The sequence below is a fragment of the Gigantopelta aegis genome, chromosome 12, assembly GCF_016097555.1.
Source record: "Gigantopelta aegis isolate Gae_Host chromosome 12, Gae_host_genome, whole genome shotgun sequence".
NCBI lineage: Eukaryota > Metazoa > Mollusca > Gastropoda > Neomphalida > Peltospiridae > Gigantopelta > Gigantopelta aegis.
Window position 1 is genome coordinate 45,899,912 of NC_054710.1, and position 72,089 is coordinate 45,972,000.

The 72,089-nt window shown below is 39.6% G+C and overlaps 5 protein-coding genes, 1 long non-coding RNA gene and 1 other non-coding gene across 12 annotated transcripts in view; 2 read left to right on the top strand and 5 right to left on the bottom strand.

Annotated features, from left to right (window-relative positions):
• Nucleotides 1-440: 440 nt before the first annotated feature.
• Trnap-agg lies at nt 441-512 on the bottom strand. The gene has a single exon. It is a non-coding gene; the product is annotated as a tRNA-Pro (tRNA).
• Nucleotides 513-4,096: 3,584 nt separating this feature from the next.
• LOC121386962 (chitin deacetylase 1-like) lies at nt 4,097-13,070 on the top strand. The gene is made up of 6 exons (XM_041518015.1): nt 4,097-4,260; nt 7,841-8,107; nt 9,586-9,834; nt 10,658-10,772; nt 11,528-11,654; nt 12,812-13,070. Exons 1-6 carry the CDS (start codon nt 4,122-4,124, stop codon nt 12,905-12,907), a joined length of 993 nt encoding a protein of 330 aa, XP_041373949.1. The 5' UTR covers nt 4,097-4,121; the 3' UTR covers nt 12,908-13,070.
• A 3,560-nt stretch (nt 13,071-16,630) lies between these two features.
• Nucleotides 16,631-19,512, bottom strand: LOC121386102 (glycine-rich cell wall structural protein-like). Its single transcript, XM_041516900.1, has 2 exons — nt 19,445-19,512; nt 16,631-17,549 (listed from the first exon to the last, which is right to left on the bottom strand). The coding sequence occupies exons 1-2, from the start codon at nt 19,510-19,512 to the stop codon at nt 16,631-16,633; spliced, it is 987 nt and encodes a 328-aa protein (XP_041372834.1).
• A 157-nt stretch (nt 19,513-19,669) lies between these two features.
• LOC121386662 (glycine-rich cell wall structural protein-like) lies at nt 19,670-36,091 on the bottom strand. Of its 6 annotated transcripts, none has more exons than XM_041517641.1 (6): nt 36,035-36,091; nt 26,645-27,134; nt 24,196-24,339; nt 23,614-23,973; nt 20,299-20,534; nt 19,670-19,766 (listed from the first exon to the last, which is right to left on the bottom strand). In XM_041517641.1, exons 1-5 carry the CDS (start codon nt 36,038-36,040, stop codon nt 20,317-20,319), a joined length of 1,218 nt encoding a protein of 405 aa, XP_041373575.1. In that variant the 5' UTR covers nt 36,041-36,091; the 3' UTR covers nt 19,670-19,766; nt 20,299-20,316. The 6 variants fall into 6 exon arrangements, 5 of the variants coding, with proteins under 5 accessions (XP_041373575.1, XP_041373574.1, XP_041373573.1 ...); XM_041517640.1 differs by having other exon boundaries at nt 23,614-24,339; nt 26,645-27,018; nt 27,052-27,134; nt 36,035-36,084; XM_041517639.1 differs by having other exon boundaries at nt 23,614-24,339.
• A 6,478-nt stretch (nt 36,092-42,569) lies between these two features.
• On the top strand, nt 42,570-52,577 carry LOC121386350 (transmembrane protein 218-like). Its single transcript, XM_041517230.1, has 3 exons — nt 42,570-42,741; nt 50,938-51,040; nt 52,369-52,577. The coding sequence occupies exons 1-3, from the start codon at nt 42,635-42,637 to the stop codon at nt 52,507-52,509; spliced, it is 351 nt and encodes a 116-aa protein (XP_041373164.1). The 5' UTR covers nt 42,570-42,634; the 3' UTR covers nt 52,510-52,577.
• A 2,269-nt stretch (nt 52,578-54,846) lies between these two features.
• Nucleotides 54,847-57,403, bottom strand: LOC121386276. Its single transcript, XR_005959622.1, has 2 exons — nt 57,035-57,403; nt 54,847-56,938 (listed from the first exon to the last, which is right to left on the bottom strand). It is a non-coding gene; the product is annotated as an uncharacterized LOC121386276 (long non-coding RNA).
• Nucleotides 57,404-59,153: 1,750 nt separating this feature from the next.
• Nucleotides 59,154-72,089, bottom strand: part of LOC121386103 (PR domain zinc finger protein 10-like) — a 45,407-nt gene continuing 32,471 nt past the window's right edge. The window contains exons 13-16 of the mRNA XM_041516901.1: nt 71,446-71,518; nt 70,733-71,002; nt 63,470-63,494; nt 59,154-62,357 (exon numbers count right to left, since the gene is read on the bottom strand). Coding sequence (XP_041372835.1) covers nt 60,332-62,357; nt 63,470-63,494; nt 70,733-71,002; nt 71,446-71,518 — 2,394 coding nt within the window. The 3' untranslated portion in view covers nt 59,154-60,331. The remainder of the gene's footprint in view (nt 62,358-63,469; nt 63,495-70,732; nt 71,003-71,445; nt 71,519-72,089) is intronic.

The window sequence follows — 72,089 nt, forward strand, 5'->3', positions numbered from 1 at the left end:
CTATTGGGTGTCAAACTATGATCAACATCGGCTATTGGATGTCAAATATTTTGTAATTTTTACATAATTATAATCTTAGAGAGGAAACATTTTTCCATTAGTAGCAAGGGGTCTTTTATATGCACCATCCCATAGACAGGATAACACATACCGCGGCCTTTGATATACCAGTCATAGTGCACTGGCTGGAACGAGAAGTACCCTGGAAGCAGGAAGCAGTCTTGTGCAGGGATATGGTAATGAATATGCTAATGTCATTAGAAATTCTAAATTGTTACATTGTTTTGGTGAATAGATCAACGTATATTGTCATTTTGTTATATTGTATATTTCTTTCTTTTACGACGCATTTAAAGTATAAGAAGACAAAAGAGAACCTTTTAGTTATCTCACAACGATAGAATTTTTAAAATATGAATTTGTGAAAGATAAAAACAATCGGGCTTGTCCGGGATTCGAACCCGGGACCTCTCGCACCCTAAGCGAGAATCATACCCCTAGACCAACAAGCCGGTTGGCAAGAGTTGTGAAATGACCGTACTGCGACAAGTATTCATTATTACATTCCAGACTGTCCATTGTTAATATATCGATAATCGATATAGGTGTACGGGCTTGTATTTATGTGTGTGTGTGGGGGGGGGGGGGGGGGGGGGGGGGGGCAGGCTGCTTTTCGCCCGAATTCAACCAACATGATCATTGTTGAACATGCCCTAATCTGGATAACAACAACATTTATTCATTATTCCTATTAACATTACTGTTTATAATACATTTCCGTCCACTGGTTATCCTTGACTGTTTAAATGTAGTTTATGTTTACAGCTATGTAATGTAAAAGTAAAGTTTGTTTTATTTAACGACGCCGCTAGAGCACATTGATTTTTTATCTTATCATCGGCTCTATGTAATGTAAGTCGCCATGTATACTGTATGTATATAGAAAAGGGCCTCGTAAGTTGTCAAACTTAAACCCGGTTCTTTTGTTCTTTGTACAATAAAATATGTTTTCAATCAATCAATGAATCCCTACGCATTTTTACATGGAATACAACTGAGATTGTGGGTAGAATGAATGAGTGAACGTTTAACGACACTCCAGCACGAAAAATGCACCGGTTATTGGGTGTGATGGAAATACATGGTGAAAAGGTAAATATGTACTACCCAATCCAGTGGCGGATCCAGAAAATCCATTTGGGGGGGGGGGGGGGGGTCAATGACATGAGGCGGAATGCCAATGGAACTTTGGGGAGGTTTGGAGGGGATCGTACAAAAAAATGAAAAATTATAATAAAATTATAACTGTCGCAAAATGTAGGGGGGCGGGCCCCTGTCCCCCCCCCCCCCCCCCCAGATCCGCCTCTGCAATCTATGCAAAAGTCTAAATGACAGATCCCTTGCTGCTTTTTGTGACATTAGTGGATTTCCTTTCTATATATCTAGACGAATTAAGTGTCAAAGTTAAAGTTTGTTTTGTTTAACGACACCACTAGAGCACATTGATTTATTAATCATCGCTTATTGGATGTCAAACATTTAGTAATTCTGACATATAGTCTAAGAGAGAAAAACCGCTATGTGTTTTAATTAGTAGACAGACAGGATAGCACACACCACGGCCTTTGATAAGTGTCGAAGTGACCACATTCTATGTGGGACACCAAACAGCAGTAACTGTGCTGAGGTGTCATTAAACAAATTTCCAAATCCTTTCGTCTTCTTTTTCCATTCTCTTTTTGTTGAAGTCGACACGTATTTGGGTAGAACGTCAATCTGATTAAAATGAGCTCTACTGGTCTACCAGTATATCTAACATCATTGCGTGGACTCCCATGTAATAGTAATTAACCAGTGGAGCTAATTTTAACTAGATTGGGTATAACGTTATATTTCAGTCAACTTCTTATGTTCAGCCACACCCCAGTCCTTGTATGTTTCGGGCGGGGATCTAGCTCGGTTGAGCGCTTGTCTGGGGTGCTTGCGTCGCAGGATCGAACCACGTCAGTGGATCCATTCAACTGCTTGGGTTTGTCTTTTTCCAACCAGTGCACCACAACTGGTATTTGTTTTCCTGTCTGTGTGAAAGTACATATAAAAGATCCCTTGCTGCATTAGAAAAAAACGTAGTGGGTTTTCTCTGATGACTACGAGTCAGAATTACCAAATGTTTGGCATCCAATAGCCGATGATTAATTAATCAATGTTCTCTAGTGGTGTCGTTAAACAAACAAAAAAATGTTTGTATGTTCGGTGTTTTAGGTGGGTAGAGTCGTACTAATTGGTGAATGGGACGCCAGTCACTTCTGGAAGCACTAAGTCTTCTAACCACCTTCTATATATCAACCGTCTTGTCTTATCTTAGTCTGCTTTTTTTCACATACAGTCAAACCTTTCTTTAAAGACCATAAGCCTACGAGACGGGGGGGGGGGGGCGGGGGCGGGGAGGGGCATGGTGACAAATGCCACCCTAGTGCTAGAACAAAACCTCAAATTCGAGCAAAAATGATACAGATATTCGGGCAAAATGTGCAAACCTGAGACCTTTTTACAATGTATTTCCATCATTCTACCGTCAAAATTAGTTGTAATCCATGTAAAAATGTGTAGTGATTCGTTTGCAACCCTATATAGCTGTTTGGTAATAATGCTAATATGAATAAATGTTGTTATGTTGGCATTGTCGTTTAAATCGCGCAAAAGCAAGTCTGCCCCCCACCCCCCCCCCCACCCCACCCCCCCACCACCCTACAAAAACGGGGGCCCGTACGTCCATGTTAATGACTACCTTACACGACAAAATGTGTAGCTCGTTAGTAAGTAATACTTTATACTGAGGGTAAATACACACATATATCCCAAAAATAACCTGAATAGGTTATAACATTCAGGTTGTATTAAAAGGGGCTATGTTTATGCAGGTTTAATTGTACCTTTACACTTTTTCTGTTGTAAATGAATTTCTACACTGCACGACACGACAGACGGCACGTTTGTGACTACGACTTTCATTGTCTAGTATAATGGGATAATTTTAATACAATTTGTCGGTAAAATATTTTGGAAATTAAATACTTTCGGCAAATTTTTTTTAAATAAAATTTCTTTATAGTGTTTGCAAATAAATTATCGCATTTGGTGGAAAAATAAAAGACCAAATACCACCCGACCCCAACAAAAAGCATGTGCTTAACTCCTTTAGCATCAGAACTTGGGGAGGAAGCCTCGTCAAATGTTGTTGAATTAAAGGCACAGACCCTAGTTTCAACCCGTAAAAATGGATACTAAGTTTGGTTAAGGTACAAACCTGTAACTCATTTGGATAATGTTACAAGAGAGTGAAACAAGAGTCTGTGACGTTGAAATGGTGAAATATCGTTAAAAATAGACTAAAACTCGACTCTTTAACTGTTACTTCTCAGACGCACGTGCGGTTTTAAAAATATAAAAAATGCATTTTGTGGTATATGTATTAGAAACACCAGGATGACCAGAAAAACTTCGGTTGTTCGGAAATGGATAATCTAAACAATAAAATATAAGTAAAGTTTTATTTCAGTGATCATAAACGGCTTTAATAGTGAAAAATATGCCTTAGTGTTTAAAAACTAGGGTCTGTCTGTTTAATATATTGCAAGCAAGACATTGTTATTATTTGTTGTTAACTTGCTTTTAAGGGGTCGGGTTGACTCGCCCCACTTCAGAGTGCGCTTTACCCCACAGGTACATCCCAACCACATTTCATAAAGTTGACAAACTAATGACAGAATTATACTGATTAAATGACTTGAAATATACATTTAAACACAAATAGAAAATTGTGAATTCGTAAAATTGGACTACTCCCATTTTGGAAAATAGTGGAAATAACCATTTCTGGTTGTCAGGAATACAGGACAGGGGACGTTAGTAGGCCATTTATATTACCTTTAACTAGAAATATTTCACAATGTTGAGAAGCGGAACATGTTCCTTTAAGATATTTGCCAGGGTCAGTGAAGATAGTTGATGAAATCTAGGTGAAACAGCCGGTCTGTCACACAGTGTTAAAAATAGACCGCTCGTCGCCATTTCCACCGAGTGCAGATACCTTCTGAAGCGTTGACGTTTAGAGTGAAATCATGTTCGGTGTTGTTGTCGCTGCTGCTGCTGCTGCTGTTGTCGCGTGTACCGTAGTCGTTGTCAGCGGGCAGGATTGTATCCCTGGAGATAACTGTAAACTGCCGAACTGCCGTTGCTCCAACGACCCAGATATTCCAGGTATTGTAGACGGTAATGGCATTAAAGAAAGCTGTACCAAAAGCCATTGACACAGATTGGTATAGCGTCCGAAGCTTTGGGACATGGGGAATTGGTATCAATTGTTGGCATCTTCCAACGCCTTTGTTGTTCTTACTGTGTGTTTCTTTTGTTTAACGACATCGCGAGAGGACAGTGGTTTATTGAATGTCAAACATCTAGTAATTTTGATATATAGTCTTAGAGAGGAAACCCGCTACATTTGTCCATTTGATATGCCATTTGATATGCCAGTCGTGGTGCACTAGCTGGAACGAGAAATAGTCGAATGGGTCCACCGACGGGGGTCGATCCCAAACCGACCGCGCATCAAGCGAGTGCTTTACCATTGGGCTACGTCCCGCTCTTGTTGTAACAGATACTTCTCCGAGATACGTGCGTTTTTAAAATATGATAAATGCATTTCGTGGTATTAGAAACACCAGTCGTATGGAAATCAATATCATTGCTACATATCGTTACCATCTTCATCAACATCCTAATCATTACACCTTTCAGGGAAGCTGTCAAGGGCTGGTGATCTTTGAGTAAAATGTCATCATCATCATCGCTATCATCATCTTCGTCTTCATCACCATCAACATTGTCTTCATTATAAAGATGGCATCAATACATCGCGATACCTTCTACATCATCATCATCGCTATCATCATCTTCGTCTTCGTCACCATCAACATTGTCTTCATTATAAAGATGGCATCAATACACCATCAACATTGTCTTCATTGTAAAGATGGCATCAATACATCTCGATACCCTCTACATCATCATCATCGCTATTATCATCTTCGTCTTCATCACCATCAACATTGTCTTCATTGTAAAGATGGCATCAATACACCATCAACATTGTCTTCATTGTAAAGATGGCATCAATACATCTCGATACCTTCTACATCATCATCATCGCTATCATCATCTTCGTCTTCATCACCATCAACATTGTCTTCATTATAAAGATGGCATCAATACATCATCAACATTGTCTTCATTGTAAAGATGGCATCAATACATCTCGATACCTTCTACATCATCATCATCGCTATCATCATCTTCGTCTTCGTCACCATCAACATTGTCTTCATTGTAAAGATGGCATCAATACATCGCGATACCTTCTACATCATCATCATCGCTATCATCATCTTCGTCTTCGTCACCATCAACATTGTCTTCATTGTAAAGATGGCATCAATACATCGCGATACCTTCTACATCATCATCATCGCTATCATCATCTTCGTCTTCGTCACCATCAACACTGTCTTCATTGTAAAGATGGCATCAATACATCGCGATACCTTCTACATCATCATCATCGCTATCATCATCTTCGTCTTCATCACCATCAACATTGTCTTCATTGTAAAGATGGCATCAATACATCGCGATACCTTCTACATCATCATCATCGCTATTATCAACTTCGTCTTCATCACCATCAACATTGTCTTCATTGTAAAGATGGCATCAATACATCGCGATACCTTCTACATCATCATCATCGCTATCATCATCTTCGTCTTCATCACCATCAACATTGTCTTCATTGTAAAGATGGCATCAATACATCTCGATACCTTCTACATCATCATCATCGCTATCATCATCTTCGTCTTCATCACCATCAACATTGTCTTCATTGTAAAGATGGCATCAATACATATCGATACCTTCTACATCATCATCATCGCTATCATCATCTTCGTCTTCATCACCATCAACATTGTCTTCATTGTAAAGATGGCATCAATACATCTCGATACCTTCTACATCATCATCATCGCTATCATCATCTTCGTCTTCATCACCATCAACATTGTCTTCATTGTTGATCCTGTCCTGGACGGAGAAGCCAGCGAAAGCCGTGGTATATGCTATCATATCTGTGGGATAGTGCATATAAAATATCTCTTCCTACTAGTTGAAAAATCTTATCTTGGACGGCAGAGCCGGCATAAGTTGACACCCACGCCCATGACAAGCATGCGTTACAACAACTGGCTCAAAATGTACGTTATACCCTATGACATGACCTGACCTGACATAATGGGAAAATGTAGCGTGTTTCATCTCTACGACAATATGTTAGAATTACCAAATGTTTGACATCCAGTAGCCGATCGTTGATTAACAAATCAATGTGCTCTAGAGGTGTCGTTAAATAAAACAAACTTTAACTTTTATTACACATTCTAGGAAAGCTGCCTCAGTGTTGGTGACATTTGAAATCATCGTTGTCATCATCATCATCATCATCATATTCATCATCATCATTATCTTATTCATTACCATCATCACCATCATCATCATTATATTCGTCGTTAACATCATCGTCATCATGGCATCAATAATATTGCTACATATCGTTACCATCTTCATCATCCTAATCATTACACTTTGTAGGGATTCTGTCACCATCAAAATTATCTTCATCGTCAGCATTATCGTAAAGATGGCACCAGTACGTCTCGTTACCATCTTCAATATTATTCTAATCATTACACATTGTAGGGAAGCTGCCCCGGTCGGACACCCCTCAGATGGTGCTGGTGACCTGTACATCTCGTTAATTTCTTCTCTATCATCCTAATCATTACACATTGTAAGGAAGCTGACCTGGTCGGACACCCCTCAGATGATGCTGGTGACCTGTACATCTCGTTACCTTCTCCATCATTCTAATCATTACACATTGTAGGGAAGCTGCCCTGGTCGGACACCCCTCAGATGGTGTTCGTGACCAGTACATCTCGTTACCTTCTTCTCCATCATTCTAATCATTACACACTGTAGGGAAGCTGCCCAGGTCAGACACCCCTCAGATGATGCTGGTGACCTGTACATCTCGTTACCTTCTCCATCATTCTAATCATTACACATTGTAGGGAAGCTGCCCTGGTCGGACACCCATCAGATGGTGCTGGTGGCCAGTACATCTCGTTACCTTCTCCATCATTCTAATCATTACACATTGTAGGGAAGCTGCCTCGGTCGGACACCACTCAGATGGTGTTCGTGACCAGTACATCTGGTTACCTTCTTCTCCATCATTCTAATCATTACACACTGTAGGGAAGCTGCCCAGGTCAGACACCCCTCAGATGATGCTGGTGACCTGTACATCTCGTTACCTTCTCCATCATTCTAATCATTACACATTGTAGGGAAGCTGCCCTGGTCGGACACCCATCAGATGGTGCTGGTGGCCAGTACATCTCGTTACCTTCTCCATCATTCTAATCATTACACATTGTAGGGAAGCTGCCTCGGTCGGACACCCCTCAGATGGTGTTCGTGACCAGTACATCTCGTTACCTTCTTCTCCATCATTCTAATCATTACACACTGTAGGGAAGCTGCCCAGGTCAGACACCCCTCAGATGATGCTGGTGACCTGTACATCTCGTTACCTTCTTCTCCATCATTCTAATCATTACACACTGTAGGGAAGCTGCCCCGGTCGGACACCCCTCAGATGATGCTGGTGACCTGTACATCTCGTTACCTTCTCCATCATTCTAATCATTACACATTGTAGGGAAGCTGTCCCGGTCGGACACCCCTCAGATGGTGCTGGTGACGTTCGAGGAGGCTGTCAACGAGGACGACGTGCCGCTGTACGAGTCTATCTTCAAGCAGGGCAACCCGAATGGGTGTCCGCCACGTGGCACGTTCTTCGTGAAGCACAAGTCGACGGACTACGAGATCGTCAGGGCTCTCTTCGATAAGGGTCACGAGTTCGGGGCGGAGTCCATCAACGGAATCGTGCCCACCACCGAGGAGGAGTGGCGGAGGAATTTGAAGTGTAAGAATTTCATTAATTGTTTTGTTCTATTCTGCTTTTGTTTTGTTTTGTTCTGTTCTGCTTTTGTTTTGTTTTGCTCTGTTCTTGTTTTTGGGTTGTTGTTGTTTTTTGTTTTTGTTTTCTGCTTTTGTTTGGTTTGCTTTGGTTTGGTAGGTTCTCTTGGTGGGATGGGGTCTTCTTCTTTTTTTCTTCTTTTTTTGGTGGGGGATTGTTCTGTTGTGTTCAAGGGTTTTTTTTCTTTTCTTTTCTTTTCTTTTCTTTTTTGAAGTTGTTGTTTTTTGTTGTTGTTGTTTCGTTCTTGCTGGGGGGGTTTTGGGGGGTTTTGGGGGGTGTTGGGGGGGGTTGCATAGTTGGGGGGAATTTGTTTTATTGCTGGGGGGTTTTTTTGTTGTTTTTTTGTATGGAGTTATGAGTTTTTTCTGTTGTTGTTGTTGTTTGGGGTTTTTTGTGTTGTTGGGGGATGTTGATAGGGATATCTTTATTGGGTCTACGACTGGGTTCCCATTAAAAGAAACGTTCTTTGCTCTGCGTCAATCTGCGTCGGTATCCTAAAGTCATTTTATCATCAATCTTTAACAGACAGTCATTTTATCATCCATTTTTAACAGACAGTCATTTTATCATCCATCTTTAACAGACAGTCATTTTATCATCCAGTTTTAACAGACAGTCATTTTATCATCCATCTTTAACAGACAATGATTTTATCATCCATCTTTGACAGACAGTCATTTTATCATCCAGCTTTAACAGACAGTCATTTTATCATCCATCTTTGACAGACAGTAATTTTATCATCCATCTTTGACAGACAGTCATTTTATCATCCAGCTTTAACAGACAGTCATTTTATCATCCAGTTTTAACAGACAGTCATTTTATCATCCATCTTTAACAGACAATGATTTTATCATCCATCTTTGACAGACAGTCATTTTATCATCCAGCTTTAACAGACAGTCATTTTATCATCCATCTTTGACAGACAGTAATTTTATCATCCAGCTTTAACAGTCATTTTATCATCCAGCTTTAACAGACATTCATTTTATCATCCAGTTTAACAGACAGTAATTTTATCATCCATCTTTGACAGTCATTTTATCATCCAGCTTTAATAGACAGTCATTTTATTATCCAGCTTTATTTCTCGCTCCAGCCAGTGCACCACGACTGGTATATTAAAGGCCGTGGTATGTGTTGAATGGTGCATATAAAAGATCCCTTGCTGCTAATCGAAAAGAGGAGCCCATGAAGTGGCGACAGCGGGTTTCCTCTCTCAATATCTGTGTGGTCCTTAACCATATGTCCGACGCCATATAACCGTAAATAAAATGTGTTGAGTGCGTCGTTAAATAAAACTTTTCCTTCCTTCCTTCATCCATGTTTAACAGTCATTTTATCAGCTATCGTTAACGTTCACTTACTTTTCATATTATTTCTGACCGTATGACGCTTTCATACCTACGTATTTTCAGTCGTCAAGGACGAGCTGATAAAAGCCGGATTACCCGCAGAAGACATCCTCGGGGTGAGAGCGCCCAATCTCATGGCTGGGGGTCTGAAAGAGTTCGTTGCCCTGGGGGACAACAAGTTCCTGTACGATGCGTCGTGCATCACGTCCACCTTCATTGAACAAGGCAACACCAAGTGGCCGTACACCTACGACTTCGTTGATGACGTACCTAAGTGCAACATCGGCACGACGTTAGACGTGAAATTCCCAGGTTAGTTGGGTTTATATTGTAGACTTGCATCAGGGTCGCAAGGATGACTAGATAAAACAGGGTGGAAGGAGATCCAGTTAGCTTGGGTTGGAGTGGAGTTATAATAACACAAAATTATATATGTGTTCATTTACTGGGTCTTTGATGCCTAGAAAATATTCAATCTAATTTTTTTCTTAGTCTCTCTCTCTCTCTCTCTCTCTCTCTCTCCATTTCTACCTCCCTCCTCTCTCTCTCTCTCTCTCTCTCTCTCTCTCTCTCTCTCTCTCTCTCTCTCTCTCTCTCTCTCTCTCTCTCTCTCTCTCTCGCGTTAATGTAATCTTCATCTTCTATCTTTTTCTTCAATACATTAAAACAGTTATCTAAAATCATATTAAACAAATCATGTGTATATCAACCAACTATGAATACGACAGATCGCAAACACTGGGTAATACAGGTTGTTTTTTAACAGGACGAGATCTAGCAGTTTAGTCACTAGTCAGTAGAATGCTCTACTAAGATGCTAACGTCGTAGGATCGAACCATCTCAGTGGAGCCAATTATCTGATTGGGTTTATCCAGTATCAACCAGTGACCCACGACTGATATATCAAAGATCGTAGAATGTGCTGTCCTGTCTGTGGGGAAAGTGCATATAAATGGAATGCTAATGGAAAAATGTAGCGATTTCATCAAAGACTACGGATGAAAAATTACCATTTGTTTGACATCCAATAGTCAGTAAATCAATGTTCTCTAGTGGTGTCGTTAATCAAAACAAACATTTAAGTTTTAACCTTATTTGAAGCTGGGCTAAGTTCAAATGTTTCGTCTTTTCTAGGAAAATGGCAGTTTTTGATACCTGTACTGAACTACAAAAACAGCACGTGCGCCGTGCCCCAGGGCTGTACTACCGTCCTGACCCAGAGGGACGCTTTTGATATGTTCTTTGATAAGTAAGTACAACAGTAGCTACGTGTACGTGTAGCATAAAGCGCAAACTCCATTTGTCCGTTATGCGTATGTGTATACATAATCCACTGTATGTTAAATTGCATTTTATTATTGTGTACATAAGGTGAGACTTTAAAAAAAAAAAAATTAATCTGTCTGTCTGTCCGTAATGCGTAATTCGTATTAATCTAGTGGCGGGACGTACCCCAGTGGTAAAGCACTCGCTTGATGTGCGGTCGGTCTAGGATCGATAGCCGTCGGTGAGCTCATTGGGCTATTTCTCGTCGCAGCCAGTGCACCACGACTGGTATACCAAAGGCGAGTTGTAAGATAAATGGTATCCAACGGACACGAATGTAGTATCCTATTTCTTACGTATCTTCAGAAAATAGTTTTAAAATAAATTTAAACGCCTTTTCCAACTAAAACCTATGTACCCCTAGTCAATTTCAGTTTAACTTTTTTTCATTGGATGGTATGGCATTGATGACCTGGTCATCACCTAGGAGTAGCCATTCGTATGTCTTTAAAATGTTTTCGCACGGGTATGTAAGAAAATGTGTTTAAAAGTGATGAGTACCTTTAAAGATGCAATTGTGCATGCACGTTTCTTTGGCATTATCTCTCTCTCTCTCTCTCTCTCTCTCTCTCTCTCTCTCTCTCTCTCTCTCTCTCTCTCTCTCTCTGTCTCTCTCTCTCTCTTTAAAATGTTAAATCCTAGACGATGCCTTTACCTAACTGTTCTTTGTTATTCCAGTTTCTCTAAACACTACGAGGGCACGAGAGCGCCGTTCGTGCTGGTCATTTCCGCGGACTTCGTCAAAACCGATTTCAAGTTGGCCGGTCTCACGCAGTTTCTCGAGTACGTCAGAGCAGCTTTTGAGGTCAGTTACCATGGATACGCAATAACGTATTAATTTTATCTAATCAAAGTGTCGCATTTGGCAAGAAATGTCTATTATTAAGTCTGCGGAAGATTTCTTTTCTTATAAACTAGATCAAATATCCAAATCCCTTGTTAAAATGTTCCAATACGTACAGAATTTAAAAAGTGAAGTTTGAGCTACTAGAAGCATTAGAACGACCAAAAACACATTCGATAGACAGACACTGATGTTTATTATTATTATCTCTTTTTTTATTAACACAATTAAATGTTTATGGGAAATTGTAGAAAAATATTAAGTAGAGTAGGTCGGCTATTTTTTTTAGAAAAGTAATATGTAATTATATGATATTAAACGAGCTTCCATTTCGTATCATATTTTTGTCTCGAGTGAAATAATGTTCACTTGTCACGAACTTTAGCGAGTTACAATGGAAATTATTTCACGAGGAACATAAACATGATACGAAATGGTAGCGAGTTTAATATCCTATTTATTACCCACAATCGATCTTGTGTATTTCTCAGCTCGTTTGGTTGACGTTCATGTAAGGTTGTTGTGCGCCAATCGATGATTTGGGGTTCTAGTGCGATATTTTTGGTGGGATACTTTGATATGTACCAAGATATTTTTAACCATATGGGTAATAATATGTAATTTTAGTCCTTAAAGAGACTGTTATATAGATATAGATAACCTTTCTGAAATGGTGCCAAATATGAGAAACTAGCAATATAGGTTTTAAAAGTGAATGATTCCTTGAATTACTAATAACAGTAAAATGGTTGTGGGGTTTTTGCATGTAAACATTACTTTCCTTTGGTGGGATGTATTCCAGTGGTAAAGCGTTCGCCTGATGGGCGATCGGTTTGGGATCGGTCCCCGTCGGTGGTCAATTGGGCTATTGTTCGTTCCAGCTAGTGCACCGCGACTGGTATATCAAAGGCCGTGGTATGTGTTATCCTGTCTGCGGGATTATGCATATGAAAGATCCCTTGCTACTAATGGGAAAATGTAGCGGGTTTCCTCTCTATGACTGTGTTAAAATGACCATATGCTTGACATCCAATAGCCAATGATTAATAAATCAACGTGCTCTAGTGGTGTTATTTAACAAAACAAACTTTATTTTCATTTCTTTCGTACATTTTCAGGACACGTGGGTGGTGACGGCTCGCCAAGCCCTGCAGTGGGTTCAAGACCCTACTTCCAATGCCAACATCACGGATTTCGGTCCCTGGAAGTGTTAATCCTTGTTGTGACGCTATATATATATGAGCTTGAACAGACTGTTTTATTGCATTCGGGAGAAAGAACATGAGATAAAGTGTAGACATAAATATACGAGAGATTGTCAAGATTTGAAAATTATTATTTACTCATAATAAAAATCATGTTAATTCGTCTACTAAATGTGAGTTTTTGTGGTATTTACGGTATGGTACTTAAAATTTGCCGTGAAGTTGTGTATGTGCGTATTTAAGCGGTAGTTTGTGCCTCCCCCTACCCCTATTCCCCTTTTGCTTTGTACTTATACAGAACCACATGCCAATTGATTTCTCATGTTGTTTTTGCACACGTTTACAGTGCGCAAGAATAGTATTAAGTACTACGAGACCGCGTAAAGGTTGCGCACTACAAACGAGTGCAATAAATAGCACGGGAGAATTTGTATTACACATATGCTCAATAAAATAGGTTGTCTTATTGTACGGTCAGAATGTTCATGGTTACTTTAGTAAGATTAAATGGATGTGTAATGTAATAACCCTTTAAAACGGGTCTGTTTTGGAAAATATTATATATGTGTATAATAATTCGCATAGTTGCTGCTACAGTGAAACCCCTCTAAACCGGACACCCTTAATACCAATTAAAATGTCCGGTTTTAAGAGGTATCCGATTTAGAGAGGTTAAGTTCTGTATTGATTTTTAAAAAAGGACCGTGAAAAAATGTCTGTTTTGGAGGGAATTCCGGTTTAGAGAGGGTCCGATTTTGAAAGGTTTCACTGTATTACCAAATGGATGGTCGTCTGACGATATTTGATCCCACCACCTATTGAAGCCCAAGTCGTGATGTAACCACTAGACATACTCTTGACAAAGATTAAACCAAAGTGTTATCAGCGTTGGCTATACACTCGATCCTCATTATGCAACCACCTGTGTTAAACAGTCATTTGACTCTTCCTTTAAAAGCTAGGGTTTAAGCTCTGGCTCGACAAATCGCCAAATGCGAGCTAAAGTTCAAATCTGCGGTGTATTTCATTACCAATTCTAAAAAATTAAAACCAAAAGTCTTTGTCTAAAACCATCCACTTTAAAAAAAACACAGCACGAAGTTAAAATTTGACGTTTCGTCTGTATAATACAGACTTTTTCAACAAAAAACCCAGACAAATGGAAAATGGCTTATCGTTTGTTTAAAGATACACCGCCATTTTTGCCGACTAAATTATATATATGTGTCTACAGATTTTCTGACATTGGCGCGCAAATATGATTTTATTGGGGGTGGGAGTGGGGGGTGGGGGTGGGCATCAACACTGTCTACGAGTCTTATCTATTATATAGGCGATATATAGACACAAAAGGTGGTAAGGAAAACAGTGGTGAGACCGAAAGGCATAGCCTCCAGCTGTTTGGGAATGATAAGGTGAGGTACTTTACTTACTTTCCCTTATCTATGTAGTGAGCCCATTGGGATATTTTTTACTCCAGCTAGTGCATCACGACTGGTATATCAAAGGCCGTGATATGTGCTATCCTGTCTATGGAATGGTGCATATAAAAGATCCATTGCTGCTAATCGAAACGAGTAGTCCATGAAGTAGCGACAACGGGTTTCCTGTCTCAATATCTGTGTGGTCCTTAACCATATGTCTTGACGTCATATAACCGTAAATAAAATGTGTGGAGTGCGTCTTTAAATAAAACATTTCCTTCCTTCCTTATCTACATGTGTATGTAAGATTCTTTTCAACAACGTCCACCTTGGGCCCACTTTTACATATGATGTATCGTAAAATAAAGGTTTTACTGTACCATTTATAGAAAACAAGTTAGAATGTGGGAATAGCCGGTGTCGTGAAATATGTCTCTCCACCCCCCCCCCCCCCCCCCCCCCCCCCCCAAAAAAAAAAATCGACCGGCGATTCTAAAATCGCCCCATCCTCCAAAAATACTCAAAATCGATCGAGATATTACATATTCCCCACTAAAAGGTACACTTAAAAACTGTATTTTCGAGGTACGTTCAAGTCTGGGGGAGAGGTGATAGATGTGTAAAACAATACGGCATCTGTCGGGCATAGATCCTAATACATTTTGCACCGCAGGAAGATGCTCTACCTATTTATTTTATTGGGGTTTTTTATACTATCGTTCGTTAGGAATTTAGGAATTATTTGACTGGATCCTACCATTTGCAATATAAGCACCGAGTAAAACCACGGACGTTCGGGTCCCGGTTGGAGTTTTTGGTTGTTTATGTTATGCAATTTTATTAACATGCATCTATCCAAAAATGGTAGAACAACTCGTTGGAACGAGTCATACACTGTGTTGTCCTATACATAGTATATACGAAGAAGGAAATGTTTTATTTAACGAAGCACTCAACACATTTTATTTACGGTTATATGGCGTCGGACATATGGTTAAGGACCACACAGATATTGAGAGAGAAAACCGGCTGTCGTCACTTCATGGGCTACTCTTTTCGATTAGCAGCAAGGAATCTTTTATATGCATCATCCCACAGACAGGATAACAGATACCACGGCCTTTGATATACCAGTCGTGGTGCACTGGCTGGAGCGAGAAATATCCCAATGGGCCCACCGACGTGGATCGATCCCAGACCGCCCGCGCATCAAGCTAACGCTTTACCACTAGGCTATGTCCCGCCCCTCAATATATACGACAACACTGGATATGAATCGTTCCTTCCAGTGGTACTAACTAAACACACACAAAAACACAATCAGGACCCGAACTCCCGAAAGTAAAACCAGTTCATTGAATAACAAGTATTTTTAGATAAATTGTTTATTACCAAAATAGGTCACACCAAATAACATATTATGTTTGCTTCCATTACGCTTACGTCCAGGACAAACAGTTCCTACAAATACAAGAAAAACAACATATAGTAAACGTTTTTCAATCTAGTCATACTTTGAGTCATGAACAGAAACATGCGCAAACAATGCGTTAAAATAGGTCACACGAAAGCTTGCGCATGTTTAATTATTTTTAAAATTCAATAAATAAACAATATAATATATAATTATCTGTAAAAATATATTCTTAAATAAGCAGGTTATAGTTAATAACCCTCCCCACTCTCTCTCTCTCTCTCTCTCTCTCTCTCTCTCTCTCTCTCTCTCTCTCTCTCTCTCTCTCTCTCTCTCTCTCTCTCTCTCTCTCTCTCTCTCGCTGTCTGTCAAAATGACCCATGTTTCACATCCAATAGCCGATGATTAATAAAATTAATGTGTTTTAGTGGTGTGAAACAAAACAAACAGAAGCTTCAATCAAAGAACTGTTCAAGCACGCTAGCCGTGGACACGTTCTCTGACTTTGCCAGAGGGATATTTCCACGACACCAGGTTTGAGTTCAGCCAGATAGAGCAAAAAACGTCCGCAGGACTGGTTTATGTGCTCCATGGTAAACCAAATGCTCACGTCGGGAACCAATCAAATAATCTGTGAACGTTACCAAACGTTACCTGGATAAACTTGGGACTGCAGTATTGTAACTGTCGATTATGTTACGAATGAGTGTAAAATTTAACGGACGAAATGTCACCAGAACAAAAAGTTTACAGAAAAAAGGTCATAAGAACACAAAGTGGCTTTGGATCATGTCAGATCTACAAACGTGAAGCAGGCTGTATGAACAGTAAGATATACATTTCAGTCAGACTGTGTATTCACCGAGCGGGACCTACCTTCAGCAAAACGTCTGTTTAATGTCCGGATACAAAGTTGTTGCCTCCACCAAATCCTGCACCTCTCCATGCGGCGTCGTTTCCACCGACGATCGCTCCTCCTCCGAGACCAATTCCAAGAACACCGCCATTGCCGCCTACGATGCCATGACCTACATTGCCGCCTCCGACGCCATGACCTACATTTCCGTCAACGAATCCGATATTTCCGCCACCGAGTCCAGCACCCCTCCAGGCAGCATCGTTTCCACCAATGAATCCGCCACCGTTGTCAAAACCGACAGCGCCACCAAATCCAACTCCAGATCCATGTCCTCCATTGCCGTGAGCAAATCTATTTCCAGATACAAATACGACTCTATTGCCGCCGCCAACTCCATGGCCTATATTGCCGCCTCCAACTCCATGGCCTATATTGCCGCCACTAACTCCATGGCCTATATTGCCGCCCACAACTCCATGGCCTACATTGCCGCGACCAAATCCACCACCGCCAATGATTCCGATACTTCCGCCACCGAGTCCAGCACCCCTCCAGACAGCATCGTTTCCACCAATGAATACGCCACCGTTGCCAAAACCGACAGCGCCACCAACTCCAACTCCAGATCCATGTCCTCCATTGCCGTGAGCAAATCTATTTCCAGATACAAATCCGACTCCATTGCCGCCGCCAACTCCATGGCCTAGATTGCCGCCACCAACTCCATGGCCTACATTGCCGCCACCAAATCCACCGCCGCCAATGATCCCGATATTTCCGCCTCTGAATCCAGCGCCCCTCCAAGCAGCATCGTTTCCTACAACGAATCCGCCTCCATTGAAATTGTTGTTGACGAACCCAGATCCTCTGTTATTGAAACGTCTGCCGCCCCCGGCGTTGTTCCAAGCGAAGGCAGAACAACAACAGAGAGCGACAACAGCTACAGAAAACAGTCTGAAAAAACAAAACAACAAAAACCTGTTTAAGAAAGTGCGATCTTAAAGGTACTTAGCCCTCAAAACGAAGGTCTTTTTATTTCTTAATTTTTTTCGAGAAAATTGACGATAGTTTTTGTTAATCTATATCACCAGTTATACACCAAAATAATATAAAATTATGAGCGTGTTTAATAGAACCCATAATGGAAGGGTCCGTAGCCATGACTCACTGTCGTGTCTATAAAGGAAGGCTGTTCTTCACCAAGATGAGAAGCGGTCAGGCCCTTTATAAGGGCCCTATGGGCAACCTAGGGAGACACCACAGCATCGTAAAGGTCTAAAATTAACGAGCTACTCACTAATATTCACTAGATTCACTAATATCAAAACCTATATTAGCTCGGCCATTTACCTTTCGACCGACCGTTCACAATTGCGCCAAATTCCCTCAATCAAAATTGCGCACCCTTTTCTCTTTGGCATTTAACTGCTCCATTCAAATTCCATAGCACCACCACCACCCCCACCCGCCTGCAGGCGGTCCCTCCTCTCCCCCCCCCCCCCCCACCTTTCCAAAGGCCGGCTCTTGTGCCCATGACAGGCGTGCGCTACAAAAGCTTGTTCTGAATGTGCACGTAAAACCCTATGACATGACATGACATGACACCAAGATGTATGGTTCCAACTTAGTATGTAGGAGGACTGCCGCTTTATGGCAATTCATGCGCACAAAACCGTTGTTCAGCTTCGTTAAACAATGACACGTGTGAATGAATGAATGAATGAATGAATGAATGTTTAACGACACCCTAGCACGAAAAATACATCGGCTATTGGGTGTCAAACTATGGTAATGCAAATAAATAAAGTGATGATCAACATCAATATAAAAATTCAAGGTTTTACTAAAACAGTGTAAAGAACTGTGCAAAAACACAAATATCACAGAATTTTACGGATACTGAATTTTACTCAAAACTTCAATTTTGTATGCAATCACGGATGTTAAAGTTTAAAGTCTGGTTTTGTTTAACGACACCACTAGAGCACATCGGCTATTGGATCTCAAACATTCTTTAATTTTTGACTCGTGCTCTAACAGGAAAGCCAGTAAAATGTTTTGTTAGCAGCAAATAATATTTTATGTATTTTGCCACAGTAAGGACACATGGATCTACATACAGTAATATTTTATGTATTTTGCCACAGTAAGGACACACGGATCTGCATACAGTAATATTTTATGTATTTTGCCACAGTAAGGACACACGGATCTGCATACAGTAATATTTTATGTATTTTGCCACAGTAAGGACACACGGATCTGCATACAGTAATATTTTATGTATTTTGCCACAGTAAGGACACACGGATCTGCATACAGTAATATTTTATGTATTTTGCCACAGTAAGGACACACGGATCTGCATACAGTAATATTTTATGTATTTTTCCACAGTAAGGACACACGGATCTGCATACAGTAATATTTTATGTATGTTTCCACAGTAAGGACACACGGATCTGCATACAGTAATAATTTATGTATTTTTCCACAGTAAGGACACACGGATCTGCATACAGTAATATTTTATACACTGAACTATAGGTTTTTGCAGAACATTGCTCAAACTATTTTGAAGACGAAGTATATTTAAAGCACCCAAGGGACTGTATATTCATTCATTCATTCATTCATTCATTCATAGTCAACACATTCATGGAAAAACATTAGCCACATGGGTTTTGCGTCCAGGCCAGTTGGGTAGTGGTTACTGGGAGAGTTATTAGTGTAGTAGGCTTGCCACCTCCACATTGAGACCTTGAAACTCGCTCTGGGTGGAAAACCGTACCGAGGTGCGAACTTAGTACCTATCGGCTTTCATGCCAATAGCTTATCCTAAACATCACCTAGGCTGGTCACTGGAACACGAGCCTGGTGGTAGCTGAGAGATAGAGAAACAATCAGTACCGTACATATTCTAAGATACGGTCGATCTTCAAGAGTTAAATATTGTTTTATTGAACGACACCTCTGGAGCATATTGATTTATTCATCACCGACTGGATAGAACGATTTAGTATATAAATCTGGTGTAAACACCAATTAAAACCAATTAAATGAATAACAAATAGTTTTTCAGATACATTGTTTATTACCAAAATAGGTCAAACCAAATAACATATATTTTCTTCCATTGTAACCCACTCTCACGTCCAAGACAAACTGTTCCTGCAAATACAAGAAAACGCATACTGTATGTAACTTTCTTTTCTTTTTTCTTCTTTTTTTCTCCTTTTTTTTCTTCTTTTTTTTCTTGTTTTCTTGTTTTTCTTTTTTTTTTCTTTTTTTTTCTTTTTCCTTTTTTCTTTTCTTTTGCATATTACAACAGTTCTAATATACATGATATATGAAAGCATAAAAATGATATGATATATGAGGTTAACCGTGAAAACTGGAAATAATGGACAGAGAGTTAAAGAAGGAAGGAAGAAAGAAAGAGAGAGAGAGGGGGAAGAGAGAGAGAGAGAGAGAGAGAGAGAGAGAGAGAGAGAGAGAGAGAGAGAGAGAGAGAGAGAGAGAGAGAGAGAGAGAGAGAGACAGACAGACAGACAGACAGACCGACAGAGACAGAGACAGAGAGACAGACAGAAAAGGACGAAACTGAATAACTGGAGATAGAAGTTAGTACATTTTGTGTTGTGATAAATACATCTAGAACAATATATTGGCATGTAAGATATATTCACCTAGCGGGACCTACCTTCAGCAAAACGTCTCTTTAATGTCCGGATACAAAGTTGTTGCCTCCACCAAATCCTGCACCTCTCCATGCGGCGTCGTTTCCACCGACGATCGCATCTCCTCCGAAGCCAATTCCGGATCCAAGAATACCGCCCCCAACACGGCCGCCCCTAAATCCATTTCCGCCTACGATGCCATGACCAACATTGCCACCTCCGATTCCATGACCTACATTGCCACCTCCGATGCCATGACCTACATTTCCGCCAACGATTCCGATATTTCCGCTACCGAGTCCAGCACCCCTCCAAACAGCATCGTTTCCACCAATGAATCCGCCACCATTGCCAAAACCGACAGCGCCACCAAATCCAACTCCAGATCCATGTCCTCCATTGCCGTGAGCAAATCTATTTCCAGATCCAAATCCGACTCCATTGCCGCCGCCAACTCCATGGCCTATATTGCCGCCTCCAACTCCATGGCCTATATTGCCGCCACTAACTCCATGGCCTATATTGCCGCCCACAACTCCATGGCCTACATTGCCGCGACCAAATCCACCACCGCCAATGATTCCGATACTTCCGCCACCGAGTCCAGCACCCCTCCAGACAGCATCGTTTCCACCAATGAATACGCCACCGTTGCCAAAACCGACAGCGCCACCAACTCCAACTCCAGATCCATGTCCTCCATTGCCGTGAGCAAATCTATTTCCAGATACAAATCCGACTCCATTGCCGCCGCCAACTCCATGGCCTAGATTGCCGCCACCAACTCCATGGCCTACATTGCCGCCACCAAATCCACCGCCGCCAATGATCCCGATATTTCCGCCTCTGAATCCAGCGCCCCTCCAAGCAGCATCGTTTCCTACAACGAATCCGCCTCCATTGAAATTGTTGTTGACGAACCCAGACCCTTCGTTGTTGAAACGTCTGCCGCCCCCGGCGTTGTTCCAAGCGAAGGCAGAACAACAACAGAGAGCGACAACAGCTACAGAAAACACAATCTGAAAAACACAAATCAACAAAAACCTGTTTAAGAAAGTGCGATCTTAAAGGTACTTAGTCCTCAAAACGAAGGTCTTTTTATGTCTTTATTTTTTTCGAGAATATTGACGATAGTTTTTGTTGATCTATATCACCAGTTATACACCAAAAAAATATACAATTATGAGCGTGTTTAATAAAACCCATAATGGAAGGGTTCATAGCCATGACTCACTGTCGTGTCTATAAAGAAAGGCTGTTCTTCACCAAGATGTATGGTTCCAACTTAGTCTGTAGGAGGACTGCCGCTTTATGGCAATTCATGCGCACAAAACCGTTGTTCAGCTTCGTTAAACAATGACACGTGTGAATGCAATCACGGATGTTAAAGTTTAAAGTCTGTTTTTGTTTAACGACACCACTAGAGCACATCGGCTATTGGATGTCAAACATTCTTTATTTTGTGACTCGTGCTCTAACAGGAAAGCCAGTAAAATTTTCTGTTAGCAGCAAGGGATATTTTATGTATTTTGCCACAGTAAGGACACGGATCTACATACAGTAATATTTTATGTATTTTGCCACAGTAAGGACACACGGATCTACATACAGTAATATTTTATGTATTTTGCCACAGTAAGGACACACGGATCTGCATACAGTAATATTTTATGTATTTTGCCACAGTAAGGACACACGGATGTGCATACAGTAATATTTTATGTATTTTGCCACAGTAAGGACACACGGATCTGCATACAGTAATATTTTATGTATTTTGCCACAGTAAGGACACACGGATCTGCATACAGTAATATTTTATGTATTTTGCCACAGTAAGGACACACGGATCTACATACAGTAATATTGTATGTATTTTGCCACAGTAAGGACACACGGATCTGCATACAGTAATATTTTATGTATTTTGCCACAGTAAGGACACACGGATTTACATACAGTAATATTTTATGCACTGAACTTTAGGTTTTTGTAGAATATTACTCAAACTATTTTGAAGACGAAGTATATTTAAAGAACCCAAGGGACTGCATATTCATTCATTCATTCATTCATTCATTCCTTTATTCATTCATTCATTCATTCATTCATTCATTCCTTTATTCATTCATTCATTTATTCACTCATTCATATTCATCACATTCATGGAAACACATTAGCCACATGGGCTTTGCGTGCAGGCCAGTTGGGAGAGGGATTAGTATAGTAGGCTTGCACCTCCACATTGAGACCGTGAAACTCACTCTGGGTGGAAACCCGTACAGAGGTACGAACTTAGTACCTGTCGGCTTTCATTCCAATAGGTCATCCTAAACATCACCTTGGCTGGTCACTGGAACACCGGTAGCTGACAGATATAGAAACAATCAGTACCGTACATATTCTTAGATACGTTCGATCTTCAAGAGTTAAATGTTGTTTTATTGAACGACACCACTAGAGCAGATTCATTTATTAATCACCGACTGGATCTAACTATTTAGTATATGGTTCTTGTGTAAACACCAAATAAAACCAATTCAATGAATAACAAATAGTTTTTCAGATACATTGTTTATTACCAAAATAGGTCAAACCAAATAACATATATTTTCTTCCATTGTAACCCACTCTCACGTCCAAGACAAACTGTTCCTGCAAATACAAGAAAACGCATACTGTATGTAACTTTCTTTTCTTTTTTCTTCTTTTTTTCTCCTTTTTTTTATCTTTTTTTTCTTGTTTTCTTCTTTTTCTTTTTTTTTTCTTTTTTTTTCTTTTTCCTTTTTTCTTTTCTTTTGCATATTACAACAGTTCTAATATACATGATATATGAAAGCATAAAAATGATATGATATATGAGGTTAACCGTGAAAACTGGAAATAATGGACAGAGAGTTAAAGAAGGAAGGAAGAAAGAAAGAGAGAGAGAGGGGGAAGAGAGAGAGAGAGAGAGAGAGAGAGAGAGAGAGAGAGAGAGAGAGAGAGAGAGAGAGAGAGAGAGAGAGAGAGAGAGACGGGGGTAGGGACGAAACAGAATAACTTTGGAGATAGAAGTTAGTGCATTTTGTGTTGTGATAAATATATCTAGAACAGTCAGACTGTGTATTCACCGAGCGGGACCTACCTTCAGCAAAAAGTCTGTTTAATGTCCGGATACAAAGTTGTTGCCTCCACCAAATCCTGCACCTCTCCATGCGGCGTCGTTTCCACCGACGATCGGTCCTCCTCCGAGGCCAATTCCAGATCCAAGAATACCGCCCCCAACACGGCCACCCCTAAATCCGTTTCCGCCTACGATGCCATGACCTCAACATTGCCACCTCCGATGCCATGACCAACATTGCCGCCTCCGATGCCATGACCTACATTTCCGCCAACGATTCCGATATTGCCGCCACCGAATCCAATATTTCCGCCACCGAGTCCAGCACCCCTCCGGACAGCATCGTTTCCTCTAATGAATCCGCCACCGTTGCCAAAACCGACAGCGCCACCAATTCCAACTCCAGATCCATGTCCTCCATTGCCGTGAGCAAATCTATTTCCAGATCCAAATCCGACTCCATTGCCGCCGCCAACTCCATGGCCTATATTGCCGCCACCAACTCCATGGCCTATATTGCCGCCGCCAACTCCATGGCCTATATTGCCGCCGCCAACTCCATGGCCTATATTGCCGCCGCCAACTCCATGGCCTACATTGCCGCGACCAAATCCACCACCGCCAATGATTCCGATACTTCCGCCACCGAGTCCAGCACCCCTCCAGACAGCATCGTTTCCACCAATGAATACGCCACCGTTGCCAAAACCGACAGCGCCACCAACTCCAGCTCCAGATCCATGTCCTCCATTGCCGTGAGCAAATCTATTTCCAGATACAAATCCGACTCCATTGCCGCCGCCAACTCCATGGCCTATATTGCCGCCGCCAACTCCATGGCCTATATTGCCGCCACCAAATCCACCGCCGCCAATGATCCCGATATTTCCGCCTCCAACTCCACGGCCTACATTGCCGCGACCAAATCCACCACCGCCAATGATCCCGATATTTCCGCCTCCGAATCCAGCTCCCCTCCAAGCAGCATCGTTTCCTACAACGAATCCGCCTCCATTGAAATTGTTGTTGACGAACCCAGACCCTCCGTTGTTGAAACGTCTGCCGCCCCCGGCGTTGTTCCAAGCGAAGGCAGAACAACAACAGAGAGTGACAACAGCTACAGAAAACACAGTCTGAAAAAACAAAACAACAAAAACCGGTTAAAGAAAGTGCGATCTTAAAGGTACTTAGCCCTCAGAACGAAGGTCTTTTTATTTCTTTATTTTTTTCCAGAAAATTGACGATAGTTTTTGTTAATCTGTATCACCAGTGATACACCAAAACAAAATAAAATTATAAAATTGTTTAATAGAACCCATAATGGAAGGGTTTGTAGCCATGACTCACTGTTGTGTCTATAAAGGAAGGCTGTTCTTCATTAAGATAAATGGTTCCAACTTAGTCTGTGTGAGGACTGCCACTTTATGGCAATTCATGCGCCCAAAACCGTTGTTCAGCTTCGTTAAACAATGACACGTGTGAATGCAATCACGGATGTTAAAGTTTAAAGTTTGTTTTTGTTAACGATACCACTAGAACACATCGGCTATTGGATGTCAAACATTCTTTAATTTTTGACTCGTGCTCTAACAGGAAAGCCAGTAAAAAAATTCTGTAACCAGCAAGGGATATTGTATGTATTTTGCCATAGTAAGGACACACGGATCAGTTATTCGTTCGTTCATTCATTCATTCATTCATTCATTCATTCATTCATAGGAAACATATTCATGGAAACACATTAGCTACCTGGGTTTGGAGTCCATGCAAGTTGGGTAGTGGTAACTGGAAGAGGGGTTAGTGTAGTCCTTTTAGACCTCCACATTGAGACCTTGAAACTCACTCTGGGTGGAACCCCGTACTAGGGTGCGTACTTAGTACCTATCGGCTTTCATTCCAATAGCTTATCCTAAACATCACCTAGGCTGGTCACTGGAACACTGGTAGCTGACAGATATAGAAACAATCAGTACCGTACATATTCTTAGATACGGTCGATCTTCAAGAGTTAAATATAGGGTTTTTTTAACGACACCTCTGGAGCATATTGATTTATTAATCACCGACTGGATAGAATGATTTAGTGTATTAATCTGGTGTAAACACCAGTTAAAACCAATTTAATGAATAACAAATACTTATTCAGATAAAGTTTTTATTACTAAAATAGGTCAAACCAAATAACATATACTGTGTTCCATTGTAACCCACTCTCACGTCCAAGACAAACGGTTCCTGCAAATACAAGAAAACACATACTGTATGTAACTTTCTTTTCTTTTTCTTCTTCTTTTTTTCTTTTTCTTTTTTTTTTTTTTTTTTTTTTTTTTGCATATTACAACAGTTCTAATATACATGATATATGAAAGCATAAAAATTATATGATATATGGGGTTAACCGTGAAAACTGGAAATAATGGACAGAGTTAAAGAAGGAAGTAACGAAGGAAGAAACAGAGAGAGAAAGAGAGAGAGAGAGAGAGAGAGAGAGAGAGAGAGAGAGAGAGAGAGAGAGAGAGAGAGAGAGAGAGAGAGAGAGAGAGAGAGAGAGAGAGAGAGAGAGAGAGAGAGAGAGAGAGAGAGAGAGAGACGGGGGGAGGGACGAAACAGAATAACTTTGGAGATAGAAGATAAATATATCTAGAACAATATATTGACATGTAAGATATACATTTTAGTCAGACTGTGTATTCACCGAGCAGGACTTACCTTCAGCAAAACGTCTGTTTAATGTCCGGATACAAAGTTGTTGCCTCCACCAAATCCTGCACCTCTCCATGCGGCGTCGTTTCCACCGACGATCGCTCCTCCTCCGAAGCCAATTCCAGATCCAAGAACACCGCCCCCAACACGGCCGCCCCTAAATCCGTTTCCGCTTATGATGCCATGACCAACATTGACACCTCCGATGCCATGACCAACATTGACACCTCCGATGCCATGACCTACATTGCCGCCTCCGATGCCATGACCTAGATTGCCACCTCCGATGCCATGACCTACATTTCTGCCAACGATTCCGATATTGCCGCCACCGATCCCAATATTTCCGCCACCGAGTCCAGCACCCCTCCAAACAGCATCGTTTCCACCAATGAATACGCCACCGTTGCCGAAACCGACAGCGCCACCAAATCCAACTCCAGATGCACGTCCTCCATTGCCGTGAGCAAATCTATTTCCAGATCCAAATCCGACTCCATTGCCGCCGCCAACTCCATGGCCTATATTGCCGCCGCCGACTCTATGGCCTATATTGCCGCCTCCAACTCCATGGCCTACATTGCCGCGACCAAATCCACCACCGCCAATGATTCCGATACTTCCGCCACCGAGTCCAGCGCCCCTCCAGGCAGCATCGTTTCCGCCAATGAATACGCCACCGTTGCCAAAACCGGCAGCGCCACCAAGTCCAACACCAGATCCATGTCCTCTATTGCCGTGAGCAAATCTATTTCCAGATACAAATCCGACTCCATTGCCGCCGCCAACTCCATGGCCTAGATTGCCGCCACCAACACCATGGCCTACATTGCGGCCACCAAATCCACCGCCGCCAATGATCCCGACATTTCCGCCTCCGAATCCAGCGCCCCTCCAAGCAGCATCGTTTCCTACAACGAATCCGCCTCCATTGAAATTGTTGTTGACGAACCCAGACCCTCCATTGTTGAAACGTCTGCCGCCCCCAGCGTTGTTCCAAGCGAAGGCAGAACAACAACAAAGAGCGACAACAGCTACAGAAAACACAGTCTGAAAAAACAAAACAACAAAAACCAGTTTTAGAAAGTGCGATCTTAAAACGAAGGTCTTTTTTTTTCTTTTTCTTGTTTTGGGGGGAGTGTTGTTTTTTAAAAATTGACGATAGTTTTTGTTAATCTATATCACCAGTGATAGACCAAAACAAAATAAAAATATGAACGTGTTTAATAGAACCCATAATGGAAGGGTTCGTAGCCATGACTCACTTGTCGGGTCTATAAAGGAAAGATGGTCTTCACCAAAGGCTGGGGGGGTCCAAACGAGCTAAGTTCGTCTCCAAACCAAACCACCCCCACAACCTGTCCTTACCAGGGCGTGGGGTGGGGGGGGGCGTGGGGGGCAGGCAAACAGAAATCATCTGGTGTTGCCAAACTTAAGCCGGCGCAACCCTCCCCCTCCAAGATCGAGGCTTCTCCGATCTACGACACCATAGAGGATTTCTTAGAATTCTGCGAGGGACGTGCCCCAACAGTACAACAACTGATGATAACCAGCAATTCATATGACGAACTGCCTGCCGAGTGCAACACCGATCCCCGCCGTTCGATAACCCATAAGACAAGGGGAACGGCACCTTCGCCATAAGCGGACTGACACGCAGCTTCAAGGGGCATGTCGCGATCACCAACCTCCACAGCGTCCAATGCAAACAGGTCATCATCAAAGACGAAGCCTCCAACAAGACAATCCATGAGGCTTTGCATAGGGTCTTCAACAGCCACTACCTGAACGACCTCGTGGACTATGGACGCTGGTTCAAGTACATTGAGAACTTTGACGTCAAACCGCAACCCTGACAGCCCTTTTCAGGGCTACACCACCTACCCTAGGTTCCTATAGGTCGGTATGTTTAGGCTTAAAGTTTAAAAAATCCGACACCTTTTAACTTTCGGCTGAACCGTTCAAATTAGCGTTCAATCACCATAACTTTTTCGGACATAACTCCAACTTTTCGGCTTAATTCTCCTGAGAACTTTCAAATTTTTTACCGCCGCCTCATCCGCCTTACCTCGGTCACAACAACCGGTCTTCTGCGCTCCTTCAGTGCCGAAGTCGTAAGTAAGAATTCCGCCTTCCCCTCCCCACCCTATCCCCCTTTTTCCTGTCTTGGACGCAAGGGCTTGCTTCGCAAGAACTTGCGCCCAGGACCGGCGTGCGCTACAACAGCTTGTTTTAAATGTGCGCGTTAAACACTGACCTGACCTGATCGAACCAGACCTGACCTGACCGGACCGGACCGAGATGTATGGTTCCAACGTAGTTTGTAGGAGGACTGCCGCTTCATGGCAATACAGACGCCCAAAACCTTCGTTCAGCTTCCGTAGACAATGATGACATCACTATAGCTGATTTAATTCATTTTTTATTCATTCCTGTGCTTTATTACAATTAAGGTTCAAGCACGCTGTCCTGGGGAACATATTAACCATCTGCGCTGTGCATCTAGGGTAATGGGTAATGGTTACTGGGAGAAGGGTCAGTGTAATGGCCTTATACCTCCACATTGAGACCTTAAAACTCACTCTGGATTAAAATCCGTCCGATAGCTCATCCTGAACATCACCTAGGCTGGTCACTGGAATACGAACCTTGTAGATGACATATATAGACAAATCAGTACCGTACATACCAGTGGCGGATCCAGAAGATCCATTTAGGGGGCCCCAATCACATGTGGTGGCCACAAACGTTCCTGAAGAGATTCCTCGGATTCTCCAACGCAAAAGAAAAAGAAAGAAAGAAAAAGACAAATATAATTGTCGTAAAATGTAGGGGGTTCCGGGACCCTGGGGACCCCTTGGATCCGCCACTGCGTACTCCTATATACTGTCGATCTTCAAGAGTTGCACTTTGTTTTATTAAGTAGAAAATATTGATTTATTACTCACCAACTGGATCCAACCATTTAGTATAAGATCCTGGTGTAAACACCAACTAAAACCAATTCAGTGGATAACAAATAGTTTTTTAGATTCATTTTTATTACTAAAATAGGTCAAACCAAATAAGATATATTGTGTTCCATTGTAACCCACTCTCACGTCGAAGACAAACGGTTCCTGCAAATACAAGAAAACACATACTGTATGTAACTCGTTTTCTAAGATGAATATGTCTTGGTTAGACACGTTTTGAGTTATGGACGGAAGTAAACATGTGCAAACTGTGTTACTCGGTAAAACAGCTCGCATAAAAGCGTGTGCATGTTCAGTTACCAAGTATATATATATACAGAAAATAGTCGATACAATTTATAATTAACCATAAAACTACATTCTAAAATAACACAATTTACAAGTTATTGTTAGAAAGAAAGAAAGGAATGGTTTATTTAACGACGCATTCAACACATTTTATTTACGGTTATATGGCGTGAGACATATGGTTAAGGGCCACACAGATATTCAGAGAGGAAACTCCGCTGTCGCCACTTCATGGGCTACTCTTTTCGATTAGCAGCAAGGATCGTTTGTATGCACTATCCCACAGACAGGGTAGTACATACCACGGCCTTTTATATGACAGACGTGGTGCGCTGGCTGGAACGAGAAATAGCCCAATGGGCCCATCGACGGAGATTGATCCCAGACCGACCGCTCATAACGGCAAAACAATAGAGACGTCAACAAGAAGACAAATTCTTGACAAGGAAGTATACCAGAACATGTTTGCTGTAGAAAGGTCACTAGAACATGATGTTTACATACGAAAGGTCACCAGAACATGATGTTTACATACGAAAGGTCACCAGAACATGCAGTTTATTGTAGAAAGGACACTAAAGCATGATGTTTATAGACGAAAAGTTACCAGAACATGTTTTCAGAAAAAAGGTCACCAAAACATGATGTTTACAGAAGAAAGGTAACCAGAACATGCGGTTTATTGTAGAAAGGTCACCAAAACATGATGTTTATAGAAGAAAGGTCATCAGGACATGATGTTTACAGAAAAAAGGTCACCAGGATATAAAGTCTACAGAAGAAAGGTCACCAGAACATAAAGTCTACAGAAGAAAGGTCACCAGAACATATTTACTGAAGAAAGGTCACCAGAACATAAGTATACATAATAAAACTCATCAGAACATAAATATACATAACAAAGGTCACCGGAATATAAATATACATAAGAAAGGTCATCAGAACATGACGTTTACCGAAAAAAGGTCGCCAGAACATAAAGTCTACAGAAGAAAGGTCACCAGAACATGATATTTACCGACGAAAGGTCACCAGAACATACGTATACACAGGAAACGTCATCAGAGCATAAGCATACATAACAAAGGTCACTGGAATATAAATATACATAAGAAAGGTCATCAGAACATGACGTTTACTGAAGAAAAGTCACCAGAATATAAAGTCTACAGAAGAAAGGTCACCAGAACATGATGTTTACTGTAGAAAGGTCACCAAAACCTGATCTTTACAGAAGAAAGGTCACCAGAACATGAAGTTTACTGTAGAAAGGTCACCAGAACATGATGTTCACAGATGAAAGGTCACCAGAACATGATGTTTACAGACGAAAGGTCACCAAAACATAATGTTTACAGACGAAAGGTCACCAGAACATAAGTATACATAAGAAATGTTATCAGAACATAAGTATACATAACAAAGGTTACTGGAATATAGATATGCATAAGAAAGGTCGCCAGAACTGAACATAAAGTCTATAGACGAAAAGTCACTAGAAAATATAGTATACATAACAAAGGTCGCCGGAATATAAGAAAGGTCACCAGAACATGACGTTTACCGAAGAAAGGTCACCAAAATATAAAGTCTACAGAAGAAAGGTCACCAGAACATAAAGTTAACAAAAGAAAGGTCATCAGAACAGGAAGTTAACAGACGAAAGGTCGCCAGAATATAAATTGGCTTTGGATCATGTCAAATCTACAAACGTGAATGAAGCAGGCTGAATGAATAGTAAGATATAAATTTCCGTCAGTCTGTGTATTCACCGAGCGGGACCTACCTTCAGCAAAACGTCTCTTTAATGTCCGGATACAAAGTTTTTGCCTCTACCAAATCCTGCACCTCTCCATGCAGCGTCGCTTCCACCGACGATCGGTCCTGCTCCGAGGCCAATTCCAGATCCAAGAACACCGCCCCCATATCCATTTCCAGATCTATGTCCACCGCGATTACCGCCATACCCGATATTGCCGCCACCGAGTCCATTTCCAGATCCATATCCACCGCCATTGCCGCCAACGACTCCATGTCTTGGATTGCCGCCACCGTATCCGGTATTACCACCTCTGAGTCCAGCACCCCTCCAAGCAGCATCGTTTCCACCAATGAATCCGCCACCCTTGCCAAGACCGATACCGGCACCAAATCCATTTCCAGATCCATATCCGCCTCCATTGCCGCCAACAACTCCATGGCCTAGACTGCCGCCACCAAATCCTTTTCCAGATCCATATCCGCCTCCATTGCCGCCACCAACTCCATGGCCTAGACTGCCGCCACCAAATCCCTTTCCAGATCCATATCCGCCTCCATTGCCGCCACCAACTCCATGGCCTAAACTGCCGCCACCAATTCGCTTTCCAGATCCATATCCGCCTCCATTGCCGCTAACAACTCCATGACCAAATCCACCGCCGCCACCGTACCCGGTATTACCACCTCCGAGTCCAGCACCCCTCCAAGCAGCATCGTTTCCACCAATGAATCCGCCACCCTTGCCAAGACTGATACCGGCACCAAATCCATTTCCAGATCCATATCCGCCTCCATTGCCGCCAACAGCTCCATGGCCTAGATTGCCGCCACCAAAACCCTTTCCAGATCCATATCCGCCTCCATTGCCGCCACCAACTCCATGGCCTAGATTGACGCCACCAAATCCCTTTCTAGATCCATATCCTCCTCCATTGACGCCACCAACTCCATGGCCTAGATTGCCGCCGCCTCCAAATCCAGCGCCCCTCCAAGCAGCATCGTTGAAACTGTTGCCGAACCCAGACCCTCCGTTATTATATCCGTTACCATTGTCCAAACGTCTGCCGCCCCAAGCGAAGGCAGAACAACAACAGAGAGCGATAACAGCTAGAACAAACACAGTCTGAAAAAAAAAACACAACAAAAACCGGTTTTGGAGGCATGGGATCTTAAAGTTACTTCGCCTTGAAAACGAAGATCTCCCCTATCCTCAGCCCCACGAGAAAACTGTACAAAGTATGCGTTAATCTGTGGTCACCAGTAATACATGACAACAACATATATTTTTACAAGTGTGTAACAGAAGACGTAATATACCTGACAATTACAACTGTCATTAATGTATTCAATGCCGTACCTCTGCACAAGTCTGATTCTATAAGATGTTTATGGCTATGTTAGAGTCGTGGGGTATGGAGGCATGATTCACTGTCAGGAGCTGTGTCCACAGAGAAGAACTGATTCTCACCACGGTATACAGTTCCAACTCCGTGTGTAGGAGGACTACCACTTTATAACGTGCGCCAGTGCAGATGTTAAAAACCTTTCTTGAACAGCTAACATATAAACAAAGGGACGTTTAAATGCGCACACGGGTGTTAGTGTAATATTTCAAGAAAGAAACTGTGAGTATTTTACACAATCAGTGGCGGATCTAGGGGGCGCAGAGGCCCGGGCTTCCTCCCCCCCCCCCCCCTAAATTTTGCGACAGTTATAATTTTATTATATATTAATTTTCATTTTTTTACGTTGGAGAATCCGAGGAACAATTCATGTCATTGGGGCTCTCTCCCCACCCACCCCAAATGGATTTTCTGGATCCGCCATAGACAAGTGTACAAATTGTTTTGTGGGCGAAGTACTACTCACCACTAGAGCACATTAATGAATTTGTTAAAGGCGCAGACCCTAGTTTCAATCCGTGAAAATGGACACTAAGTTTAGTTAATCTACAAACCTGTAACACATTTGGATAAAGTTACAACAGCGTGAACTCTGTGACGATGAAACTGTGAAATACTCTGAAAAACAGACTAGCACTCTGCTCCATAACCGTTTCTTCTCAGACGCACGTGCGTTTTAAAAAAAAAAAATTAAAAATGCATTTTGTGATATTAAAAATACCAGGATGGCCAGAAACATTTCGGATGTATGGAAATGGATAATCTAGACAATAAAATATAACTACTGTTTGATTTGAGTTATCAAAAACGGTTCTAACAGTGAAATATATGCCTTAGTGTTTAAAACCTAGGGTTTGTCACTTGAATCACTGGCTGTTGGATGTCAAACTCTGGTATTTTATACATATACTCATAGAGAGGAAACTCGTTACAGTTTTTCCATTGCCAGCAAGGGATCTTTTATATGCACTTTCCTACAGACAGAACACCACAGTATACAAAAATCAGTACCGTACATATCGTTATATACGGTCGGGTCTAACTATAACAGTTAGATTCGTCAGAAGAGATGGGATCAAATATCACTTTTTCGTTTCTGAGTCCTGAGCACACGATCTCAGTTCGCCACCAGGTCCACGGTGCAAAGGGGGGGGAGGGGTAGATAGACAGACAGAGGCGCGTGTACTATCCACTTCCGAGCCCAAATTAATTTTCTTTTCTTTCCTTTTCAATATGTTTTCTGGGAACAGATTGATTAATTAATCATCGGCTATTGGATGTCAAATATTTGGTAATTCTGACAAGTAGTCATCAGAGGAAACCTGCTACAGTTTTCCTAATACAGCGAGGGATCTTTTATATGCACCATCCCACAGACAGGATAGCATATACCACAGCCTTTGATATACCAGTCGTGGCGCACTGGCTGGAACGAGAAATAGACCAATGGGCCCGCCGACGGGGATCGATCTCAAACCGACCGCGTATAGTCCACATAGACAGACACACAGACAGACATACAGACAGACAGATGTCATGTTAAAGTCTCATCCATTATAAGTAATTAAAAAAGACATGAACAGCATTGTTAATAAACAATACTGAGGCCACTCTTGATGGAGTCATGAGAAACTAAAAACCCATTTTAATAGTAAAACATGTTGAGAGATGAAAGTTTTAGGAGGGCGGAATCTGTAGCACAATTTTAGTAAAGTACAGGTTGTAAAAGTTAACACCAAAAATACTTTTGACTGCCAAACATTTCCAGGCGAACTTCAGCCATTTAGACTGTTGCAGTTTTATTGGTGAATAAAATCCCTGTCGGTGATTGTTTTCTGTGCTAGGTAATATACACGAGGTATATTTTGAAAGACACTAGGCATTGACAAACTGTCTTCACATATTATTAAAACATCAATGAAACAATAAACCATTTATTTTTATACCATACTTGATTAAAACATCATATAGTTTTTTTATGTTTTGCTTGATATTAAATAGAATTATCACATTTAATATTTCTGAAAATTAGAAATATGATCATTCATTTTGATAAGCGTATTTTTCATTTGGAAGTCTTATTTGTGTCAGTCAGTGAAGGATTTTTGGAGCCAAGATATGTGTCTGTTTGATTTTATATATAGTTAATCCATTAGCGAAAGTTCATTTTAAGATCCATCCGGATTAGAAATTGTTCATTTATCTGAGAATGAGCGATAAGTGGCCGTTAGATACCATTTACCTTACAAAGATTGTTTTAAAACGTATCTAACGAGCGATAAATGCTATATAACGAACATAAATGTAGTGTTCTATTTCTTACATACCCCGGTATTATCCTCAACAGCAAGGTTTCTTACATACCCCGGTATTATCCTCAACAGCAAGGTTTCTTACATACCCCGGTATTATCCTCAACAGCAAGGTGTCTTACATACCCCGGTATTATCCTCAACAGCAAGGTTTCTTACATACCCCGGTATTATCCTCAACAGCAAGGCAAGGTTTAAAACAAAGTTAAACGTCCAACTAAAATGTATGTACGGCAACTTCGCTTGTCACTTCCAGGTTAACTTATACGTCACAAAACTATTTCCAATCGTGGAATAGATTTGATTGGGTGGTATGGCTGTGGCGACCGGATCATCTCCTAGGAGCAGCCAATCGTAAATCTTTAAATGGATATTACACGTATTTGTGTATCATAAATAACGATTATGTTCTTACCAACATGTGTGTAAGAAGGTGCTTTACACACAGCGGCGTTGGTACAATTACTGTGTATAATATAATATAATATAATATATGCTGAAAAGTATTTAAAAGAAAGAAAGAAAGAAATGTTTTATTTAACGACGCACTCAACACAATGTATTTATGTATGGTTATGGACCACACAGATATTGAGAGAGGAAACCCGCTGTCGCCACTTCATGGGCTACTCCTTTCGATTAGCAGCAAGGAATCTTTTATATGCACCATCCCACAGACAGGATAATACATACCACGGCCTTTGATATACCAGTCGTGGTGCACTGGCTGGAGAAAAGTATTTAAAATCTGGTTTTCTTTTACCGTATTTATTACATTGATTATCACAAGTAAAGCTTTGAAACAATAGCCTATCTAATAAAGATATTTTCCCTATTGCTTTACTTTATTTTACTTTACTTTAACTTTTAATTTTAAATAACATTTAATTTAATTTAATTTAACTTAACTTAATAATTTGATTAACTTAACTTAACTTAATAATTTGATTTAACTTAACTTAACTTAACTTTATTAATAATTTAAATTATCCAGCTTCTTCTTATACCTACCTCCCTTTAATTTTGTTATAGTTTATATTATTTTCTTGTTGCATGTTTCAATTTGCTGTGGATTTTTCTGTGAGTGTTTTTCTACCTCTATTTTTTCTCGGCTCTTTAGTTCCCTCGAACACTTTAGTACCAAATAAGTGATATCTAAAATACACTGGCCTGGGTCTATATAAAACTATAAAACAAATCAAGTAACTCACGTGCATGTTGGTGGTTCCACAGGTTATGACTAGACTCTGCTAAAGGCGAGACAGGCGAACAACTGGATTCTAAATTATTACTTTCTTCTTTTTATACCAAACACGGTGGTAGCCGCTGCGGTGCCATCAAACTTTAATCCTCATTAAAATTCATAGTTGCAGACGTTATGACATTTTAATATCGCCTGTTCAACCGTAAAGCAGACAAACTTTTGATTTCCGCACTTTCGAATTATCAGGATTGGCCAAGCCATAAAACTCCCTGGCTATAAGTATCCCAGCATGCATCTGGATCATCCGCCTGCTGGAGTATATATCTTAGTGATTTTTCTATTAATAAAAAAATATCACATATAATTTATTTTTTTATGAAATATTATTACAGATGGCGTTGTCACTGGCGAAACCTTAGGGGGTGGGAGCCATGGGTTCTTTGATCAAATGTTCGCCGCGAAGCCATATATAACCATAATTTAAAAGTGTTGAGTGCTTCGTTCAATATAACTCTTTTTTTTTTTCTTCTTCTTCTTTTTTTTTTTACTTCGTATTAAAGGGACTATTCTGTTTCCTATCATTGTAACATGTTTACGACTAACATATTATTTTTTATGACTATAATTACATATTAACAATATTTTTCTTGTTTAGAATATCAGTATGTGTATTAACAAAGTGTTAGTTGTCGTCCTAATGTTTGCAGTAGCCCAAACCAGATTTTACATTCCAATAAGTTCGTATGAACGGGGAAATATACCTTACGAAGTAAAATAAAGAGTGAACACACTGTATAAGCAGACGCTGATATTCTAGGGGGCGGGACGTAGCTAAGTGGTACAGAGCTCGCCTGATGCGCGATCGATCTAGGATGGAATCTTGTCGGTGGGCCCATTGGGTTATTTCTCGTTCCAGCCAGTGCTCCACAACTGGTGTAACAAAGGCCTTGGTATGTACTATCGGTCTGTGGGATGGTGCATATCAAAGATCCATAGCTGTTAATCGAAAAGAGTAGCCCATGAAGTAGCGACAGCGGGTTTCCTCTCTCAGTATATGTACATGTATAGTCCTTAATCATATGTCCGACGCTATATAACCGTAAAATAAAAATGTGCGTCGTTAAATAAAACATTTCCATCCTTCCTGATATTCTAAAGAAGAAACTGTATTGAATACGTAATTGTAGTCGCCATAACGTCTCTGTGACTCGTAAATATCTTACAACGGCTGCAGACTTGGTCTGTCCCTTTAAAGGTGTGTCGTTTTGTACAACCTGTGTATTATACTTCGGTATGTGCACCACACAGTATGCCACTTACTTGTCGTTTTGTACAACCTGTGTATTATACTTCGGTATGTGCACCACACAGTATGCCACTTACTTGTCGTGTTGTACAACCTGTGTATTATACTTCGGTATGTGCACCACACAGTATGCCACTTACTTGTCGTTTTGTACAACCTGTGTATTATACTTCGGTATGTGCGCCACACAGTATGCCACTTACTTGTCGTTTTGTACAACCTGTGTATTATACTTCGGTATGTGCGCCACACAGTATGCCACTTACTTGTCGTTTTGTACAACCTGTGTATTATACTTCGGTATGTGCGCCACACAGTATGCCACTTACTTGTCGTTTTGTACAACCTGTGTATTATACTTCGGTGTGTGCGCCACACAGTATGCCACTTACTTGTCGTTTTGTACAACCTGTGTATTATACTTCGGTGTGTGCGCCACACAGTATGCCACTTACTTGTCGTGTTGTACAACCTGTGTATTATACTTCGGTGTGTGCACCACACAGTATGCCACTTACTTGTCGTGTTGTACAACCTGTGTATTATACTTCGGTGTGTGCACCACACAGTATGCCACTTACTTGTCGTTTTGTACAACCTGTGTATTATACTTCGGTATGTGCACCACACAGTATGCCACTTACTTGTCGTGTTGTACAACCTGTGTATTATACTTCGGTATGTGCACCACACAGTATGCCACTTACTTGTCGTGTTGTACAACCTGTGTATTATACTTCGGTATGTGCACCACACAGTATGCCACTTACTTGTCGTGTTGTACAACCTGTGTATTATACTTCGGTATGTGCACCACACAGTATGCCACTTACATGTCGTGTTGTACAACCTGTGTATTATACTTCGGTATGTGCACCACACAGTATGCCACTTACTTGTCGTTTTGTACAACCTGTGTATTATACTTCGGTATGTGCACCACACAGTATGCCACTTACTTGTCGTTTTGTACAACCTGTGTATTATACTTCGGTATGTGCACCACACAGTATGCCACTTACTTGTCGTTTTCTTTTATGTACGGAGGGGGTGAAGGAGCATACAGATTCAGACTTAGATTAATCATTTCTATACAACTAGTTACACCTAGACTAGAAGTATGTAGAAGCTTAAAGCAGTCTGTTGTTGTGACAATCTGCCGCGCGCGAAACTTCTCTTCATACTGAGATTACGTGCTGTGTTATGTTTTGGTCTTGGTTTCGGTTTTTCGTTTTTACTTCTTTTTTTCTCTCTTTTTTTGTTGTTGTTTTTGTTGAGGGTGTTTGTTTTCTTTTTGTTTTTATTTGGTTTGGGTTTTTTGTTAGGTTTTTTTGTTGGTTTTTTTGTTGTTTTTTGTTGTTGTTTTGTTGTTGTTGTTTTTTGGGGGGTATTGGTTTTGATTTGATTTTTTGGCTTTGGATTTTGTGTTTTGTTTTTTGTCTCTTTTATGTTTTCTTTTTTGGGATGGGTTTTTCTTTGGTTTGGTTTGAGGAGTTTTGTGCCGTTTTGTTGTTATTGTTGGGTTTTGCTGATGTTTTATTTGTTTATTTGTTTTCTTATTGTTGGGGTCTTTTGGTGGGGGGGGGGGGGGTTTGGGGGGATGGTTGGTTGGTTTTAGTTGGTTTTTTGTTTTGGTTTGGTTGGGGGTGGGGGCTGGGGCTGGAGATTTTTGGGGGGAGGGTGGGGGGGTTTTGGGGGGGTAATAAATATATCAGTAAACATAAGCGTTTGTCATTGAAAATGGTGATTTGTGGGATGGTAGGCAAATTAATTGTGTAAGTGATTGTTCATACAGGAATAAAGTTTGCATTACCAGATCTATATGTGACCAAAACAATACTAATTTAAGCAGAATACCAAACTTCAGACAGAAATACCATTGGCTCTTTTAAGAGGACTAAGTATGTGTACCTTTAAATTTTAGATCCGGACGGCGCATGTAATTCCTTATTCACTCATATTACCGCGATACATTCATTTTCGTATTTTCAACTCATCTGTTTACCGCTGTGCGGATGACAGTCATTGGCTGTTTTAACATTTAATGTGATGTGTTATGTTCTAATCTGTCAGAGTTAACAAAACACAAAAAGTGTCGGCGGTTTTATTATTCATATTAAATGTTTTATCGCAAGGCATAAAATATCAATCGAGTTTCCATTTACAGCTGGGCTTATACCAGATAAAAGTTATTTTAGATTAAGAAGACAGGGGCATCTCTCTACGTGGTAAAATGTTCTGAACAATCGACTCATAAATGTTATTACATTCATATGTATACGCATTCTGATGAGAAACAACGTAACACCGCCTGCCTTTGTCTGTCAACACAGTCGTAAAATATGAACTTAAGTTTCATCCCATATCGATAGCACATACAATAAATGTATTTAAAAGAGGTGTGTCTAGTTACCGTAAATCATTAAATAAAGGACGCGCCTAAAAACGAGACTATATTTAGTCTAATTTTGGTTATTCTAAACTAAATCGCTGAAAACAAAAGACAAGCACACAAAAAAAAACCCATTATTTTCGAGACATTTTAAATTTGCAACTTGTTTTGTGTGCGTGTATGTGTGCATGCGTGCGTATGCGTGCGTGCGTTATTTTATTGGGGAATTGTGAGAGGGTATTTTTATTCTTGGGGTCCAATTTCATTCACTTTGAAAGTTCTTTTTCGCAAAACAAACTGAATTTTGACCCAAAGTTTATGCTATGTACTGTTCTCCTTATGGGAACATACATATAATAAAAATAAAAACAAATTCCGCAGAGCTTTTCTAAACAGTTAAGAACATGGGGTATTTCCTTTTTCAGTCTGTCTGTCTGTCTGTCTGTCTGTGTGTCTCTCTCTCTCTCTCTCTTTCTCTCTTTCTTTCTCTCTCTCTCTCTCTCTCTCTCTCTCTCTCTCTCTCTCTCTCTCTCTCTCTCTCTCTCTCTCTCTCTCTCTCTCTCTCTCTCTCTCTCTCTCAATACCACTCCCTCTATCAAACTTGCAAGTGCTACAAGTTCCATTTTTCAGGTCACAAACAGCCGCAGTTTTTAATAATTATGCTGTGGTGTGTTAATCAAATACTCATTCCCATTCCTGTTACAGTGTCATTTCCTTATTTGGGCAGTGTGTGTGTGGGGGGAGGGGGGTAAGGATATACATGGACTTAGATCAGCGGTGAATAAAAATGATCTGTAGCTTTTGTTTACGCCCCATAATAGACTGGCCCAGTGAGCCAGTAATCGCGTGTTTAGTACGACGGCACCGAGGTAAAATACCTGTCATTACGGCATGTCGGCTTCCATTATCACCGACGGGGGGTTCATGACCACCTGGGAATGACCGTGGTTTCCGTTATTCTTTTTATGGACAATGACCGGCCTCGACAGTGTCGCCGTTAAGCCATCGGGCATAAGGAGGCGTGTCCGAAACCCCAGTGGTATATGAGCACGTTAAACTAGTTAGATAGATAGACAGGACATAAAGATAGCGTGCTTGAACCTTAATTGTAATAAAGCACGGAGATGAAGCTTAAGTGGAATGAATCACCTCTCAGCATCTGGTCCGGTCCAGACTGAGTGAACGCTGCTGAGTGGGACAGGCCTCGGTGGTGTCGTGGTTAAGCCATCGGACATAAGGCTGGTAGGTACTCGGTTTGCAGGCTGGTAGGTACTGGGTTCGTAGCCCGGTACTGACTCCCACCGAGAGCGAGTTTTAATGATTAATTGGGTAAGTCTAAGACTACTACACCCTCTCACTAACCACAAACAACTAAGCGACTGTTCTGGACAGACAGCCCAGATAGCTGATGTGTGCGCCCAGGATAGCGTGCTTGAACCTTAATTGGATAGAAGCACGAAAATAAGTTGAAATGAATGTGGACAATGACCGGCTTCGGTGGTGTCGCAGTTAAGCCATCGTACATAAGGCTAGTAGGTACTGGGTTCGCAGCCCGGTACCGGCTCCAACCCAGAGAGAGTTTTAATTACTCAGTGGGTAGGTGTAAGACTACCACACCCTCTTCTCTCTCACTAACACCTAACCCGCTTTCCTAGACAGACAGCCCAGATAGTTGAGGTGTGTGTGTCCAGGATAGCGTGCTTGACCCTTAATTGGATATAAGCACGAAAATAAGTTGGAATGAAATGAATGAATGCGGACAATGCATAAGAAGTCAGGTCCGAATATTCTATATTGACAAAAACTGAAGTGCTTCACGGTCAAACGCCGACCAAAACGTCTTGAGGAAATTCGGCTATGTTCTTGTTTAGCTAGGGGGCGGTCGGTCTAGGATCGATCACCGTCGCTGGGTCCATTGGGCTATTTTTCGTTCTAGCCAGTGCACCATGACTGGTATATCAAAGGCCGTAACATCCTGTCTGTGAGATGGTGCATATAAAAGATCCCTTGCTACTAATGGAAAAATGTAGCGGGTTTCCTCTCTATGACTGAGTCAAAATGACTATATGTTTGATTAATAGCAGATGATTAATAAATAAATGTGCTCTAGTGGTGTCGTTAAACAAAACAAACAAACGTATTTGTATATGCAATTTCCCATTCGCACACATAGACATGGTGCATACCAGTACGTCCTGGACAATGATTAGGACGCGGAAAATCTCGAGTCTACTGGTGGCATTCGAACCTATGACCCAACACACACCAGGCGAGCAACAGAACACCATTGAGGTATATCTCATTGTAGACTAAGACTTAAAACCAGTGTGGTTGTAAAAAAAAAGAGAGAAAAAACGTGTTCTTTTAAAAACAACTTGCGTTCGCTTCGCTTTCGTACAGTAGGGTCATAAAAGGTTTTTTTGTTTAACGACACTACTATATGACATTGATTCATTAATCATAGGCTATTGCATATCAAACATTTGGGAATTCTGACATAATCTTATAGAGGAAACCCGCTAATTGTTTTCATTAGTAGCTGCTACTGAGCTATGTAATTCTCACTTCTAGGCCTATCGAATGACAGAACTTTTGTCACAGGTAAATTCCGCCGTTAATATGTCAAGTATTTTGGTCATAAAACTAATTCAGACATCATTTCACACCGTACAATGTGGTACTGTGATTGAATAAAATAAAATAAAATCGTTCGCCGAGCCAGGAAATAATTTAATATTTAAGGTGGATCCGCGTTTTAGCATATACTACACAATAAGGTTTCTTTTAGACGACACCAACGCAACTGTCTCGTTTTAATGTTAGAGTTGTTTCCCTTGGCTTTTTTGTAGTTATAAAAAACAAGGCTTGACATGTATGTTTTTGGGCGCTTGAATTCGCTTTAATTTAAAATGGCAAGAGTTTTTGGTGTTGGTGTGGGCATTTTTGTCCTTGGTTTTCTGTGGGTACTTAGCCTGTTTATTTGTATTGTTTTATCCAGAGCTGAAAGTGGACTTGCGTAAGTGACTGAACTTTACCTCTGTTGTACATGTTTTCGTGGCGTACTCGTTGGGAAGTACACTATATTGGATTGCTTTCGAGACGTTTCGGCCCCAGATTTTGGCCACAAACCCTATATCGCTACTTTGTGTGCAATCTTTGTGCTGTTAATTATTAATTTATATTTTTTTACAAACTAGTGTGTGTGCGTAGGTACGTGTAAGTGTAAAAATAAATTAAGGCTGTACACATCACATGTAAGCAAAACATTCTTGTTAGTGGGCCATTTTACTATTCATATTAACGGGCTATTTTACTACATTAGAAAATAAAACTAAATGTTTCTTTGTTAGGTATTTACATGCTTATATCCCTTTTTTTTTTTTTTTTTTTTTTTTTAACGACACCACTAGAGCACATTAATCATCGGCTATTGGGTGTCAAACATTTGCTAATTTTGACATTTAGTCTTAGAGAGAAAACCTGCTACATTTTTCCATTAGTAGCAAGTTATCTTTTATTTGCACCATACCACAGACAGGATAGCACATACCATGGCCTTTGATATACCAGTCGTGGTGCACTGGCTGGAACGAGAAATAACCCAATGGGCCCACCAATGAGGATCGATCCCAAACCAATCGCACAGTAAGTGAGCGCTTTATCACTGGGATACGTCCCACCCCCTATAATAAAATTGTGTGGTCCGACGCCATATAACCATAAATAAAATGTGTTGAGTGTGTCGTTAAATAAATCATTTCCTTCCTTCCCTATAACAAAACATGCTTAGAACAAACTACTGCACAGAACGAACTGATTGTAAAGTCCCATTTTATCTCCCTATACTTCAATAACAAACTTATGCAAATGTATACAACGAACAACTGCTCTAAGGAGCTAACTATCATGGTTTCTTCTGTTTTGTTATAAGAGTATTTTACTGTACATTAATTATTTATAAATTATAGGAAAAATTAAAAGTTTGTTGCATTATTTGTATGTTAAAGGAGCTCAATCACGGATTTAGTGGGCCTTATTTCTCTAAATATGGATTATAAATGGAAATTACATTCATTTGGAATACCAAAGCTAGTTATGGTATGATCCAAAACATTTTAATTGAACTATGATCGAGGGAATTCCATGACACGATTCAGTTTTAAAATTTGGAATATTTATAGTAGTTAGGTTTTTCCTGCCCCGAGTCAGACCACCGATCTTGTCGGACTCGGGGTAGGCGTGCTCGAAACCATAGAGGTATATGAGCACGTTAAAACCGTATCTAAGTCTAAGCAAGAGGGGAAACTCAACAAGCTGTGGCACGGCACTTTGGCGTCTCTGCTTTATGCACGGTACACCACCACTCAAAGTGTTAATGGCAGGCTAAGGTCAGGTTGTCCCCGAGTAACCACCGCCGCTCAAGATCGATACATCCAGGTGTGTTAAAGGAGCTCAATCACGGATTTAGTGGGCCTTATTTCTCTAAATATGGATTATAAATGACAATTACATTCATTTGGAATACCAAACCTAGTTATTGTATGATCCAAAACATTTTAATTGAACTATGATCGAGGGAATTCCATGACACGATTCAGTTTTAAAATTTGGAATTCTTCTTTAAAGGAGACATTTAAAATACGGAAAAACAGACTCGTAGTGATGATGCTATATATACGACAACCATATAATGTATTTTTTTATTTTATATAAACGATCGCCGTGTATAGAGACTTGAGAAATGAGGGCCGGCTACATACATGACAAATAATAAAAAATATATTATTTCATGACAAAAATAACCGTAAATACGCTGAAATAAAATAATAAACAGTCGGAACATGAACTCACCATTTATTATTATTATTATTATTATTATTATCAGACGCGTGTGCAAATTATTTTGACTGGTTCGCAAAGTGGTATTTCGGTTTTAATGTATAGCGTAAAAAAAACCAGTGTACTGTGTCATGTTTTGTCGTCCAATGGTTGGCTAATTATTACTTAACCCAGTTGAATCCAGTTCTACATGCAGGGACAAGTTCAGTCTGCGTTTGTGTGTGTGCACGCACGTTAATCTTGCATTTTTATAGCCAAAACTCCTCCAGATAAAACACCACCTCTCCACTCCAAAAAGGTAGTAGTAGGCTAATAATAATAATAGTAGTAGTAATAATTGTGTATTATTATTATTATTACATGTATTATAATGTTGGTAAAATCGCGGTGGGGTGGGTAGGGGCGTTTGTTACAGAAACATTACATAAATTTAGAGGGGGACCCAGGAGTGGTCTCAGCTTTACTAGTAACCTATAAAAAAAAAATGTATTTTGAGTTTTATTGCCCCTTACAATTTTGAGCATTTGAAATGTGACTAAATACAGCAAAATAACCTTTTAGTCATATTTAGTTGCTGTAAAATTAGCTTCTTTTTTTAAATTTACATAAGCAGCCTCAAAATTGCACTCGGTGAAAAATTATTAAGTTCAAACCCTGTTGTTAGTTTGTGTACTGTCCGTAATTAGTTTCTCTTTAAATTAATCTACCTTAGCAGCTGATAATTTGTAATAGTTTTTTTAATTTATTTATTTATTCATTATTATTATTATTATTAGTTATTTATTTACTTATTTATTTATTATTTTTAATTTTTTGTTAGTACTGTAGGGACAATATGATACTATTCATATATCTATGGAAAACGTACACAAAAGGGTCTGCTAAATTCATATACTTCCCCACTCCCTCCCCTGTTCAGAAAATGCACTGTTCGTACAGTAATTAGTATGTATTCCTCCTGTTCCAGATGGTTCAGTAATATGGATAAATCAAATACATGTACTTATTTACCGCCTATATACAGTTTTGCTGTGAATATAGCCAGCCCTCGTTAGTGGAGGCTATATAACAAGGCCTTCGTATATATATAGTCACATCGTATATAAACACCGTCTAGTTCAGAGTATTCTTTAAAAATGCAATGTTCAATTCCTATCTCAATTCAGCTGTTATGGCATATTTTGCATGATAATGAATTTGACAAGGTGGAAAATGAAGTTGTTCATGATCCAGATGTTTAGAGTTTTTTGTGTACGACTAACGATAAATTTACCTATAGATCCAAAGGCCTAACTAGTCGGGATTATCGACGTTTAACATGCTTCTGTTACTAAAATAAATTAATGTATAATCTTATTATCATTCAGTACATGTTTTTATTATTTTTTAATAACTTATTTTCATTGTTGTTGTTTTTCAATTTACCCTACGTCGCAGAGGACGGTCAAGCGTTCTCATTACACGGGCTTGGTAAATCGTTTTGACATTACGGTTATTCATGGAATGCCCGTCACATGACTCAAAATAATATGTCACGCCTCTGCACTCCAAATAGCCGTTATTTTTCTCAGAATTATGGACCATACCCATAATTCAATTATTTTTATAAAATATCAATAATAAGTGCGATATGGTGGTCGTTGTACAGATGGTTCAATAAAATACTTTTAGGTACAAATCAAATGTATATATTGTCATATATTACCTTGTTGGATCAATAATTAGGTCAACAATCTGTGAGAGAGCGTGTTTAATATGGTAATTTTACAAATATGGTTTATTCCACCAAAAGTGCATCCATAAAAAGCGGAATGTTTGAATCCCAGCGTGTACAGTGAACTGTTGAGCAATAAATCAAATCAGGCTGGTTTAGAGGTTTACCATGATTGATGGTCGCTTAAAAACATCCTTCTGTTGATCTCTAGAGCTTTAAGTCACAGTGGTACGTCGATATCACTTGAGAAAATCACCTTGGTGAGATCATAATTGATTGATGGTCACTTAGAAACATCCTTCTGTTGATCTCCAGAGCTTTAATTCACAGTGGTGTGTCAATACTACATGAGGAAATTACCTCGGTGAGATCATGATTGCAGATCTCACAGTGCCAAAAAAGTGATTAATGGCTTCCCTGCCTGTATCTCAGATTATGGGGAGCCATTTAGACATTACCATATTGATACCATATAAATTCACATGCTAAAGGGAGTGAAAAACTACTCTACATGAACTGGTGTCAGGGGAGTGACAGCTCTGCTTAAAGGGACTGTCCTGAGTTTGCAGCCATTGTAAGATGTTTGCGATAACAGAGCCTTAAAGGGACTGTCCCGAGTTTGCAGCCATTGTAAGATGTTTGGGATAACAGAGCCTTAAAGGGACTGTCCCAAGTTTGCAGCCATTGTAAGATGTTTGGGATAACAGAGCCTTAAAGGGACTGTCCCGAGTTTGCAGCCATTGTAAGATGTTTGCGATAACAGAGCCTTAAAGGGACTATCCCGAGTTTGCAGCCATTGTAAGATGTTTGGGATAACAGAGCCTTAAAGGGACTGTCCCGAGTTTGCAGCCATTGTAAGATGTTTGCGATAACAGAGCCTTAAAGGGACTGTCCCAAGTTTGCAGCCATTGTAAGATGTTTGGGATAACAGAGCCTTAAAGGGACTGTCCCGAGTTTGCAGCCATTGTAAGATGTTTGCGATAACAGAGCCTTAAAGGGACTGTCCCGAGTTTGCAGCCATTGTAAGATGTTTGGGATAACAGAGCCTTAAAGGGACTGTCCCGAGTTTGCAGCCATTGTAAGATGTTTGGGATAACAGAGCCTTAAAGGGACTGTCCCGAGTTTGCAGCCATTGTAAGATGTTTGGGATAACAGAGCCTTAAAGGGACTGTCCCGAGTTTGCAGCCATTGTAAGATGTTTGCGATAACAGAGCCTTAAAGGGACTGTCCCGAGTTTGCAGCCATTGTAAGATGTTTGCGATAACAGAGCCTTAAAGGGACTGTCCCGAGTTTGCAGCCATTGTAAGATGTTTGGGATAACAGAGCCTTAAAGGGACTGTCCCGAGTTTGCAGCCATTGTAAGATGTTTGCGATAACAGAGCCTTAAAGGGACTGTCCCGAGTTTGCAGCCATTGTAAGATGTTTGAGATAACAGAGCCTTAAAGGGACTGTCCCGAGTTTGCAGCCATTGTAAGATGTTTGGGATAACAGAGCCTTAAAGGGACTGTCCCGAGTTTGCAGCCATTGTAAGATGTTTGCGATAACAGAGCCTTAAAGGGACTGTCCCGAGTTTGCAGCCATTGTAAGATGTTTGCGATAACAGAGCCTTAAAGGGACTGTCCCGAGTTTGCAGCCATTGTAAGATGTTTGCGATAACAGAGCCTTAAAGGGACTGTCCCGAGTTTGCAGCCATTGTAAGATGTTTGCGATAACAGAGCCTTAAAGGGACTGTCCCGAGTTTGCAGCCATTGTAAGATGTTTGCGATAACAGAGCCTTAAAGGGACTGTCCCGAGTTTGCAGCCATTGTAAGATGTTTGGGATAACAGAGCCTTAAAGGGACTGTCCCGAGTTTGCAGCCATTGTAAGATGTTTGCGATAACAGAGCCTTAAAGGGACTGTCCCGAGTTTGCAGCCATTGTAAGATGTTTGCGATAACAGAGCCTTAAAGGGACTGTCCCGAGTTTGCAGCCATTGTAAGATGTTAGCGATAACAGAGCCTTAAAGGGACTGTCCCGAGTTTGCAGCCATTGTAAGATGTTTGCGATAACAGAGCCTTAAAGGGACTGTCCCGAGTTTGCAGCCATTGTAAGATGTTTGCGATAACAGAGCCTTAAAGGGACTGTCCCGAGTTTGCAGCCATTGTAAGATGTTTGCGATAACAGAGCCTTAAAGGGACTGTCCCGAGTTTGCAGCCATTGTAAGATGTTTGCGATAACAGAGCCTTAAAGGGACTGTCCCGAGTTTGCAGCCATTGTAAGATGTTTGCGATAACAGAGCCTTGTTGGCGACTACTATTTCATACTAAATACATTTTCTTGTTTAGAATACCAGTGTGTGTATCGAATATGTTTGCAGTCATATACTAATGTTTGTGGCACTCATTTTTTACTTTAATTCATGATTTTTTTTTTTTTTTTTTTTTCTCTCGTACATATGAAATTATTGGTAGGTAAAATCCAGTTTGTGCTACTACAAGCATTAGGACAACAACAAAGACCTTGTAAATACAGACACTGATATTGTCCCTTTGAACTGTAAGATCTGTAACCAGGAGACATTGGTGGAGTTCTACTTTTATGTGACTGTCCCATTGTTATCTGTTAATGTTTTATCTATTAATTTTATTAGCATATTTTTTTAGGAATCTATCAAAGTTGTATAATGTAGGTTTCCCACAAAAAATATTTATTAATTTTTATGTATGAATTTTTAAGATTGTTATATATACGTGTATCTTGAATTCCATTATGTGGGGTGGGAAGTAGTGGTAAAGTGTCCGCCCTATGCACAGTCGGTTTGGGATCAATCCCTGTCAGTGGGCCCATTGGGCTATTTCTCGTTCCAGCCAATGTACCACAACTGGCATATCAAAGGCCGTGGTATGTGTTATCCTGTCTGTGGAATGTTGCATATAAAAGATCCCTTATTACTAATGGAAAAATGTAGAGGCCCTCTGCACGTTTCCTCTCAAAGACTGTAAAAAATTACCAAATGTTTGACATCCAATAGACAATGATTAATAAATCAATGTGCTCTAGTGGTGTTGTTAAACAAAACAAACTTTAACTTTAACTCCATAACATGTTGTAGAGATGACATGTGTTTTCATTTCCAGTAAAGAATGTTTTATTTTTATCAAAATTATTGAAAATCTTGCATCTAATATCGATTTTTAGCAACTATTATGCGAAGTTAAAGCTCTTCAATAGTGACATAATTTGTGTGATTTCCCCGTCTACAGTTGTGTAATGTACATACAGAAAATCATTTAGCATTTGATATCCTGATATTGTTGTCGTTTTCAGATAAAGTTAAGAACGTTTAGCATGGGTATTTTGTTCTACGATATACAGTGCTGACATGTAAAAACCAAAGTAAGAATAATACTTTTTACTTGTCATTGGGAACACATCGTTTATAGTAAAATAGATTTAAACTACATAGCTCATAGTTAAAGGGACATACCCAGGTTTTTAAACACTAAGGCATATTTTTGACTATTATAGCTGTTTTTGATAACTGAAATCATACTTTATTTAGATTTTATGGTTTAGATGATCAATTTCTGTACATTTGAAGTGTTTTTGGTCATCCTGGTGTTTTTAATACGTGTATCACAAAATGCATTTCTCATAATTTTAAAAATGCACATGCGTATGAGAAGTAACAGTTATGGAGTCGAGTTTTAGTCTATTTTTAGAGGGTATTTCACCATTTGAAAGTCACAGATCATGTTTCACTCAATTGTAACTTTATCCAAATGTGTTACAGGTTTGTAGATTAACTAAACTTAGTGTTACGTTTCACGGGTTGAAACTAGGGTCCATCCCTTTAATTTTAGTATTAAGTTGACGTTTAAGAAAACTTCCATAAGCTAACTGTTGTGCACTTTGGTTCGGCTGATTGTATCGCCAGAAAGTTCAGAACTGTCTTCTAATAATTAATAATAACTTTACATTATTACGATTATGGTTAACAACATCTTAGTTCATATTAAAGTGTTACGTCGCACTAGAACCAAAAGTGGGATGTAACACATTGACGTCTTATGGTTGCCGTACAGTGACCTTATCGGAATGATTATCGAACCAATTCAATAATATAAATTAAAATCGATTATGGGAAATAAATAGGATATTAAATTTGCTTCTGTTTCATATCATGTTTATGTTCCTCATGAAATAATTTTGGTTGTCACTCGCTAAAGTAGGTAGTGGGAATTTCCCTATTAGCTCAGTTGGTAGAGCACTGGAATCTTGCACTGAGAGTCTGTGGTTTGAATCCCCTCAGTGGAGATTGATTTTTCTGTTACATTTGGAGCCCACGTAGGGACTGGGTGTGTTTTTAACACAAGAATACAATTATATCCCAGTCAGGACCCGTAACAGTTCAACTGCCCGTGGCCCACAGCTCCAGGACGTAGCTTCACTTGAGGAGGGAGTATGTAGTAGTGTTAGTATAAAGTGCTCCTACTGGCAGTAGCTAGTGGTAATTTCCCTATTAACTCAGTTGGTAGAGCGCTGGACTCTCGCACTGAGAGTCTGTGGTTCGAATCCCCTCAGTGGAGGTTGATTTTTCTGTTACAAATATACTTTAGAAACATAACCTATTTTGACATTTAGTTCAGCATTAAATTATCTTCGTTTCTTGTGTTTCAGCAAACTGGGACCAGTTGCCATTTTGGGGGCCATTTTGTTGACAGTGATTCTTGTATTTATTCCAAGAGAGCCGGAATTCCCAACAGTAGAAGAAATAATCACGGTAATACTAAACACACAAACATATATATATATACAAACATGTACTTGGTGAACTCAGCATGATGCATCGACTAATCTCTTAGTTTTCTTGTCCTTCCAGTTCCCCATTTCGGGCAATGAACAGACATGACTGTTTTCCGTTATAAAACAGATTTCCCCTTTTTAAATATTCCTTTACCAGTTTTTATTTTCCGTTTGTTATAATTTTTACTGAGTGGCCATCTCTTAGTGTCCATTTAGATGACTATGTTCGAGTAAAATCAGAGTTTTTGGTAGGGTGCACAAACATGTCTGATTGAAGTAAATTACGTATTTATGAACTTGACAATTCCTGGTATAATTCCTTCACAAACATGCAGATACTTTGTTTCTCATTCATGTCAACAGGGAACATTTTGTTTTAAAAATCTTGATGTTTGGCCAACAGAAATTTGATTAGCAATTACTGTTTAATGTTTTAAAATTGTGTGGCGATATCTGAAACTTATGCAGCGAATCACGACGTGATACTGTACAAAATGTCCCATGATCATTGTTTTCACTGTACTGATACTTGTTTATGATTAAGCAGCACACATTTCAGGTGTTGAAATAAGCATAATGCCATAAATTAAGAGACTGGTAAGCTATAGGTCACCATTACGACAAATTAATTAAGTTTACAATTCACATTATGTTATTCCTTCAAAAATACGCTGATACTTTATTCTTATAATTTTCCTCAATGTACTGATATATCTGTGTGTAATTTGTATACTGTACAAAATGTCCCATGATCATTGCTTTCACTCTACTGGTACTTGTGTGTGATTTGTAATTTGTATACTGTACAAAATGTCCCATGATCATTGCTTTCACTCTACTGGTACTTGTGTGTGATTTGTAATTGAGATGCACACATTTGATGGGTTTCTTCTCTTAAGACTATGTCATAGTTACCAAATGTTTGACATCCATTAGCCGAACTATTTCTCGCACCAGTTAGTGCACTACGACTGGTACATCAAAGGTTGTAGTATGTGTTATCCTGTCTATGGGATGATGCATATAAAAGATCTCTTGCTGCTAATCAAAAAGAGTAGCTCATAAAGTGGCAATATCAATATCTGTGATCCTTAACCATATGTCCGACGCCATATAACCGTAAATAAAATGTGTTGAGTGCATTGTTAAATAAAAACATTTCTATCCTTCCTTCCTTCCAATAGCCAAAGATTAATAAATCAATGTGCTCTAGTGGTGTCGTTAAACAAAACAAACTTTAACTTTAATAAATTATTTCTAATCATATACTGATGATTAATCATGGTTGTACCCATCTATTTTCAGAAATACGACTATACAATCATATACAGATCGTCACTACTGGCAACGTTAGCCATTTTCCTTGTGGTTGGACTACTGACGTTTGTGCTGCGTGTTGTGAATGCTCCAGTTTATGCGAAACCCATCAGGAGAAGACGGCGATAAAGAGGTTTTCGCCAGGATGAGATAATACAGCACGCAAACCAATAATAAAATTAACTGGTTGTCGTGTTCATTGATTGTCTGTTCTGCAAGTAGCTGCATGTGCTCGTGTGGAGTAATCGTGTACTTTGATCAACCATTTTCATTTCATTTCAACTTATTTTCGAGCTTATATCCAATTAAGGTTCAAGCACGCTGTACTGGGCACACACCTCGGCTATCTGAATCGTTTTTATACGAAACTAACTGCATACAACACACTCGATTTACGGTTATATGGCGGCGGACATATGGTTAAGGACCACACAGATATTGAGAGAAGAAACCCACTGTCGCTACTTCATGGGCTACTCTTCTCAATTAGCAGCAAGGGATCTTTTATATGCACCATCCCACAGACAGGATAACACATACCACAGCCTTTGATATACCAGTCGTGATGCACTGGCTGGGGCAAGAAATGGCCCACTGGGCCCACCGACGGGGATCGATCCCAGACCGACCACACATCAAAGCTTTTAGCACTGGCCTACATCCTGCCCGTGACATGTAAGGAGTAGAATGCTACGTATACGTCCATTAAATACCATTTACCGTACAACTCGGGTTTAAAAACGTTTTATCTTAAAAACATATCACTTTTATCTAACATCCATTCATGTAGAATACTCTTATGTAAACATTTGCAGCATCTTGTAATATACAAATCGGTTTCATTCCCAAAGGCATAGCTGATCATTTAATCATGGTACAGTTTAGTGCGTCGTTAAATAAAACATTTCATTCTTTAATCATGGTACAAAAACAACCAGTTGTCTCCCTTGCATGTGCATAATATTTTCATATACTAGTACTTACCATTTTGACACCTAATATTAGTAGCTGATGTGTATTTTTGTGCTGGGGTGTCATTAAACATTCATTCATTCCCTTGTCTGTGCCTTTATTAGAATGACATCATCTTTGTATTGATTGTATTTAATGTACAGAACTTGCACATAACTGGTACCTTGGACTATCAGCTATTTTGTAATTAAATTTGTAAATTTTTTATGAATTAAAAACATATTTATATAATAAACTGGTTTTGTTGTATTGAATCTTTTCACACGACAATCCTAAGTTCATATCCTGAGAATATGAAGAGAACAGTTTGTATAACAGTGTCTCCTCAGCATGTTTCAAACTACGACCGCTGGGCGTCTTGATATATGGTTGGGTTTTTATAATTTGGTTAAGAGAGATAAAGGCAGAGAGCTCAGTGGAATAATAAAGATGCAGCAGGTGTGCAGTTTCAGGGCTAAGCCCCTCCCACCACCATCACATACACCTCAATCAAATCTGCTCCCCCCCCCCCCCCTACATTTTCCAAGGAAGCCCTACTCTACCCACCTATAAACTAGTCTAGACCCCTCCCCACATCACAAATTCCTGCACAGAGAAAGAAATGTTTTATTTAACAACGCACCCAACACAAACCCGCTGTCACCACCACATAAGACTACTCTTTCCGATTAGCAGCAAGGGATCTTTTATTTGCCCTTGTGCAGGCAGGATTGCATAAACCATGGCCTTTGTGGAACCAGTTATGGATTGCTGGTCGGTGCAAGTGCGTTTACACCTACCCATTGAGCCTTGCGGAGTACTCACTCAGGGTTTGGAGTTGGTATCTGGATTAAAAATCCCATGCCTCGACTGGGATCCGAACCCAGTACCTACCAGCCTGTAGACCGATGGCCTAACCATGACACAACCGAGGCCGGTTGCACAGAGAAAGGTATTGTTATATGTATCTTCCCATAAACAGGATACATGCACCTTGTGCAGTGAAGTTTTTTTGGGGGTTTGGGTCATGTACCCCCAGAAAAATAGTTTTAAAGAAACAAAATTGCTTCGAACGGCTTTTGAACACTCACAAATGCCCTCTGCACATGCACCTAGGTCAGTACATACTAGACTGATGTACCAGTTGTTGGGATGGAACTGGACATTCTTTTGTGGATCTTATTCCAACCAATGTCCCACGCCTAGTATATCAAAGGCTGTCGTATGTGCTGTCCTGTTTGGGAAAGTGCATATAAAAGATCCCTTGCTACTAATGGAAAAATGTAGGTTTCCTCTCAAAGAATGTTAAATTACCAATAGCCTATGATTAATAAATCAATGTGCTCTAGTGGTGTTGCTAAACAAACTATGAAAACAAAAATCCTGCCCTCTTATTCAAATACAAGGTATCTTACTCCACGATGGGGGGGAGGGGAGGGGTAAGTTGCCTAGTTTTGTTTTCAGTCTGGAGGAAACTACTTGTATTCAAACTTTAAAAAATAAAAACACAAAGCATTATGTTGCATTTACCTTTAATATCAAACCAGGCAATTCATTGAAACAAAGGGAGACAATAACTTAAAGAAACAACCAAAAATAAACATTTCCTTTCATAGTACAGTACAAGAAGTGATGCAGCTTCCAACAAAACTCACAAATTAGCACAATAGATGACAACAGATGATCCAGTGAATGAAACATTTTAACTAAATACAAACTGTATTTAAAATCTTTGGTGAACATATGTACACAAATTTCATACTTAGTTACAAGTTGCCATTATCAATGGGAGGTTTTCACAAATTTTAATTTATTTGACTGTCTTTTTAAATTTAATTCCAGGGTTGTACTTAGCCTATAATAACTAGGGGGAGTGGGGTCATAGGGATGGACTTAACATAAGATTTGAGATATGCCTATAGTAATTTAGAATTTTATCTAGCTAGTCATAATGGACATTTTAAATGAAAACAGCACTTTTTTTATGGACGGGGGGGGGGGGGGGGGGGGGGGGGGGGGGGAATTTAACCCCCACTACTAAGTATGGCCGTGTAAATTCATTATATTACTGAACACATTGATATCCAATCTAACCACAACCCTAAATAATATATAATGGGTTATAGTTAGGGCGTCATTCAAACTGTTTTAAGGCTCGGGGGTGAAAGAGTATGATGAGATATATTACAAATTAGGGTGATGGAGGGGTGTTTTTCAAGGTTTCAGCAACAGTTTCATAAAAATGTCTCCTTTTTTTTTTACATATATATATAAATGTTATGTAGCTAGTTCATTAAAATAAACTTCAACCACAACGTATTGCTCAATATTTGTAAAGGAGGAGATGCTTGAAACAAGGGTGTTTTCGGGAATGTGACAAAGAAAAAATAGGTATGGCACAGTAGATTGTCTTTTTTGTTTATCTGCTTAATTATTACTGCATTCATCATCGCTGTTCTAGATCAAATGTTATGTATCTATAATAAATAAAATAATACATCAAACAAATAAATAAATACAAATACGGTCGGCCCTTTTTTAGGCAAGGTTGTGTTGCATTCCTGAAAACACATATATATTTGCTTAAACTTAATTATCTTTTAAAAATCTACCCTAATGAACTGTCACAAGTATGTGGGAGGCTGGGGTGGGGGGGGGGGAGGAGACTGCCCCCACTTGAGGTCGAAAATGTATGGGGTTTTTCTATTGCTCCACCCACCCCCACTCCTCTACTTGAGGTTGTGCCTCCCTCCGCCTCTCCAGATTTTGTTCCTACAGGCCTGTACAACAATCCCGAATACTTCAGCTGATTGACAAACTGTTAGTATTCACTTGTCTCCAAACAAGATTTGAAAATTTTGGGCTGTGAGTATTGACACCCAAATGTGTAGGTGGTACATTATATTTAAACTTGGAAATATCTTTCACACAACTAACTGCAAAGTAATTACTTTTGCAGTAATTAAAAAACCAAGTTTAAAACCGATATACCACACAATGCTGTGAGAGCACCAAGCATCAAACACATCAAACTATACTGGATGCCAAAAGAAACGCGAATGTAAGTTTCAGCTGTGACATTAAAGGGACAGACCCTAGTTTTTAAACACTATAAGAATATTTCTCACTGTTAGAGCCGTTTATGATCTCTGAAATCAAACATTACTTACATTTTATTGTTTACATTATCTATTTCCATAGAAAAGAAGAGTTTCTGGTCACCCTGGTGTTTATAATACAAAACAAAATGCATTTTTCATATTTTTAAAAAATGCATGTGCATCTGAGAAGTAACAGTTATTGATTCGAGTTCTAGTTTATTTTTAAGGACATTTCCCAGTTTAAATGTCACAGACTCCTCTTTCACTCTATTGTAACTTTATCCAAATGAGTTACAGGGTTTGTAAATTAACTAAACTCAGTGTCCATTTTTTACAAGTTAAAACTAAGGTCAGCGGCTTTAAATTTAGTTTTTTTAAAGACAAGACTAACACAAAGAGATTCAGGAGAATTACAGATTGATATACCGTTTATCATAACACAGAATTGACAGTTTGACAGACCGACACACAGTCTATTCAGTATAAACACCAATGGCCCATAACACCTGTTGTACATTTTTGTATATACAGATAGCTGACATTGACAGTTTGACAGACAGACACACAGTCTATTCAGTATAAACACCAATGGCCCATAACACCTGTTGTACATTTTTGTATATACAGATAGCTGACATTGACAGTTTGTAATCCAGTAGACCTATGTAATTATCAAACATCCATAAACCTGATTTACGTTTCTTTTGGTATTCAGTACACATGGACAGAAAATAAAACAGGAAAAAAAAATGCAATGGACTGAATTTACAAAGCCTGTTTATCTTATTTCTCTTCTATATAATATAGAAAATACATGACATGAGATTATACAAGTTAGGCTACAGGGTATCAGGTCAGGTCAGGTCATAGGGTTTTATGTGCACATTCAGAGCAAGCCTCGGCCGGCCTTTCTGCCCAGGACAGGAAAGGTGGGGGTGGGAGGAGTAGGGACTGCCTGCACTGGCAGGTACAAGGGAGCACCAGCAGCCCGACCTCGGTTGGTAACAGGCGGGGGGGGGGGGGGGGGGGGGGGTAATGTTGCTATGGAATTTTGATGGAGCAAAGTAAATGGAAAAGGTGCACAATTTTGATTTAAGGAAGTTTGGAGCAATTTTGAACGGTTGGTCAAAAAGAAAAATTGAGAGGTAACAGGTTTTGATTTTAGTGAGTCGAGAGTAGCTCGTTACAGGGTATCAGACAGTGGTAGCTTATACTGGACGAGACAAACTAATTTATTATTTATTTCATGGACCTGCGGCCAACTGGGCTATTTCTCATTCCGGCCTTGGAAAGAATAGAATAGAATAGAATAGAATAGATTCCGGCCTTGGAAAGAATAGAATAGAATAGAATAGATGTTTAACGACACCCAAGCATGAAAAATACATCGGCTATTGGGTGGCAGACTATGATAATTGCAAAAATAAAGTGACTTAGGAAAGCATGACTGTTATATGAAAGGATGTGGTATGTGCTGTTCTGTCTACATATAAAAGATCCCTTGCTAGTAGTGAGAAAATGTATCAGGTTTCCTCTGTAAGACTATAGTCAAGTGACTAATGCTTCACGTCCAGTTACTTACAGCTGATGATTGATAAATCAATGTGCTCCAAAACTAACTAACTTTCACAGACCTGAATGAAAAATAACACATACAATTAAAGAGACAGACCCTAGTTTTTAAACACTAAGGCACATTTTTCTCCTAGACGCTAGTTTCAACCCATGAAAATGGACATTAAGCTTTTTTAATTTACAAACCTGTAACAAATTTGGATGCAACAGAGTGAAACAAGAGTCTGTGATGCTGAAATACTCTTAAAATAGATTAAGATGCGACTCCATAACCATTACTTCTCAGAAGCATGTGCATTTTTGAAAATATGAAAAAATGCATTTCGTGGTATTAGAAACACCAGGATGACCAGAAACACTTCGGTTGTACAGAAATGGATAATCTAAACAATAAAGTATAAGTAATGTTTGATTTCAGTGATCATAAATGGCTCTGATAGTGAGAAATAATATTATGTCTTAGTGTTTAAAAACTAGGGTCTGTCTCTTTAAGAGAGTACTTGAAGTATTTCAGATGAGACTTGATTAAAAAATACAGAGCACTTAACACACCCCAAAACTCATACCTGCTGACTTAATACACCCCAAAACTCATACCTGCTGAAACGAACAATTAATAAACATTCTTTTACACAGATTTAATATAGCCATTCAGTTTTGTTTTTGTATTTAATTAGCTATACCTAAATTAACATTCTGATTGGAAATACATATATAATAGCATTTCTGACAAAGTAAATTATAATACATGTGTATAAATATATTCATGAAATACTGATTTTTCTCAGCAAACTTTCAGTATGATACTGAAACTGAAAACAATGCATATAACAATTTCACATGTTCTGTATTTCATTGTAGTGTTTCTTCTTTGTTATACTATACAATTATGCACAACAAAAAGAAACAAAGAAAAAACTTAATTATCAACATTTCAAAATACTTAAATTTCGGTTACATTTATTACAATGTAATGTCACCCCACTGGTCCAGACGTAGCAATGGGAGTTTGTTCATTTCTCGATTAATGTAAAAAATTACGTCGTCAGGGAACGTCATACCTGATGATATCATTTTATATTGGTAATTTGTCTTACTGAGCGTTATTGTTTTAATCAAAAGAAATCATTCAAAATAAAATATGAACTTTTAGTGTTATTATCAATAAGTATTTTTCAAATTTAACTTTAAGTATTTTCTGTTATTTCTTTTACGTTCATCTGGGTATGAACCCAAAAAAATCATCTGCAAATTTATGTGAGAATGGCTTTGCCGATTCATACAGTTTACGGATGATTTTTATGTACATACCCCAATGAACGTTAAAGAAATAACCGACTATCCTTAATTAAGATATTTTTTTACAAGACTTTTAATTCATAAAAATCTCAAAATATTTATGTTGATTAACTTTGGAATATGGCATCAAACAACATTTGGCATAACAGTTAACACAAACATTATGTACGAATTGATGAAATGAGTTATCAGCACCAAACAATCAAAGTAAACTCTGTAACAGTCCCCCTCCTTACCTTCCCTTGGCAGGTGGTCATAGTTAAAGCTGTGGCCTTTTTTTGCTATCATACAATATCTTTTATTAATGCAAAATACAAAGAGAACGACCGTTTTAATAAAGCCGTGTCTTTGCTATCTACAGCCTATGTCAACTGTTGGATGTAGCTCTTCAGTCCTGTCAACATTTTACACACACAAACATGCAACAAATGAGATTATTTCTATTCACTGTAGATCTTGTATACATTAATGAACAACATTATCTTCCCAAGCAGTCTGGAAATACAGAATACTACACGAGTAGCCATTAAGACTTCATTTTGTTTACAAGTTGTTTCAAAATGTACCTGACGAGTGAATATACATTTTTAAATGCTTTGTCCAAAGGAAAATTAATCTATAACTACACCACCATCTATCCCCATCCTGTCCTTAAATACTGATATCTTCCAATGCCTACTTACTTAAACACTTTGACCACTAACTATCAAAAGGTATGGTACAAGGTGGTTGAACACAGTTTGGGTATGTATGTCTATGCATTAGTGACTTGAACCCACATAGTGACTGGGGTTGCGGTGATTACTTTTGCCCTGTTTAACTGATCAACAACCAGAAATGGGTGGATTGAGACAGAAGGCCAATGAAGCGATGAGCCCCCCACCCCTCAACTCTGAATAATGAATACACACAAACACTCGCCCAGCTGAAAGTCGAATTAATATACATCTGTCTCATTCCCCCCACCCACTCCCAGTTACTGTCGTATTCTGACACCAATGAAACCTCATCATTTTGACCACTACCTATCGAAATGTCTGGTAAGTTGCGGTCGACCACGTCTTCGGCACGTAGGTCTGTGCATTAGCCACTTGGATTCCCGTTGTAACTGGTGTCGCAGACAGAGAGACGGGCGTTGCCGTGAGAGACAGGGGCAGGGTCAGCGCCCCCGGTATGGCAGAGGAGGGACTGGTCGTCACGACGGACACTGCCAGGGGCTGCTGGCCCGCCCCCGACGTCCCCGGGGCTGCCGCGATCATCGTGGTCCCGTTCACCTGGACAATGTGCGTCTGCTGTGGGTTGAACTGCGTGTGAGCGAGCGCCTGACCCAGGTGACTCAGCTCGATGGTCGAGTGCTGCAGCTGCGACGGCTGTATCTGGACCATTGTGGGCGTGCCGCCTGCGTGTGACGTCAGGTGTTGGGCCAGCCGGTACTCGGTGGCGCCCGGCCGGTACTCCTGTAACGACTGTGTCAGCTCGCTCATCGCTTGGGTCAACAGATCAGCCGCTTGGATCGAATCCGGGTGCACGGTATGGACGGTAGCCACTTCCTCATACCGGTCCTGCATGACCGGCGGTTGGGCCGCTTCCAGGAGGTACAGCTCTTCCTTGGCGAGGATTTTCCGTTTCTCGCTAGCCGCAGGGACACTATCAGGGTGTTTCTTGCGCTGGTGCTGCATCAGTTTGGCCTTGCTGGCATACTGCTTGTGGCAGAAGGTGCAGGAGTGGGGCATCGTCGTGATGCTGCCCACAGTCTGCGAGTACGTCGGGTTCGGCAGTCCCGGGATTTCAGGGATCAAGTTTCGTCTGCGACTGCTCATCGGGAGCTCTGATCCCGGGTGGTTCTTTATTATGTGCGCCTTGCGTTTAGAGCTCGACTTGTACACTTTATCGCAATACTGGCAGTAGTAGTCACGCTGCGTTTTCAGAATCGGAAGATTCAACTCGGGGATGCATTCCGGTTTCAAATCGGGATGTCGTTTGGCTAAGTGGTTCACCAACATGCCCCGTCGCTTGAAACCCAACAGGCAGGTGTGGCATTTGTAGATGAAGCGATGGTAGTCGTTTGGCGAGACCTTCGGCACAAACTTTTTGATATTGGGTTTGTCTCGCTCCATGTTTTTGGCCTCCCGTTCCACCGAGTGCATTCTCTTGATGTGTTCCTTCAGCTTGTCTTTCCTCTTGAACTGTCGCCCACAGTTCTCGCACATGAACTCGCGGTGCGCCGAGTGTCGCAGCATGTGCAGTTTCAGTTTGTCGGGTCGCGGAAACACCTTGTCGCAATCGGGGCATGGGTACTTCTTGTCCGGGTGGAACGTGCGCATATGTTTGCGGATCAGCGTGTAGTCGTCGAACTTCTTGCTGCACGCGGGACAGGTGAAGAGCCCATCATGCGCATGCAACGATATGTGTGCCTTCAGCATATTCACCTGATCGAAGCCCAATCGACAAAGCGGACACTCGTAGTACTTGTGGTCGCTGTGGGTCTTCATGTGGCAGGCTAGCGCCGAGTTGTTCATGAATCTCTTGTAGCACACGTTGCACTGTAGCGGCTTGCTGTCCTCTTCCCCATGACACAGCAGGTGGCGCTGCAGTCTCTCCTGCGTCCCAAATGCCTTCCAGCACTTGGAACATTTGTGTGGACGGTTCGGGTTCAGTCGCGGCTTCGTTTTGCCGTGCTCCGCGGCGTGCTCTATCAAATCACGTTTGTTGGCGAACTGGATGTGGCACATCGGACAGGCAAGGTACGTTTCCAAGGAGACCAGATTCTCGCCATTCTGTGCCCGATTTTCACCGTTTGCGGAATTCGGGTCGACATTTTCGACAACGTTGACATCGACGGCAAATTTTTTAATTTCATCCAATGCGACATCTTCGGCAGCGTGTGTGAGGGTGTGGAGGTTAAGGAGGTTGGAGTTGTCGAAGGTCAGGTCACAGTGCATGCACACCCACTCGTTTCCGCCACTGTCTTTACCCTTCCGCTTGTACAGAGACTTGATCGTCTGACGGATCTTGTTATTACAGGTACGTCGCTGGTACTTCTTTAATGTTCTGAAACACAGAAATAATAACAATATAGCTGGTACTTTTGTAACGTTCTGAAACATAGAGAAATAATAAAAATATAGCTGGTATTTTTTGTAACGTTCTGTAACAGAGAAATAATAAAAATATAGCTGGTACTTTTGTAATGTTCTGTAACACAGAGAAATAATAAAAATATAGTTGGTACTTTTGTAACGTACTGAAACACAGAGAAATAATAAAAATATAGTTGGTACTTTTGTAACGTACTGAAACACAGAGAAATAATAAAAATATAGTTGGTACTTTTGTAACGTACTGAAACACAGAGAAATAATAAAAATATAGTTGGTACTTTTGTAACGTTCTGAAACAGAGAAATAATAACAAAATAGCTGGTACTTCTTTAATGTTCTGAAACACAGAGAAATAATAACAATATAGCTGGTACTTCTTTAAGTTCTGAAACACAGAGAAATAATAACAATATAGCTGGTACTTCTTTAAGTTCTGAAAAGAAAAAGAAATCGTAACAATAAAAATACAGCTTCAATGTTCTGAAACACAGAGAAATAATAACAATATAGCTGGTACTTCTTTAATGTTCTGAAAAGAAAAAGAAATTATAACAATAAAAATATAGCTGGTACTTTTTAAATGTTATGAAAAGAAATAGAAATTACAATAATAAAAATATAATGTTCTGAAATGAAGAGAGATTATAGTACATGTAATAACAAGAGGCTCATCGGCCGTAACGGTCATCTGGGTAAGCTGTTGACCTCATCTTCCAGACTCACAAAGGAAACGTTATTTAACGACGCACTCAACACATTTTATTTATGGTTATATGGCATCAGACACCACACAGATATTGAGAAAGGAACCCCGCTGTCACCACTTCATGGGCTACTCTTTTCGATTAGCAGCAAGGGATCTTTTATATGCACCATCCCACAGACAGGATAACACATACCACGGCCTTTGATATACCAGTTGTGGTGCACAGGCTGGAGCAAGAAATAGCCTAATGGGCCCACCGAAGGGGATCGATCCCAGACTCAAAAAGTGCATGACACCCATTTCCAAGTTTATGATCTAGTAAAATGCATATCTCTATGTAAGTATAATAAACTGACCCCTGCCCAGGGACAAAAAGTGGACCTAGAATGAATGACATTAAAAAATCAGATAAACCATCTCTTGACCTTTACATATATATGGAAAAAAAAACTATTCATTGTTAAATTGGCTTTTTTTCCCCCTTCTCTTTTTGGCATCCACCCCTCATGATCCTGCGGACAGGGTCAGATTAACTAAATTCATTAAAAAAAAAATCTTTGTGCCAAGGAAGCTTCTGACAAAATTTGGTTGGAATTGGTCGAGTAGTTTGAGAAGATTTTACAAATGACATTCACAAATTAAAAAAAACATCTGTCGACATTTACATATATATGATGACTATTTGGTTATATTATTATGACCAAATAGTCATCATATATATGTAAACGTCGATAGATGATCTGTTTTTTAATTGGCTTAAATATCCGCTTTGGCTACCACTTCTCAGGGGTAGAGGGGGATGTCAGAATGATCAAATTCACAAATGTGTTTCTCCACCAACAGAGCACATTGATGTAAAAAATTTCAACATTGTAACACGTTTTAATATATGCACACAAGACACAAAGGAACAAATCAACTGGCAGGAAGGCAGGTAGTCTTTTTACGTGCCCCTATCCACTTAAGGTTCAGGTTCGCCCATCCCGGATTTCATCTCTGACATCACCAGTGACCAACTGTTAATTTCCTGAATACACCCCTCGTCACAATTTCACAAATCATCATAAGGCTAGTTTTGCACATAAACCTAAATCTACGACTAATTTACAATTATTATTACAACTAACTGTTGTTAGTTAGTTGTACTAACTAATATAATTTGAAGTTTACATATTTCTTTTCTGTTTTCTTTTGTCATTAAAATGCTCCATTTTGTATAATTATACAATTTTCTGCGTGAAATAGATGCCAAACGTAAACTTACGATGTTTAGTGAAATAGACACCAAACACGTGTAAACGTATGACTGGTATAACTGATAGTAGCAGACGTAAACTTACGATGTTTAGTGAAATAGATGCCAAACACTTGTAAACGTATGACTGGTATAACTGCTAATAGCAGACGTAAACTTACGATGTTTAGTGAAATAGATGCCAAACACATGTAAATGTATTACCGGTATAACTGCTAATAGCAGACGTAAACTTACGATGTTTAGTGAAATAGATGCCAAACACATGTAAACGTATGACCGGTATAACTGCTAATAGCAGACGTAAACTTACGATGTTTAGTGAAATAGATGCCAAACACATGTAAATGTATGACCGGTATAACTGCTAATAGCAGACGTAAACTTACGATGTTTAGTGAAATAGATGCCAAACACTTGTAAATGTATGACCGGTATAACTGCTAATAGCAGACGTAAACTTACGATGTTTAGTGAAATAGATGCCAAACACGTGTAAACGTATGACTGGTATAACTGATAGTAGCAGACGTAAACTTACGATGTTTAGTGAAATAGACACCAAACACATGTAAACGTATGACTGGTATAACTGATAGTAGCAGACGTAAACTTACGATGTTTAGTGAAATAGACACCAAACACATGTAAACGTATGACTGGTATAACTGATAGTAGCAGACGTAAACTTACGATGTTTAGTGAAATAGACACCAAACACATGTAAACGTATGACTGGTATAACTGATAGTAGCAGACGTAAACTTACGATGTTTAGTGAAATAGACACCAAACACATGTAAACGTATGACTGGTATAACTGATAGTGACAGACGTAAACTTACGATGTTTAGTGAAATAGATGCCAAACACATGTAAACGTATGACTGGTATAACTGATAGTAGCAGACGTAAACTTACGATGTTTAGTGAAATAGACACCAAACACATGTAAACGTATAAACCGGTATAACTGCTGATAGTAGCAGACGTAAACTTACGATGTTTAGTGAAATAGATGCCAAACACTTGTAAACGTATGACTGGTATAACTGATAGTAGCAGACGTAAACTTACGATGTTTAGTGAAATAGACACCAAACACGTGTAAACGTATGACTGGTATAACTGATAGTAGCAGACGTAAACTTACGATGTTTAGTGAAATAGATACCAAACACGTGTAAACGTATGACTGGTATAACTGATAGTAGCAGACGTAAACTTACGATGTTTAGTGAAATAGATGCCAAACACGTGTAAACGTATGACTGGTATAACTTATAGTAGCAGACGTAAACTTACGATGTTTAGTGAAATAGACACCAAACACATGTAAACGTATGACTGGTATAACTTATAGTAGCAGACGTAAACTTACGATGTTTAGTGAAATAGACACCAAACACATGTAAACGTATGACTGGTATAACTGATAGTAGCAGACGTAAACTTACGATGTTTAGTGAAATAGATACCAAACACGTGTAAACGTATGACTGGTATAACTGATAGTAGCAGACGTAAACTTACGATGTTTAGTGAAATAGATCCCAAACACGTGTAAACGTATGACTGGTATAACTGATAGTAGCAGACGTAAACTTACGATGTTTAGTGAAATAGACACCAAACACGTGTAAACGTATGACTGGTATAACTGATAGTAGCAGACGTAAACTTACGATGTTTAGTGAAATAGACACCAAACACATGTAAACGTATGACTGGTATAACTGATAGTAGCAGACGTAAACTTACGATGTTTAGTGAAATAGATACCAAACACGTGTAAACGTATGACTGGTATAACTGATAGTAGCAGACGTAAACTTACGATGTTTAGTGAAATAGACACCAAACACATGTAAACGTATGACTGGTATAACTGATAGTAGCAGACGTAAACTTACGATGTTTAGTGAAATAGACACCAAACACATGTAAACGTATGACTGGTATAACTGATAGTAGCAGACGTAAACTTACGATGTTTAGTGAAATAGACACCAAACACATGTAAACGTATGACTGGTATAACTGATACTTACGATAGCAGACGTAAACTTACGATGTTTAGTGAAATAGATGCCAAACACATGTAAACGTATGACTGGTATAACTGATAGTAGCAGACGTAAACTTACGATGTTTAGTGAAATAGACAGTAAACGTATGACTGGTATAACTTATAGTAGCAGACGTAAACTTACGATGTTTAGTGAAATAGACACCAAACACATGTAAACGTATGACTGGTATAACTTATAGTAGCAGACGTAAACTTACGATGTTTAGTGAAATAGACGCCAAACACGTGTAAACGTATGACTGGTATAACTTATAGTAGCAGACGTAAACTTACGATGTTTAGTGAAATAGACACAAAACACATGTAAACGTATGACTGGTATAACTGATAGTAGCAGACGTAAACTTACGATGTTTAGTGAAATAGACACCAAACACATGTAAACGTATGACTGGTATAACTGATAGTAGCAGACGTAAACTTACGATGTTTAGTGAAATAGACACCAAACACATGTAAACGTATGACTGGTATAACTGATAGTAGCAGACGTAAACTTACGATGTTTAGTGAAATAGATACCAAACACGTGTAAACGTATGACTGGTATAACTGATAGTAGCAGACGTAAACTTACGATGTTTAGTGAAATAGACACCAAACACGTGTAAACGTATGACTGGTATAACTGATAGTAGCAGACGTAAACTTACGATGTTTAGTGAAATAGATACCAAACACGTGTAAACGTATGACTGGTATAACTGATAGTAGCAGACGTAAACTTACGATGTTTAGTGAAATAGATCCCAAACACGTGTAAACGTATGACTGGTATAACTGATAATAGCAGACGTAAACTTACGATGTTTAGTGAAATAGATGCCAAACACATGTAAACGTATGACTGGTATAACTGATAGTAGCAGACGTAAACTTACGATGTTTAGTGAAATAGACGTCAGACACGTGTAAACGTATGACTGGTATAACTGATAGTAGCAGACGTAAACTTACGATGTTTAGTGAAATAGATACCAAACACGTGTAAACGTATGACTGGTATAACTGATAGTAGCAGACGTAAACTTACGATGTTTAGTGAAATAGATGCCAAACACATGTAAACGTATGACTGGTATAACTGATAGTAGCAGACGTAAACTTACGATGTTTAGTGAAATAGATGCCAAACACATGTAAACGTATGACCGGTATAACTGCTAATAGCAGACGTAAACTTACGATGTTTAGTGAAATAGACTGGTATAACTGCCAAACACATGTAAACGTATGACTGGTATAACTGATAGTAGCAGACGTAAACTTACGATGTTTAGTGAAATAGACGCCAAACACATGTAAACGTATGACCGGTATAACTGCTAATAGCAGACGTAAACTTACGATGTTTAGTGAAATAGATGCCAAACACATGTAAACGTATGACCGGTATAACTGATAATAGCAGACGTAAACTTACGATGTTTAGTGAAATAGATGCCAAACACATGTAAACGTATGACTGGTATAACTGAGATAGCAGACGTAAACTTACGATGTTTAGTGAAATAGATACCAAACACATGTAAACGTATGACTGGTATAACTGATAATAGCAGACGTAAACTTACGATGTTTAGTGAAATAGATGCCAAACACATGTAAACGTATGACTGGTATAACTGCTAATAGCAGACGTAAAACGATGTTTAGTGAAATAGTTTGTAAACGTATGACTGGTATAAAAGTAGCAGACGTAAACTTACGATGTTTAGTGAAATAGATGCCACACATGTGTAAACGTATGACTGGTATAACTGCTAATAGCAGACGTAAACTTACGATGTTTAGTGAAATAGATGCCAAACACATGTAAACGTATGACTGGTATAACTGCTAATAGCAGACGTAAACTTACGATGTTTAGTGAAATAGATGCCAAACACATGTAAACGTATCTTACAGACTGGACTATTGGTCTAAATTGTGTGACTGGTATAACTGATAGTAGCAGACGTAAACTTACGATGTTTAGTGAAATAGACACAAACACATGTAAACGTATGACGGTATAACTGATAGTAGCAGACGTAAACTTACGATGTTAGTGAAATAGTAGCCAAACACGATGTTTAGTGTAAACGTGTAAACGTATGACTGGTATAACTGATAGTAGCAGACGTAAACTTACGATGTTTAGTGAAATAGACACCAAACACGTGTAAACGTATGACTGGTATAACTGCTAATAGCAGACGTAAACTTACGATGTTTAGTGAAATAGATGCCAAACACATGTAAACGTATGACTGGTATAACTGATAGTAGCAGACGTAAACTTACGATGTTTAGTGAAATAGATGCCAAACACATGTAAACGTATGACTGGTATAACTGATAGTAGCAGACGTAAACTTACGATGTTTAGTGAAATAGATGCCAAACACATGTAAACGTATGACTGGTATAACTGATAGTAGCAGACGTAAACTTACGATGTTTAGTGAAATAGATGCCAAACACATGTAAACGTATGACTGGTATAACTGATAGTAGCAGACGTAAACTTACGATGTTTAGTGAAATAGATGCCAAACACAGATGTAAACGTATGACCGGTAAATAACTGCTATAGTAGCAGACGTAAACTTACGATGTTTAGTGAAATAGACACCAAACACATGTAAACGTATGACTGGTATAACTGATAGTAGCAGACGTAAACTTACGATGTTTAGTGAAATAGATGCCAAACACATGTAAACGTATGACTGGTATAACTGATAGTAGCAGACGTAAACTTACGATGTTTAGTGAAATAGATGCCAAACACATGTAAACGTATGACCGGTATAACTGCTAATAGCAGACGTAAACTTACGATGTTTAGTGAAATAGATGCCAAACACTTGTAAATGTATGACCGGTATAACTGATAGTAGCAGACGCAAACTTACAATGTTTAGTGAAATAGATGCCAAACACGTGTAAACGTATGACTGGTATAACTGATAGTAGCAGACGTAAACTTACGATGTTTAGTGAAATAGATGCCAAACACATGTAAACGTATGACCGGTATAACTGCTAATAGCAGACGTAAACTTACGATGTTTAGTGAAATAGATGCCAAACACATGTAAACGTATGACCGGTATAACTGCTAATAGCAGACGTAAACTTACGATGTTTAGTGAAATAGATGCCAAACACATGTAAACGTATGACTGGTATAACTGCTAATAGCAGACGTAAACTTACGATGTTTAGTGAAATAGATGCCAAACACATGTAAATGTATTACCGGTATAACTGATAATAGCAGACGTAAACTTACGATGTTTAGTGAAATAGATGCCAAACACATGTAAACGTATGACTGGTATAACTGCTAATAGCAGACGTAAACTTACGATGTTTAGTGAAATAGATGCCAAACACATGTAAACGTATGACCGGTATAACTGATAGTAGCAGACATAAACTTACGATGTTTAGTGAAATAGACGCCAAACACGTGTAAATGTATGACCGGTATAACTGCTAATAGAAGACGTAAACTTACGATGTTTAGTGTGAACATAAAGATGTAAACTTACGATGTTTAGTGAAATAGACACCAAAACATGTAAACGTATGTCTGGACTAATATCCAAACACATGTAAACGTATGACTGGTATAACTGATAGTAGCAGACGTAAACTTACGATGTTTAGTGAAATAGACCAAACGTGTAAACGTATGACTGGTATAACTGCTAGTAGCAGACGTAAACTTACGATGTTTAGTGAAATAGATGCCAAACACATGTAAACGTATGACCGGTATAACTGCTAATAGCAGACGTAAACTTACGATGTTTAGTGAAATAGATGCCAAACACATGTAAACGTATGACTGGTATAACTGCTAATAGCAGACGTAAACTTACGATGTTTAGTGAAATAGATGCCAAACACATGTAAATGTATAACCGGTATAACTGCTAATAGCAGACGTAAACTTACGATGTTTAGTGAAATAGATTATTATTCCGCAGTTCCAAGTTCATGTTGTGTCAGATGGGAAAACCATTACACCCCAGCATATTTTAATCAATGTTTATCAGGTTTATAATAACTGGAGTTGCAGGAACAAAACAGAATCAGGCCACAATTTACATACAGAACACCAAAAGAAATGAGAACATAATTTTGAGCTGTAACATTTTATCATCCATTAAAGGCTTTGTAGGAGATATCGCTGGCAGTATAATTTGCAATATAACCCTAGGAGATATCGCTTCTTTTTTTATGTCACTGTGTATGTTTCCGGTTTTTTCTAAAAACGAATGTCTCCTCCCTTTTCTCTCCCTCCCTCTCTCTCAACCCCACAATGCAGTCTGACCTTCTTGACGGTCCTGGCTTTGGACCTGATGATGCTGGCCTTGAGAGACGAAAGATTCCTCTTCATGTCGTCCGAGGTGCGGTAGTCGTCGTCATCCACAGCACTCGGCCCGCCGTCCTCGTGCAGCACCAGGTGACGCTGTAACAGTACCGACGTCTTGAACTTGCGGTTACACTCATAGCACGGAAACCGGCAGTCCTGCTCATCCAGAGCTGAAGTTAGACACAATTGTTATATATATAAAACACATTTGTTACGTGCAGAATATGAAACGAGCTCGCCTGTCATACCATTTTTATGAAACGAGTGAACAGTTTTGGTATCTGACTCGCTTTCGCTTTCGCTCGTCAGATACCAAAACTGTTCATAAGTTTCATTAAAATGGAATGACAGGCAAGCTCGTTGAGTATTTTATTTATTACAAACCAACTGCTCACCTTTGAAACAATTTTGAGTGGAGATCAAAACTAAAATGTTAATATGAATTCAAACTTCAACTGATTAACTCTTAAACCTAATTTAAACTTTGAATCGTGGTTCAACATCAGTGAGAAATTGTGTACAAGAATTAAGCAATAAACAGAGACATGTTTTACACTGCGAAAACCTCAACCAGTCAATGCAGATGAGCTGTACCACCTCTGATATCACCTACCTTCAATATCCTGTTCGGTTATTTCCAGCGTCGACAAACCCATTCTATCAGCATAGTGTGAGGCGTACCAAACCTGGAGAAAAATACAGACAATACCTGATTACCTTCTTAAAATATCTGCTGTTTTTTGCAGAGATTAGAACAGTGAATGCCAAGCGACATTTGGCATTCCACATTTATTTATCCTAGTATCTTATACAATATAAAAAATTAATGAAATTAACCGTTTACAATAATGAATGAAAAATCTAATAATTTACTAATTATTTATTGGTGATTCGTAAACTTACGATGATTTGTAAAATTGTTGTGAGTTACAGTTAGTTTGAGATCATTTTCTTTGGTGCCCAGAAACGTTTTTCCATGAGTATAATTTCATCTTTTCATCATATCTTACCAATATATATATATAGTGATTGCAGGATGAATCATTTATATTGCACCAGTCATGCATGAGCCATTTACATTGTTATGACTGTTTTAGAAGTGGGCAAACAAAGACAAGTTTGAACTGATATTACCACACTTGAGCACATTTTAAACTATCACTGTTTGATGTCTAATGTATGGTTATTTCAACGGTCGGTCTATACAGTAAGAGAAGAAACCAACTACTGTCACAGGCTACTCCTACAAAAAACAGA

Excerpts from the sequence above, each read along its gene's own strand:
- LOC121386662 (XM_041517639.1), bottom strand. Across the intron at positions 24,340-26,644 it reads TGTAGGCCATGGAGTTGGAG|GCGGAAATATCGGGATCATT; the intron begins GCGGCAATATAG and ends CTGGATTCGGAG. Across the intron at positions 20,535-23,613 it reads CATCGGAGGCGGCAATGTTG|GTCATGGCATCGGAGGTGGC; the intron begins GTCATGGCATCG and ends GCGGAAATGTAG.
- LOC121386102 (XM_041516900.1), bottom strand. The coding sequence starts at position 19,512 with ATGTACGGTACTGATTGTTTCTCTATCTCTCAGCTACCACCAGGCTCG. Across the intron at positions 17,550-19,444 it reads TGTTCCAGTGACCAGCCTAG|ACTGTTTTCTGTAGCTGTTG; the intron begins GTGATGTTTAGG and ends TTGTTTTTTCAG.
- LOC121386350 (XM_041517230.1), top strand. The coding sequence starts at position 42,635 with ATGGCAAGAGTTTTTGGTGTTGGTGTGGGCATTTTTGTCCTTGGTTTT. Across the intron at positions 42,742-50,937 it reads AGAGCTGAAAGTGGACTTGC|CAAACTGGGACCAGTTGCCA; the intron begins GTAAGTGACTGA and ends CTTGTGTTTCAG. Across the intron at positions 51,041-52,368 it reads CAGTAGAAGAAATAATCACG|AAATACGACTATACAATCAT; the intron begins GTAATACTAAAC and ends ATCTATTTTCAG.
- LOC121386962 (XM_041518015.1), top strand. The coding sequence starts at position 4,122 with ATGTTCGGTGTTGTTGTCGCTGCTGCTGCTGCTGCTGTTGTCGCGTGT. Across the intron at positions 9,835-10,657 it reads GTTAGACGTGAAATTCCCAG|GAAAATGGCAGTTTTTGATA; the intron begins GTTAGTTGGGTT and ends CGTCTTTTCTAG. Across the intron at positions 10,773-11,527 it reads TTTGATATGTTCTTTGATAA|TTTCTCTAAACACTACGAGG; the intron begins GTAAGTACAACA and ends TTGTTATTCCAG.